Source organism: Primulina eburnea, chromosome 3 (assembly GCF_022965805.1).
Source record: "Primulina eburnea isolate SZY01 chromosome 3, ASM2296580v1, whole genome shotgun sequence".
In the NCBI taxonomy this organism is placed as follows: domain Eukaryota; kingdom Viridiplantae; phylum Streptophyta; class Magnoliopsida; order Lamiales; family Gesneriaceae; genus Primulina; species Primulina eburnea.
The window spans coordinates 6,663,732-6,727,033 of NC_133103.1; the positions used below are offsets into that span (position 1 = coordinate 6,663,732).

General features: G+C 33.9%; 6 protein-coding genes, 1 long non-coding RNA gene and 1 pseudogene across 12 annotated transcripts; 3 read left to right on the forward strand and 5 right to left on the reverse strand.

The window, feature by feature from the left end:
• Positions 1-307: 307 nt before the first annotated feature.
• Positions 308-4,775, reverse strand: LOC140825820 (uncharacterized). Of its 2 annotated transcripts, none has more exons than XM_073187802.1 (5): positions 4,603-4,775; positions 3,159-4,032; positions 1,899-2,099; positions 1,293-1,488; positions 308-724 (listed from the first exon to the last, which is right to left on the reverse strand). In XM_073187802.1, exons 2-5 carry the CDS (start codon positions 3,996-3,998, stop codon positions 540-542), a joined length of 1,422 nt encoding a protein of 473 aa, XP_073043903.1. In that variant the 5' UTR covers positions 3,999-4,032; positions 4,603-4,775; the 3' UTR covers positions 308-539. The 2 variants fall into 2 exon arrangements, with proteins under 2 accessions (XP_073043903.1, XP_073043902.1); XM_073187801.1 differs by having other exon boundaries at positions 4,447-4,775.
• A 656-nt stretch (positions 4,776-5,431) lies between these two features.
• LOC140825821 (suppressor of mec-8 and unc-52 protein homolog 2-like) lies at positions 5,432-12,315 on the reverse strand. Its single transcript, XM_073187803.1, has 11 exons — positions 12,065-12,315; positions 11,643-11,786; positions 11,499-11,548; positions 10,094-10,208; positions 9,245-9,293; positions 9,065-9,154; positions 8,883-8,951; positions 8,680-8,803; positions 6,650-7,002; positions 6,139-6,522; positions 5,432-5,872 (listed from the first exon to the last, which is right to left on the reverse strand). The coding sequence occupies exons 1-11, from the start codon at positions 12,109-12,111 to the stop codon at positions 5,594-5,596; spliced, it is 1,704 nt and encodes a 567-aa protein (XP_073043904.1). The 5' UTR covers positions 12,112-12,315; the 3' UTR covers positions 5,432-5,593.
• Positions 12,316-16,677: 4,362 nt separating this feature from the next.
• LOC140828691 (GDSL esterase/lipase 5-like) lies at positions 16,678-20,582 on the forward strand (annotated as a pseudogene).
• A 2,908-nt stretch (positions 20,583-23,490) lies between these two features.
• Positions 23,491-40,557, forward strand: LOC140825822 (phosphoinositide phosphatase SAC3-like). 4 transcript variants are annotated; one of them, XM_073187806.1, is made up of 17 exons: positions 23,491-23,605; positions 23,846-24,240; positions 24,993-25,197; positions 25,282-25,447; positions 26,309-26,531; positions 27,305-27,381; positions 27,793-27,980; positions 28,104-28,201; positions 28,380-28,513; positions 28,596-28,724; positions 29,104-29,491; positions 30,058-30,179; positions 30,452-30,565; positions 36,995-37,186; positions 39,108-39,266; positions 39,646-39,754; positions 40,010-40,557. In XM_073187806.1, the coding sequence occupies exons 2-17, from the start codon at positions 24,121-24,123 to the stop codon at positions 40,127-40,129; spliced, it is 2,544 nt and encodes an 847-aa protein (XP_073043907.1). In that variant the 5' UTR covers positions 23,491-23,605; positions 23,846-24,120; the 3' UTR covers positions 40,130-40,557. The 4 variants fall into 4 exon arrangements, with proteins under 4 accessions (XP_073043907.1, XP_073043908.1, XP_073043906.1 ...); XM_073187807.1 differs by having other exon boundaries at positions 23,529-23,546; XM_073187805.1 differs by having other exon boundaries at positions 23,553-24,240.
• Positions 40,558-41,200: 643 nt separating this feature from the next.
• On the reverse strand, positions 41,201-42,491 carry LOC140828692 (kinesin-like protein NACK2). The gene is made up of 3 exons (XM_073191615.1): positions 42,300-42,491; positions 41,796-41,885; positions 41,201-41,580 (listed from the first exon to the last, which is right to left on the reverse strand). Exons 1-3 carry the CDS (start codon positions 42,489-42,491, stop codon positions 41,374-41,376), a joined length of 489 nt encoding a protein of 162 aa, XP_073047716.1. The 3' UTR covers positions 41,201-41,373.
• Positions 42,492-42,555: 64 nt separating this feature from the next.
• On the reverse strand, positions 42,556-45,690 carry LOC140828125 (uncharacterized). Of its 2 annotated transcripts, XR_012117127.1 has the most exons (4): positions 45,533-45,690; positions 45,335-45,458; positions 43,213-43,419; positions 42,556-42,755 (listed from the first exon to the last, which is right to left on the reverse strand). It is a non-coding gene; the product is annotated as an uncharacterized lncRNA (long non-coding RNA). The 2 variants fall into 2 exon arrangements; XR_012117126.1 differs by having other exon boundaries at positions 42,556-43,419.
• Positions 45,691-48,599: 2,909 nt separating this feature from the next.
• Positions 48,600-49,348, forward strand: LOC140828126 (auxin-responsive protein SAUR76-like). Its single transcript, XM_073191107.1, has one exon. It carries the CDS (start codon positions 48,709-48,711, stop codon positions 49,081-49,083), a length of 375 nt encoding a protein of 124 aa, XP_073047208.1. The 5' UTR covers positions 48,600-48,708; the 3' UTR covers positions 49,084-49,348.
• A 6,375-nt stretch (positions 49,349-55,723) lies between these two features.
• On the reverse strand, positions 55,724-58,702 carry LOC140828128 (probable flavin-containing monooxygenase 1). Its single transcript, XM_073191108.1, has 5 exons — positions 58,253-58,702; positions 57,592-57,832; positions 56,618-56,796; positions 56,173-56,522; positions 55,724-56,077 (listed from the first exon to the last, which is right to left on the reverse strand). Exons 1-5 carry the CDS (start codon positions 58,670-58,672, stop codon positions 55,732-55,734), a joined length of 1,536 nt encoding a protein of 511 aa, XP_073047209.1. The 5' UTR covers positions 58,673-58,702; the 3' UTR covers positions 55,724-55,731.
• Positions 58,703-63,302: the final 4,600 nt, after the last annotated feature.

Genomic DNA, 63,302 nt, shown 5'->3' on the forward strand with positions numbered 1-63,302 from the left:
TTCATATACTCATTATTTTTCATTAGTTTCCACTTCTTCAAAAAAAAAACCTCATTATCATATTATATTATATTTTTGAATATAACACTATTTATCAGCCCGAAGCTCACATGATCTGTAAGTACGGTCCCCCTCAAAAAATAATTTCAAATTCACATTTTACTCTCATTAAATTATTCCACAAAATAACATTTTCATACAAATATATTAAAAGAAAACAAACGAACATTCCTCAATTTCTTATAAAAATCATCAAGTTGTAGAAAATAAATCATAGTGCACAACTTAGCAAATAGGTTCCAGCACATATAGACAGTAGAACTTACATTAATTGTTTCATGAAACACATCATTTCTTCCATGTATATACAAGTAATTTAACCTTTAGACTGTATCTAACCTTTAAGAACATTACAGGGGAATAACAATCAATATTCACAATAGTTGCAAAGAGAGTGAGAATCGACACACACATAATTTCCTGAAATTTTCACCAAGTTCTCACCTTATAAAGGCGCATATTTAAATGAGCCAATGGAACTAGCATTGCAACTTAGAGTAAAGGTTGCTAAGAGAAGCGTATAATGGTTCAGCGGCCTTCGGTCTGTCCACTGTCCCAAGTAGGATATCAGAAGTGGTGAGATACGGATCACCGTAGAAACGAAGATTTGTATCCATTTTTGTCGCAACAATGTTCCCTTCAAGTGATACACCCACAAAAGCACCTGATCCGTCCACACCAAATACACAGGTGAATTTTCTTTTACTATTTTTCTAAAAAGAAATATTTCTTCACCTAAAAGAACTTGCCAATTGAGCGTAGATTTAGGTGGAAATGAATGTTCCACAAATAACGGTTTCATTGATAATTTAGCGAAAAAGGTTTTGAACATCTAGTAATCACACAATAAATCAAATCAGCACATGAATATGCCATCGTAATTCATTATTGGAATACGCAAAAGAAAATGGAAAGGACAAGAAATCAAGAGACCGATCATTGAGTTGTGGTGTACAACCACCTGTTACCAAATTATGCTAGCAATGTCATAAAATATCATGCTTCTCATCCAAAATTCCCTCAAGACACCACTTATTCTTAGAAGTTTTGCATGCAATGGCTTCTAGTTAATAATCAACCAAAGGTAGGCCATTATTTGTTCTATCCTTCATTAGGAATCGTCGATCCGAATGAGTAGCAACCTAAATTTTCAGTTTAAGAAACAAAAACACCATAATTTTGACATTCAGCTATGTCACAAATCCACAAAAGTATAATAAAGAATACTGTACCTTTACTGCAACTGTAAGTGTAGCACATGCCAGAACCTTTGTCTCCAGCTCGCAGATCTGCTTCTATAACTCTCCCTATCGGTCCAGCTGCAGCACTACAACCAGCACCAAGAGAAAAATGCATGCGACTACAAAATGTTTTCACAGCTTCATGGTCACGTAGCACGATAATGAAATCCACGAGTTCGCCCCCAACCTGTAATCACATAAAAAGTCTGTTGTAACTAGAGGCGACACAACTTGCATATACAAAGGAACAGTCACTTCAAAAACAGAAGTCCATTGTGGCATACCAGCAACTGATAAAGTTTTAATAGAAGAGAAATACAAATTAATAGGATATCATAACAAAAGAGCTCAAATAATTCCAATCACGGAGAACGTCAGAACTCGTGCATCCAAATTCTCTCTACCCTTTTCCAATATTACTGCGGTATTTGATAAAAAGACAGAAACGAATCTTTCACATAAGATATTTCATATTTCAATAATAACCAAGATAAGACTATTCCTGACGTTTGGTCATGTTTTCTTTATTAAAAGCTGTACAAGAACCAATAAAACCAGAAGAAGCAATATAAATGTGCGAACAACTTTTGTTAATACCTGAGCACCCCATCCTAAACCAACAGAAAGTACAGCAGATGGTGCAGACCATGACCCATCTGACCTCCTAGCGACAACTAATCCTGTTCCAAATTTGTACGCAAGTAGCACTCCAGCTTTTGCAACTGTTAGGATAGCTAAACCTCTGGCTCCTCTTAAAACAGCAGCAGGAATTGACTTCTCAGGGTTCAATCTTGCAGCCTGGGCAATATACACTTTGGTTTCAATTAATAAAGATGGTCATTCATAAACAGTAAACTTTGGCCGAACTGCAGGTCCATTAGGCTTTTGATAGCCACCTAGCGGTAGGTTAGAGTTTACTTTGGATTAGAGGAAAAGCTATAACTTTTATAATATTTTCAGGACTCTCTGGTGCTAGGGGCAAGGAGGTTTCAGCAAGAGCTACTCCTGCTCTTGGGGCAAAGCCCGATCTGTTCAACCGTTCTGTCATATTAATTCTCTTTCCTTATTTATAATGTTTAATTATATTTCTTAATCTAAATCTTTTTGGTTGGTTCTTAGAGGATGTTTGGCTAACCTTATAAGCTCTACAAAATAACTTATAAGTTGTTTTGGAGCTTATAAGCTGTTCAAATCTATTTGGCCTTAATTTAGTCAAACAGCTTATGAGCTGTCAAAATAATTTGTTTCACAGCTTATAAGTTGTTTTTTAAAAAGTTGGAGTAACCTTACTTATTTAAAAAATATCTTATTTTAAAGTGTTTCTTCTACAAAATATCCTTGCATATTTTCAAAAAATCTTCACCATGTCCTCCACCCATAAAATATTATTTTTTTAAAAAAATTCCAAATAATATCATTTTTCTAGATAAGAATAAAAAATAGTTTCATTTTTTAAAATTTAGGTTTATTCTAAATCACTTTTCGTATATATATAACTATTTACATTACCTTCATAGCATTATACCTTTTTTTGGTAATTTTAAAAATAAAAAGAGCTTATAATACCGAACATATCAATATCTTTAACTTATTTAAAATAAGTTTATCCAAACACTTTAACATCTTATTTTTTAAACAAGTCCAAATAGCTTCTAAGCTCCTAAAAAAGCTTACAAACTCTAGGAGCTTGTTTATAAGTTGTTTTAAATAATTTTAGGAAAAACATCATTTAGTTTAATCCTCGTGATTTTGTATTGAAACATAATGTGTTCGCAACAATTGGTAAATTGAGGTGTGTCTGTAAACTAATACAGTCATTAACTTACGTGAAAGCATGTAAAAGCATAGGAACTGAACCTGGCAAAAGCTCCTCAATGTGTTCGCCGACTTAAATATTTCATGCTCCATGGACAAACCAAGTGGAAGGTTAATCCATCCTCTTGAACAAGTCCAATCCATTACATCATGCTTTGCAACCTGTACAGCGTTGCTAATGGTGTTGATTAAAACACCCTGCAATGGATCAAGCCTATCATAGCAGGTGTCACACACCCTCTGCGGATTCCTCTCCCTAAACTTAGCTGGTAATAAGCACCTGCCTTTTGAGCACGCTCTGCAAAAGATAGCTCCACAAAAGCGACAATGGTGTCTTCCTCTAGTCAAAGCTGTAAATGGAGAATTGCACTGCATACAAACTGTTGTGGAACTGTCTGGAAGCCATTCAGGTGGTTCAGCTTCTAAAATTTCTTTGTAAGCATTATAATCAAATGCTTTCTGTTCGAGAAGTGGGGGAGCACTTGGTATGTAAACTGAAGAGTGCAAGAATGTCTCTCCATTCTTTGAAGATCCAAGAAATGAAACATTTGAACTGCTGCTGAGATTAGAATGATCTTTATTACGCCCTGTCAGGATAGCAAACATCCCATTCAATACATTCCTCAGGTTCACCTCAGGGGGGCCACTGTGACGCACAAGGTTGTATCTATCATCTCCCGAGTCATACCCATCATCCATAAAATCTTCAGAACCAAATGGCAATGAATATGATACTTTTTTATTCAAGGCCTCCATGTGTGGCTCTTCAGGCCCAGCAGACCAGGAATCATCATCGAAGTCATCTACAAATGCGAACTTTCTATTTTCCCTTTCTACATTCGAAATAGAAGAGTACATGACTTTACCATTCGATGCTGCCATAAATACGAACCAGCCTATACTCAATAACGACGCCCTAAAGAGAAGGGAAATAGGAAATCACTATAAGAAATCACATCAAGATTTCTCGCATATCATCAAAATAGCAAAAGCAAGGAAGTCAGGTAAAACTAGCACTTCTAAGAATGTTACACGTGGAAACAAGTTGAAAGTTGTAAATGCATATCTACAGAAACAAAATTGCGACCCAGGCAAAAGTAACAATTCTAAGCAAATCTCGCATGAAACCAAGAATCCAGTATCACACATATTCAAAGCAACTGCAATCAAAGAGCTAAGTTAGTTATTTATGACAGCATAGAGTGAAATTTCATTTAAACATTTTCAAGAAAACAATTACAGCTGCATAATTGAGTCGGTAAACTAAATATAACATGAGCAGAAATAAACAAACGAGCAGCTGGGAAATAAATCAAAACAGTCGGCTCACCCTTACAACACGGCCAAAATTAAAATTTTCTTTTTGCGCGAGGAAGAAAGAGTTAGTTGCCCAGAACAATCGCCGCCAATACAGTGTTCACGCAATCGCACAATTCTATCAATTTAGGGTTACGGAGATAAAAACTGAAATTCAAAACGAAAAAACCTGAAATTTAATTCAGATGAAAACGCTCGACTGGATCAAGATTAAAGATGAATCTATAAACAATCGAAGAGTAAATCGCCTAATTGTGTAATACGATGGAAGAAAAGGGATTTTCATTGTGGCCGAAACGAGACGTTTTATCGCTTCCAAAAAAAAAAACACCTACTTCAAACTGAAATTTTTTAATATTTGATTAATATCATATGTGATGCGTACATACATATTAGAAAATTTATATTAAATAGTTTTTCGTGTGAAAAATCAAGAGATTTTATTAAAATTAAAAACTAAAAATAATTATTTAAGTTGATAATATTATCATTTAAAATTTCAAAATGAACATAAAGAAAAAATATTTTATTGATATATAGATGATATACCACAAACTTAATAAAATAGGTGTTTATAATATATTTTTTTGCCGTAATTTTATAAAAGTGGTAAGATGAATTCCAACTTGTTACGAAATAGCTGCATCCAAGTGCATATCCCTGGCGTTCATTTCACAAACAGCAACTATTATTTTATCTAGTTCTAAATGATACGTTAGTAGCTTTGATTTTCTCACGCCCACAATTATTTAATGCGAACCAAGTAACTATACGTATAATTGAGAGAGAATATTTTGTAGAAACAAAAACAAATTATACACTTGAAAACAAAAGTTTCTCATAATTAAAATAATAAGATTATATAAATATTTAAACGATAAATATAATAATGAAGAGTTAAAAATACCGTTTTCGTGGATAAAAGCTATCATTATTTATTATTTTTTTTTAAATATGGAAAACTAAATAAGATTACTTGCTTACCAAAGACTGAGAAGTAGTAAACAGAGCCCATATTTTTACCGTCGAAATCAGGCACAATACCAACAATGGATACGACACAAAATGTTTGCCCTCTTTCCACTGAACCAAAAACTAAATTACACATAAAACAATAAAAAATTCAGCAGAACTCCCAGCCTGGAAATAGTCTCGAAACTTCATATTCTAAGTTTCTTTCCAGAATGTGCGTCGTCGTCGTAAATCCCTCCATCATCATTTCTCTCTCCCTTCTCCGAGTTCTTTCTGGCAAGAATTCGGTTTATCTTGTGCAGGTCGTTGTTCAGTTTCTGATCTCTATTCTGTTTTCGGGTCTTCCGCCCATCTTGCATCTTCACACCAAACTGGAATGCAGCTTTAGGCATGGCTTCTTTCTGCTCATTATATTTAGCCCATTCTTCTTCTGTCTCAAAGTCCCACCGATGGAGTCGTCCCTTCGCCTGCAAAAAGTTAAAAGAATATTCCGAACTTGTTTCACCCTCCCAAGAAAAGCAGAACTGTTTGTTGCATAAATCAAAGCTGTAACATCGGTTTATTGTGAATCCAGGAATGTCGAGGGGGTCAAAACAAGGGGAAGGATGATTCAGTGGCATGTGGAAACTTCTAGACCATTTTTCACAAATATGCTATAACTAAAGAATCTAGAAAAGATATATGTAGTGTGTTGATTTGTATCAATATTTGGTAACAGCAGAAAAATACTTACTCGTCCTCCCATATCCATTTTGGATAAATCATCTTCATCATCACTGTCAACAACTGCCCGGTTATATTCTTGGTAACCGGGATAGCACTCGGAGTAACTCTCGGAAATAAAATTTGGATCTTTCTCTCGGGAATCTTTCTCCCTTAGTTGTTTTAGTCGCTGATCGTCCCTCTTAAACACGGATCCTAAGCCTCTATCCTTCTCTTCCTGAGTCATCAACTGTGGTTCGAGTTGAATATCTACTCCAGCCTGCATTTCATATGCCTGAATTTCTTGCTGTAGATATTGCTCAGGGTACACAAGTTGTTCAGCATATTGGTAGTCCTGCCACTCTCCTTGGTAGCCACCTGCCAATGCTTGAGCTTGCAATGCATCATATCCGTTCTAAAGAAGAAATAGAACTTTTAAAAAAAGTGGAACTTCAAAAATAAAGGGTAGAAAATTTAAAGTAGGGCAGATAAGGTATAATACTGTTTCTTTTTTATGCAAAACTAAAACCCAAGGCACTCACTGTTTGTTGCCAGCCATGAGATAGTTCAGAGGGAGGAACCGGACCATAGGCCGGTTCGGTGAAATAGGAAGTTCTCTCTTTATTTCGAGGAGATTCTTCCATGTCCTCTGAAATTGGGCTTTGGCTCATATCCTTACCGGGAATAGAGTAATCTACGCCATCCCCAACAAAAATATCCTCTTCTTCTTTCCTAACATCAGCTGGGACCTGATTATCTTTTGGATCAATATAGTTCTTTCTAGGAGGTGGGGGAGGTGGTGGTAGAATTTCCCTTCCATTTAGATTCTTCAACAAATCAGATTTTGACAATTTCTCATCTTCCTCGTATCCATTAGAAGCAGTCAATGGCTTCCCTGAATAATACAAATTCACATTACAAAAAGCAATTGTAACCATTTGGAAAAAATAAAAACATGCACAATGCATAAAACAAATAAATTGAAAAATAAAGGCCTAAAATAAGAAAATGAGATGCTGCCTCCATGTTACATATGGAATCATTATTCTCTCACTTTTATGCAAGCGTGATCTAGATCAGCACTAGCTATAGGGAGTACTTCAATAATCCATCAGTGTAGTGAACATTTCATGACTGAAATATGATTGATAATGTAATGATCCGAATTCTTATTTTGAATGAAGTATTAATTAAGAGATAATTAATGATTTGTTAATAAAGTATTATTAAGGAATTGATAATCCGGGATTAAGCTGTTGTTATCCTACCGAATTTTAAATGGATAACCCGATCTACTTCGGATTACATTATCTCGAGAAATCCAACTAGACAAATGAGATTCTGACACGTGGCAGATAAGATTGGTTCGGATTTTCTGAAATAGTCCGGATGCAGCCTATAAATGGAAGCCGATTCTTTTGTTTCTTTCACCGCATTCTTCAGAGAGAGCTCTAGTTGTACCTTAGGTTTTCTAGCTAGTTTCTAGGGCACTTGGGTGTCGGGAAGTTTCGGAGCTAGTGTCGACTCGAGGAGGGTCGGTGAACTGAGATCAAGACATCATCAGCGGGCTGACGACGGACGCAGGTATAATCCTAAATCCTTAGTTAGTGATTTAAGGATCATTAGGGAGATCTTTGTAGCATGTTTGATCTGGTTTGATAATAATTTCATTATGTTGGTATTGTCTAGGTTCAGAGCTTTCTGTCAGATTGTTTTAGTGAGGTACGTGATGTACTGACTGAGATATCCAAGCGTAGTATACACACTTATATGCTGCATATTTATCTGTTGCATGATACATGTTTTACTGCTTTGGCATATTAATGCATGACATATCATGTTGAGCCTGATATCTTTTGAGATATACCTCGTTTGTGGGGGCCGCTCAGCCCTATTCTGTATTGTGGACGATGGGGCGTCGAGAGCTACAGTGTCCGACGGGACCCGCGGGCTCTGATGACCTGGACATTGCAGGTCCACGTCTTGATGATGAGTGTGGGAGCCAAAATATGCCTAGGATAGATCAGAGACTACACACTCAGGCGCCTCTAGACTGAGCATGAGATTCTTGGCTTGATCCTTGATATCCGAGCATATTGCATTTCGCATGCATCATATCAGTTTGTATACTCGTACATTCTCGTATTGGGCGATTGTAGCTCACGTCCTTGTTTTCATCTTGGACACCCCATTCCACGGGACAGATCTTAGGTTGGACGTTTCGGACGACCAGGACAGTGGCTAGAGTAGTTGGGTTTTCGGTGGTGATCCAGTGGAGGTTTTCTGTGGTTTAACGTTTTCACGTTCAGAATCATGTATTTGTTATGGCTGTATTAATGTTTAAGACTGCTATTATTGTTTTGTTTTCATTTGGATTGTAAGATGATTAAGTATTTGGTTTCCGTTGTTTAATTGTGATGATTAAGTTTAATGTGGCATGTTTTTTAGTCTGTTTAATAGTGGTTCGGGTAAGGGCGCTACAGATAATGAACTACAAGGATTATATCCAGTAATATCATATGTATAAAAGTGTAAAAACTGGGATCATGTTCTGCAAACCTAAGGAAAGCACCTTTCGCATCTTTATCTTTCTTCTTCTTTTTGAGAACTTTTCCAGATGATCCTAGGCGAAGATATGACATAATTTTGGCAATACGATCTAAGACCGAACCATCAACACTGACAGTAACCATTTCCTGGAAATAAATAAGAAAACAATTCAAACAGAAAACATATAAAGAGGACTGACTACATAGAAAAAAACAAAAGACATACCTCGGGAACAGGACAATCAGCTTTACTGCGGTGCATAGTGGTTGGAATATCATGGGAAAACCCGTTTTCCTGACACATAAACAATTCTTTTTCAATAGATGTAGCTCACAATTTTATTCAATCAGAAAAGGAAAACTTCAGAAGCAACAAATAACCAAACGTAAAAAATTAGAAATTGTCACCATGTTAAATATGAACAACATTCGTCCAGGTAGGAACATTTCATTGGTCTTGATGGTAGTTTGTGGCTTGACTATCCACTGATAAACTGACTGTGACAAAAAGAATTGCAGTTATTTCAAAAGAACGAATTTATCCAGCAACTCAAAAATTAAGCTAATACCAGACAAAAATGTGCACACCTTTGCGGATGCAGTTCGGAAAGCTACTGGTTGATCATCTTTTGATCCTCTGTTAACATCAGATATTCTTAATCCATAAGTCAATAAAGACAAAATTTATGAATATTCTATAATTTGCACCTAGTGCATGTATACATTACATTCACTTTATCAATTATCTGATTCTGGAAAATGTGTAAAATAAAATTGTCTGTTAGGAGTGATTATAACTTGTAAGTTTTGAATCTTCTAAACAAAACCTTAACCTGTGGATGTACTGCAAAGAATCATTATCCAAATTATTATCAATAAAATGTTTATCCTTGACAGTCTTTAAGGAGATGCTATACAGTCGTCAACTCTGTTTGTTAAAAGAGATGGTTCAGCTTAAGGTTCAAGAAAGTAGAGGCGTTTGCAATTCTCGACAAAGATAGTCCTGTTCAACTACCTTCATCTAACTTGTAAAGAGATTAATGCTTGGGATCCTCCCTCGCACTTTTTAGATCCTCATATTTCTTAACTGGTAAACAAAGGTTTTGGAATAAGTGTCATCAGATGTAACACACATTTTTGGCATATCACATACAGCTAAGCACTAAGATGTAAAACAGATTTTTGGCATATCAGATACAGCTAAGCACTAAGCCGGAGCCTTACACAGGCTTCCAAAAAGAGATATTAAGTCTCTTGTTACTGTACCTAAAAAAACATCCATTGCCATGTGTTCTACGTTACCAGGATAACAAAAATAAAAAGGAAAGATCTGAAAATTAGCAGAGTATTTTCACATAAGTGGTTTCTCAAGGCCAAGAAGTGAAAACACGTTCAACAAATTTTCAATGTGCTTGGAAGCAAAACATAGAAACTTACTTGGATTGCCCATCGGCCCCTTCTCCAACATCAGGCTTCTTGTCTATTTCACTTCGCACTTTATGAAGCAAAGCATAATCCAACCCCTTCACCAAATGTGTGTGTTCAACATCACCTGATCAGCATAATCACCAACCCATTAGTGAAGTCCATTAAAACAATGAAACAGTCACATCCAGACTCATTATTCCATTAGACAATCACGAAAAACCAATTGTATGAGTTTTCATGATGATGGAGACGAGCCCAAATTATCAGAGTCAAAATATCATAAAATTGCATGTTTTGGAGATAAAAGAATTTAAAAATCCCACTCTATTCAACTGCATGATCATCATAGGAGTTACAGATTTGAACAAAAACAATTTGAATTCGAATTTCGACCCATAGTTTATAAATTCAATTGTACAAGTAACATAACGTTGGTATGGAGGGAATTTAGCAAAAGTTTAAGCAAATAAAATAATCTGTAATTACAAATTACCCGAGAGCTTTGTGATTAAAGCATACAGAAAACCCTCAAACTAGGATTTTAACAATTAATTTGAAATTTAATAACTTGGATTTCACGTACAAAAACAGTAAGAGTGTGATATGACCCAGGAATCACTGAAGGAGAATGAAAGGAAAAACAAAATCATTGAAAGTACATCCAAATTATGTTTCCGCTCATCCAACTCAGTCTCAGTGAAATTGAATAAAATAAGTTGAGTTGCTCAACTCCAAACAGCTGAAATTGAGTATCTTTATATACAAAACACTAAGCTTATAAAAGTACGTTATTAAGCATGACTTTCAAAGTGTTATTTTAAAAGAAGTAGAAATTGTTTTTGGTTTGGATACAATAGTTCAAAGATAGCTTTCTTATAAAAAAAATTCTTCAAGAGAAGGAGAAGCACTGAAAGCTAAAGCTATGTTCGGTTTCATTTTCCAAAACATATTATATCTAAAAAAGGGGGGAAACTATTACCATCTTGCTTTAACTTTCTTTACTAAAAACTCATTTCCATTTCACCTTTACCCCTACCAACATAATCATCAATTTTTCAAAACTTTTTATCATATTCCAAAAATTCTATTATCATATTCCAACACACAGCGTTATAGTTTAAATTTTAAAAAATCCATAAATTTATTTAAAAAATAAGCATAAGAAATGTTTGATTCAAAAAACAAACCATATAACATCATGTTTTTCAATACCATCTCCAAGAATACATATCCTCAGGCACTGAGAAGCCAAGCATGGGCAACAGATAAATGTCTGTTTATTCTTGCCAGAAGATGTAGCTGATTAGTTATTTATCGACCATAACGAACTACCATATAAACATAAAAATTCAAATACATAGGATTTTGTTTTAATATGTATTCAAGAACTAGCGAATTATCTAAAAATTTATACCTCCAAGATATTTGCTCTTCTCAATAGATAACTTATGGGCATCAGCAGACCTTTAATACCAGAAGCACGGTTAATTACACAAAAACAATCATAACAAAAACATACCGACAAAAGGTCTATAGACAATATTTGGCAGTAACTCACAAGAGATCAACAGTTCCTGGGGGTGCAACAGCATGAAAGGACGTCAATTCAGTTATCTCATAATCGGGATTCTGGTCCTCTCTCCGCTCCTTCGCTCTGTCCCTGTACTTTGGAAGCTCCGGTTCCTCCGGCTTCTCCTCTTTGCTGCAAAATTTTACATCCACACTCTCAAAAACCAATATAACTCAACCGAAAACTCCCTCCCTTCATCCCAACAAATGATTAACTAAAACAATGAGCCTCCGAAGCTTATTAGGACCCCAGAACAGTAATACACACAAAAGCAAAAACACAAATTCCGCGTCAGCAAACCAAACAGACCAGATGAACAAAAAATAACAAGAAACATTCGAAATTGACAAATTAGAAATTTAGAACATATGATCACACGTAAAAAAACAGAAAGAGAAGGAAACACATACGGGTGGCGGCGAACGGTCTTCTCCTTGGGATTACGCTTCGAGGACATCTCTGAGAACGTGCAAACCAGACACAATATTACCTATTTAATTTTGGATTGGGGATCCTTTCTCAATCTCACAAAATGAGGGCTTTTAAGATGAATCATGGCACCGGAGTGGGATGAGGCAGTAAATTAACGCATGAAGAGTTTGCTTCGATAGCTTCGACATTTCATGCGTGAAAGTACGCAACTACCACCCACTGTTTTTGTAAACAAAATAACTATCTAATCACGTTTTATGAGTTCGTTCATATTTAGATTCAATTGTCATTCTAAATATTTATACGATATTATAACACAGGAAGGTCAACTTTTTTGGTCAATGATTCTATAAAAATCTCTCCATTTTTCCCCTTAAAAAATTAACAATATACCAAAAGTAGAAACTAATATTTTAGTTTATTTTCTCTCTTAACCACACATCTTACGATAGTGAAATTAAATAATTTTAATCACTAAATAAATATATATATATATATATATATATATATATATATATATTATTATATTGTATCACATACACATTATGTGTGTGTGGTCGCTAATATACTCTTATCGTATGGACGTATTCAAGTTTCAAATATAACTTATATAACTTGACGTCGATTGTCAAGATGAGAAAAAATCAATTGTTCGTTTGATGTTTCAATGCTCTGTTTTATATCTTTATTTTCAGGGACGGATCCAGGAATAAGAGTTGGGGTGGACTTGAACTCAATATGATAAGTTATATATTATTAAAAAAAAAGTACATTATATCGTTCAACGAAGTTGTGCCTTACGGGATTTTAAAACATAAAATTCATCAATAATAGAATTTACATCAATATGTTTAGCTAAATCTCGTTCAATATAGAGTGTCAAACAATCGGCAAGAAAGTCATCCTCCATTTTATTGCGAAGTGCCGTCTTCACATGCTTCATTGCTGAAAAAGCCCGTTCAATAGTGGCAGTAGACACAGATAATGTCAAAACAAGATGAATCAATCTAGTCAGCATAACATAAACACTTGACCGTCCACTCTCGGTCAATTGCTGACACAACTCAACAAGTGTAGAAACCTTTAAATTCTGCATCACATCGAGTTTATAAATGTATCAATTCATACTTCAAAACAACAATTTCTTGATCTGTGAAATCTCCAGGATAAAACTTCTTCGCAAGCTTGCAAATATCATCACTGTTAAATGAGTCAAATGAATTTTTAGGATCTAAAGCTATACTAAGAGAAAGAAGTTTCACCGATGACTCATTGAACCGAGTATTTAACTACATCAAAATGAAATCTATTGCTGCATTATAAACATCAAAGTAGTAATGATGTTCTATTGAATAAACTGTCGCTAATTAAAACCGTCGATCCACCTTTTTTTATTTTTTAATAATGTAGCGACGGTTTTAGCAATAACCGTCGCTAATAATTGCGCCGGTTTTTGATAAAACTGTCGCCGATCCACATCGGCGACAGGTTTACTAAAACCGTCGCAAAAGTAGCGACGGTTATCAAAAACCGTCGCTAAAACCGTCGCTAAATAAAAAAAATGGGCTGCCATTATAGCCCTAGCGTAGATCCGTCTCTGTTTATTTTTCTCCAAAATCGTAATGGTTTACAATGATCTCAAATTGGACTAACTGTTACAGTAAAACGAAGACAAATACATGAAAATTGTCACAAAGACCCATTGTTCAGTCATCCTTGCGATTCTGAATTTGGGGTTTTTTTTAAAAATATTATAATTTTAAAACTTATTTATTAAAATATAGCAAATTTTAAAACTTTACAAAAGTATTGCAATCCGGAGGTTGAACTCCCGGATTCACTGTCGGTCAGAATCCGAGACATACTGACACGGATTCTCAGTTGGCGACGGTTTAACCAAAACCGTCGCTAGTAGCGACGGTATTACAAAAGCCGTCGCAAGTTGCGACGGTTTTCACAACAACCGTCGCTAAAGCTACACCATGTATCTCATCCTTCAGCTCAACTTTTCAATTTCGACATTCTTCTTGAGCAGTTTTTTTTTTCTTCGGTCCGTGTCTTTTTTTTTTATAAAAATTCAGTGATTCTCTTTCCCTTATAAATTGTTTCGATCGTGTGCTTAACGGAATTCTTAATTTGATTTGATAGGTTTCTGTCGCATATTAGAATTTGAGGGAATTGCGCCTACTCTCAGTAATTCAGAATTTGATTTTTGAGAATTGTGTTGAGTATCAGAATTTGGGAGAATTGCACCAAGTCTAATTCGAATTTCTGTTTTTTCTTTCTACATTGAATTGTTTTTTGTATATTATTTCTGATAATGTTTGTAATTTATTGCAGATGTTAAACTCCGGTAGCTGATATAATTACAAATTCCGTAATATCACATTTGAAAAAGTAATTTTAATAATTTGTTATATTTTAATTATATTATTTATGTTGTATTACTGGAATTATAAATTTTTCGATTGCATTATACTATTATTATAATTTTATTTTTTATATTAATATAATATTAATTTTGACAGGTTATGGTGCACTAAAGCTTGACATGAGTACGTAAGGCCTATTTATGTTGTACGGCCAATGTCTTTGTAATATATAATTATGTGAAATAAATTATAACTTTGTGATTGTGATTGTGATTGAATAAAATTCTTTGATTCATCAATTTTATTTTTATTGAATTAATGTTGTTTTATAATTTTTGTTTTTGTAATAAAGCTTAACTTTGACAGGTTATTTCATACAAGTAAATCTTAATAGATAACAAATTTTTTTTAAATTTAATATATTATTGTTATGGAATTAAATTTATATGTAAAATAACGTTATTTTATTTTTTGAGAAATTAAAATATATTTTGAGCTGAAGGATGAGATAAATTGATATGCGACAGAAAACTATCAAATCAAATTAAGAATTCCGTTAAGCACACGATCGACAACTGCTCAAGAAGAATGCAGAAAACTGAAAAGTTGAGCTGAAGGATGGGATGAATTCGCCAAATACTCGGTGCAATTTATAGGCATGAAATAGGAAGAAAATCCTTGCTTTAGCAACGGTTATTGTTAAAATCGTCGCCAATTGCGACGGTTTTTATCATACCGTCGCTAATAGCGACGGTTTTGGTTAAACCGTCGCCGACTGAGAATCCGTGTCAGTATGTCCCGGATTCTGACCGATAGTGAATCCGTGAGTTTAACCTCCGGATTGCAATACTTTTGTAAAGTTTTAAAATTTGTTATATTTTAATAAATAGGTTTTAAAAATATAATATTTTTAAAAAAGACCCCTGAATTTGAGGTGTAACATGAAACTTTCGATTGTCATATTTAACATTCTCGAATTTTGTATTATTGTCAGAAAAACTTGATGTACTTGTTTTTAACTGCAACCACACGAAACTAGTTCCTTGTGTCCTTGCATTGGTTCTATCAATTTTGACTTACAATAAATGTCTTGTACGATGTTTAGCTCTGGAATCGACTATGTTTAGAATCGCCAACTTGATTTATAATTTTTTTAACAAAAAAACATGTTTATTAAATTATGAATGAATTTGTGACATGAAAAAAATGGAAAAATATGTAAATTATGGAATGAAAAAATAACTTATCCCATTAAATCTTAATAAAATATATAATTTTAAGCGTACAAATTTTGCATGGAAAAATTATTAAAATAAAGTTCCATTCAAATATTGTTTGTTAATATTTTGTCTTTATAGGCCACAATTACTCATTTTAAACGTCTTACATTTAATTATATGGTATTGTATAAATTATATCAGTTGTTTGGTTAATTGCATCAAGGAGATCCAGAGGACAAATTGGCATAAAAGTGATTTTGGAAGAAAAAGCTTTAGTATGTTCATTAAAACTAAAATATAATAGTCTGTAGTACAGATGATTTTATTTTAATACACACATTACAGATGAATTTTTTTAACACACACATATGTGTATGTATATATAGGAAAATATCAATTTTTATCTTGTAAATTGGATTTATTCATATAGTTAGTCAAAAACACATTTATTCCAATAATTTGATTTCTTTTAAGCTTTTGTCACTTTTTTTTAATCAAATTTTAGCACTACATCAGCAATATCTGACGATAAAACAATTAAATATGTAGAAAGTTTTACTATACTAATATCTTATTTTAACTAATAAAAATATCAAAATTCAATTCAGAATAACTTACCACTCCAATTTGTTATTTAATCGATATATTTATAATGGCAGTGATTAACGTGTTAAAAGTTAAAACCCTAAATAGGCAGGGATGACGTTTGGACATTAGGGCGGAACATTTCCAAGCTTCATCCTCTTAAGTTTTAATTTTTTAACATAATTTATTCACTAAAAAATTCCTTAAGGCATTGGTATATACGCCGTTGTCACAATCTTACAGAGTTAATTCATTATTTAAGGAAGTGTCCGAATGACTCTATAAAACCTTAATTACCTAAACCATAAATCAAACTCTAAACCAAAATGAGATAACAATTTCCCAACTCTCATCCCAACGTGGCCATATTTTTCAACGTAATTGCTATCTGTCTTTCTGGTTTTCAAGTCAGATATGGTTTCAACAGAAAAACGTCACGCGACATTCTTTATATTCGGAGACTCGTCCGTTGATCCTAGAAACAACAATTACATTGATACAACCCAGAAAATCAAGCGAATTACAAGCCTTATGGTCAAAATGGCTTCTTTAAGGATTCGACGGGCCGGTTTTCGGATGGTCGGATCATCGTAGATTTCATAGGTATGATCAAATTTCATAATAGGTTACTTATAGGTACTTTTATGCTATATTCATGTATATAGTACTCAAGTCACATGATGTATTAATTTGATACTTTGTTACATAGCTGAATATGCTAATTTGCCAATAATTCCTCCATTCTTGGATCCATCTGCTGATTATAGTCATGGAGTTAACTTTGCCTCCGGCGGGGCAGGCATTCTTTCATCGACCAGCCGTGGGCAGGTAATTAATTAGTGGAAGAAATTCTCGAAATCAGAATACGATTATTGAATAAAAACATATTATGTTATAGGCTCTTTATATTTAAATTACCAGATTTATTTATCAATAATAACTCATCGATGGTTCGATATTGATCACAAAACAAAAGAAACGCTTTCACGACTCAAAATATAATTCAATAATCGTGGTATATTCTCTTTCAGATAAATAAATATAATCATTATCATTCGATTTTATATCCATAATGTATCATTTCTAGCTAGAAATTATTTGATTAAAAAAAAAAGTCCCTCCGAGAAATAAAAACATGTATTTTGAATTATTGCAGTCGGGTTAGTCCTAATGGGCGACCGTCGACCTTCATAATATTTATTGCATAAAATTCTATATTTTTTTATTATTGATTTTTGTTCCCGAATTTTTTTAAACAGGCCATTGACTTAAGACTCAACTAAAGTACTTTGAGGTTGTTCGCAAATGGCTCGAGGAAAACTCGGGAAACTCGAAAGCCGATGAAGTAATATCAAGTGCGGTTTATTTCTTTAGTATTGGAAGCAACGATTATGTAGGTGGCTATCTTGGAAATCCCAGGATGTAATAACTTCACCCCCCGAGGAATATTTGGGAATGCTCATTGGAAACCTGACACAAGCAATACAAGTAATTATATATATATATATATATATATATATATAATGACAAATAATCAATATATAAAAATAATATATATATATATATACATTTTCATCTATGTGCATACTAATAAAGTGACACACTTATTGGATGTAAATATATTCCTTTGGATGGATTGCGATATGATTTTTTCTTTTTATATGTAAGACATGTTGACTTGGAAATTTTTATATTGGTTCAAAACGTTGTTATAGATCAAATTGATTTCAGGAGCAGTTAGAGTACGAACATTAAAGGAATCAAGTTGAAGGGAAAAACTTTGATCTATATTTGAAATTATCGAATTGGAGACAATTTGGAAATTATCAAACATATTTAATTGTGTTTTATCGTCCGAGAATTTTGATTCTCCTACTCTGCATTATCAATAATATGGTCAACGTGGGTGGTTGCCCAACTACAAAACAATTTGGGCTGCAAGCAAAATATCCAATTGATTATTGATTCGTCAGTTTATTAAATTTCATGTTTTACTCTACTAGACCTTCATTCTTTGATCTACCCTTAATTTAGTCCAAACTTGACCCAAAAAACTTATGAACTGCCAATTACTCTCGAATCTCAATGGTTTTTAAATCTTTATTTCGTTTTTACTACGGCATCATAACGCAATATCTTGATTTATATTTTCTTTTTCAAGAATAATGTTATTGTGTAGCATAAATTTTCTAAATAAAACGCGAGGATTCAATTGCCAGGAATTATATGCAAAAGGTGCGAGAAAATTTGGATTTTTAAGTTTGTCGCCGCTCGGGTGCTTACCTGTGATAAGGGCTCTCTATCCGGAAGCCAATGGAGGGTGCTTGGAGCAGGCCAATTCTCTTGCATTAGCACATAATAATGCTCTCGAGAGTGTCCTCTCAACTCTTGATCGATTGTTGAAAAGTTTCAAGTATTTCAACTCCAATTTCTACGATTGGCTTCAAGATCGTATCAGCAATCCATCCAACTACGGTATGCAATTCATAAACTATAATTTGATCATGTTAAACGCTTTTTACAAGTATGTTTAGTTAATGACACGACATCAACAAAAAAAATTTAAAAAAAAAAAAAACTCGTCGTGCATGTTATGTGGAAAATTTAAAAATTATAATTATTCAGCATATTATGCTTAAAGTGATTATTAGAATTATTTGGAGAGATGATTGCCCATGTTGAAAAATTGATAAAAACACGAGCTTTGTTGTCCATAGATTTTATTTATATCATTTTGTCATTATTTTAATTTTTAGTAAAACAATGGAGGAATAATGTCTCTGTCCCACGGCTTCAAATACCCAAGTAGGCTTTTGGTTTGCCATACCCACTAGCCTAAAAGTTGTGGATCCCAATGAATCTGGCATGGACTGAAGTCGTTTTCCAATGTGAAAAACATGAATGAAGTTTCCAGATTAATCTCGTTTTCGTGATACATTTAGAAGGATGAACCGTAGACGACTAATTTTGTACTATCGTATCTTTAGATTTATGCCCAAATCAATTTCATCAAAACATAAATTATATATTTTGAATTAAAAAGAACATTTAAAATTATGAGTTTCTTCTCCTATAATCCCTATGGCCTCTAGATAATTATCGAAATGATACAATTTGACCTCCAAACTATTTTTACTCTACTAAAAAAATATAAATAATAAAATTTCTATGTTTCAAGTTTCAACCATCCCTGAATATAATTTAAGTCGTTGCCCGTCTGATTTTGTAATTGTGGTCATCCGACGTCGCATACAAGTCTGATTTCAGGTCATGGATACGATGAATATTTGTAGGTTTCAAGGAGGGTGTGAACGCTTGTTGCGGGACCGGGCCTTATGCAGGGCTCTTCACCTGTGGAGGGACAAAGAAAGTGACTAGTTATGAATTGTGTGACAATGCAGATGAACACGTGTGGTGGAAATAGGGATGTAAACAAATCAAACCGTTCGCGAGCTATTCGGAGCTCGGCTCGATAAAAATCTTGTTCGAGTTCGTTTGTTAATCATATCAAACCAAGCTCAAGCTCGATTTTCAGCTTGACAATTTAATCAAACCAAGCTCAAGCCTAAGCGTATTCGGCTCGGGAGCTCGCAAACATGTTCGTTAATAGGCTCGCGAGCTCGAACTCGGCTCGTTTAGGTGGCTCGTAAGCTCGAGCTTGACTCATTTGTTGAGTTGACAAATAAAAATATTATTACTAATAAAAGTTAAACTTTTATGTCTAATATAAAATTAGTTCATAGATATATTTAATTTTAACAAGCTCGAATCAAGCTCAAATTCGAGCTCAATTGTATGCTTTACGAGCGCGAAAACGAGCCGAGCTCAATTCAGGCTTGTTAAATATGGTAAACGAGCTATTAATAAACCAAGCTCGAGCCCGGCTAGATTAATATGATAAACGAGCTTTTAACGAGTCGAACTCGAGCTTTTCACAAGCTTAGTAATTTCAAGACAAGTTGAATTCTAGCCTGATGATAAAAGCTCGAATAAAGCTCGAGCTCTATCAATCTTAAACGAACCAAACTCAAGCCAGGATGATAAAAGCTCGAATCAAGCTCGAGCTCGAGTTTGAGCTTGAATTAATCTTAAACGAGCCAAGCTCAAGCCTGCTACTGTTCGGCTTGGTTTGGATCATTTACATCCCTAGGTGGGATTCTTTTCACCCGACTGAAAAGATCCATCAGCAATTTGCAGACTATCTTTGGGCCGGGCCCCCACTAGTTGTTGGCCCGTTTAATCTACGAGATATAATCTTCAACGAGGAGGATACCGCCGTTGCTGATTTAGTTGATGACACTCTGGAAAACAAGTTCTAATTTTTTTCATGCGAATGGTTAATTTACAAAATCATCATGCATTTCCAAATCAAATAAATATATATTTAAAAGGTACAAGTACCATTTTACTAACGGAATTTGGTATGTCTTTGTGACATTTACGTGTATTATCAACTGTATAACACTCATGGTGTATATATATATAATATATATATATATATATATATATATATATATATATATATATATAAAGAATTACCGGCTGAAACGTCTAACTTTTAGCTACACAAATTTAAAGAATATCATATAGCCGTTTTTTGAAATTTACCCATCGTACAAAATGAATAAACAATTAACTTATAAGTAATGAAAGTTACATTTCATTAATAAAATAATGGGTTCGCTATATTTTAACATTTTATGTGAATTAACAGGCCCCATGGTACTAAAGGGTTACTTAAAATTATAGAGACTCCGTCTCCTTTTGTGTCCAAAACCTGAATATTCCTAAATGCCGCAGAATCAATTCCCCCTCAAATAATTGGAAACTTAGATCGTTATTCTACTCAAGCTATGACTCAATTTGTTAAGCATGGAAAAATAGATCCCAACATATTTGTATTGTTGGGATACTATTTATAACATGTCGTTTGGACAAGCGTTGATAGCAATAATATTCCGTGATGTTTAGAATGATATGTTATTAATTAATTATATTTGAATTTGTTGGATTTGAGTGACGTATTATAAGTTGTAGCTTGGATGAAACGATGAGATCTAATTTCTAAAAAAAAAATCTAAAATTTTAATTTATTTTTCAATTTTGCAAATATCAATTGCGTTGAATAAAGTAAAGAAGTTTTTGAAAGAAAATGAAGGATAATGTCAAGCAAAAGGAAAAATACAACTGTTAGATTTATGCTTTTATTTAAATATTTAACTTCTTTGATATTCTAAAAACACTTGGAATAGATTATATTAAATGAATATTTTCAGATTATGCGGTTCTATTTCAAAATTTAAACGAACCCATAATTGAATATGGCAGATTTTAATGGCCAGACGGAGATAATTGCGTGTAAGTATTAAAATGTTTTAGAACCATTCGTATATAATTAATACAATGATTTTGGTGTCATGGTGTAACACTATGATTTTACTTTTTCTATCCCATAATGTTGCTATTATTTTTTATTTTTTAAAATGATTTTTAGTTTTTATAATTTGATTATTTTACGTATTTAAAGACCTTATTAAATATTACACGAAGATAGTTCTATCTTCATAATCAATTATTGCACAAGATAGATTTTCATAGATAAGAATATATTAAATTACATTAAAGTTTATTAAATGAATTGTTATTATAATCTCTCTCTTATCATGGCAATTGACGAGTCATCACGAAATTAGACATTATTCATTAAAGTCATTTATTTCCCACTCTACCAATAATGAACAGGTTCTCACGAATTTTATCCCACACACATATAGAAATAATAATAATAAAAACTTTAAATTTATATTTGATGAGACAATCATTAAATTAGTATTTATATTTGATGAGACAAGCATTAAATTAGTATCCACGTGATAAATTGGAAAAAAAATTATTATTATTTTTGTTTGCTAATCACTTTAATTGTCAAATATACATAATTATATAACTCGTTATTTTGTGTAGACATATAATATGTTACTGTTTCGACCGTGCTATGGAAAGCTATGGGAAAACCCCTATCAAAAGCTATGGGAAAACTGGAACAGCGAAGCTCTTGTTTTGGATGGACTTGCAACTTAGATGATTTCAAGCTCGACACAACACGAAGCCACGAGCTGCTTAGTCGTATTTAAGTACATGAATAACTAATCTTTTTGTTTTATAATAGTAAAAAAAAACTCTAATTTTTTTATATTAGCTATTAAGATCAAACACTTACTATTATGTCAAAAGATATAATTATTAACTAAGACAAATTTTTTAATTTTTTTGTATTCATCTCAGCGCAAAGTTCACCTACTTGAATGTTAGTTGGTTGGACTATTAGGCTCATGTGTCCGGATTTTTTGGTGCTGTCCATATCCCATAGAGATCAGTCTTACTGATTTCCTACGTAAGACAATTTTCTCAATAGAGATAATATTACTCATTAAGATCTAAAGTCACTCTTTTATGGTCCGCTTAGCCAGCTAGATCAAACGGAACAACGTCAACATCTAAACAAACAATAACTTCCCAAGATGTCACATATATTAATACTATCCTAACTCGTGTATGCTTAACCTAACATTCCCACAAAGTATTGAAATGTGTTTTTTGAGATACTTGAATTCGTAACCTCGCTCTGATGCCAAATATTAAGATCATTCGCTTACAAATAGGTCAAAAACTATATTTTTTTTTAGCTAAAATTCAACTTTAATTTTTATAATTGTGGCAGCACAGTGTGTCACTACTTGATGCTAATAGGTCAGGCTGCTAGACATGAGTACGGGGATGTGCATGTCTATCTATCGGTATTGTCTCATTTCCTTTAGAGACCAGTTATACTTTTTTTTCGACTTTGTACCTAACAGAGAACATATCACCCAAACACCATTCTTTTACACCCCACTTACACAATCATATCAAGCGGTGTAATTCCAGCAGTTTGACGTCCGATAACTTCTTAGAATGTCACTTATCTTAATATCATTATCAATCATGTTATCAATCATGTATGTTTAACTCAACGTTAATAAATTATAAAATAATCATATGAACATGAACACGTGTGCCAGTTAGCTTAATAAGATTAAATTAATTTTATTTACATATATATCATATTTGAGAAAAAAATATAAAAAATAATTAAATCTAACTAAATAAATTAAAAAAACTATCCACTGCAGCTCTCAAAACTAAAACCAACAAATATGAAATGCTCAACCTTAACTAATGACTAATTTACTAAGCATGTTCCTATTATCATATTACCTGTGGCTTTCAAATTGCCTTTCCAGGTCCAAGCTGTCTATCTTCCCTTCTCTCTCTTAGAATTTTATAAGATCGATCAAATTCTGTATACCACTCTCTCTCAATCTCTGTGCTCCATCATAATCAATCATTATCATAATCAATCATCGTTTCTAATTCGTAGTTTTATTTTTTCTGATTTTTTTTAATTTTCTGCGAATTTTTTCCATTTCCCCGAGTTTTGTGTGATTGAGCTGTTTTTTTTAGCCTTTTGTGATATTATGTAAAAATAATATTCAGTTTTGTTGAATAGTTTGTGAATTTTCGGTCTTTGATTGCTGATCAGGGATCAGTTGCTGTAATTTTGCGATTTGTGCTTCCATGGTTGTTGGAGCTATTAGTTTTGGCGATTGAAAAGGTCAAAGGGTTATTAGGGTTTCATTTTTTTTTTTAATTTTCTTGTGTTTGGGGAATGCTGTACCTGAAGCAACCTGAGGGTGTGGCTATTGGGTTTGGAAGTTGGTAGTGGTGGGTGCAAGTGTTGTGAGCTAATTTCGAATGGTAGAGTGAGTGATTCCCCGAGGCCAAGTCCTGGGGATTTTCAAGAAGGAGAAATAATCTATGGCGGATGTGTTACAAGAGGTGCAGCAGCAGGGGCAGGAAGTGCGACCTGATTCTCCTCGTAATCTGCCTCCTCCTGAGGCGTTTATGCAGAAATTCAGACTCTATGAAACTCGATCGGTATTAATTTCTTCCTTTGATGGATAATTCTTAGATTCAGCGAAGTTACTGATGTTTGCATAGCTTAAAGAGCCTGGGCGATATTTGATGGCGATAGTTGATGATGCTTGCGTTTGCTATTCTTGAATTCTTGTGATCGCTTTCTTTATATGCCTGGCAAGATGCAGCAAATGCTTTGTTTTTCCTTGGCTTAGCATCTCGCGTTTGTGCACTTTTCAGCTTTGAATCTAATTTATTATCATCAATCGAAAAGTTAACAAATGCTTCTTACTGCTACTTCTTGATGAATAAATATGCTTGAGGAAGTACTGACCTCTGTTTCTGTTTACCTTCATCTTTTTTATTTGTTAGCATGGCAGATGACCAAAACCAACCACATATCTACTTTATGGTCACAAATCAGTGTCTTCTATTCCGCTGGCTTGCATTTCTAACCAATGTCTTTTGCTGAGTGAAATTCATGGCATGTGCAAACACTTTTAATATATGTAACCAATATGTAGCATATTGGGTATATGGTGTCCTATTTTACGCCGCACGAATTCGAGTATGTACATAGTGTGTATATGTATTTATTTTTGACATATACTCAGTCCTCACTGAACAAGTCTTGTTAGAAAGTAGTTGGGATTGACTACATGGATTTTCGTTTTTACCTTGCTCAATCTGTAACTGAAGTTTTATGTCTGTGCACCTTATTTTTTATCCAACGACTTTACTTTTTTTTAATTATTTTATTATTTTGATTGCAGAATTTTTATATGGTAGGCAGGGACAAAAGCAGAATGTATTGGAAAGTTTTGAAAATTGGCAGGTTGGAACCCTCAGAGCTCCACATACAAGAAGATCCCACCACATACAATGAAAGGGAATGCTCTGACCTGTTGAAAAGAATACATGAGGGGAACATAGCAACAGGAGGACTTACCTTTGTCACTATTTGTTATGGCATTGTTGGTACGTGGATCTTTGCATGTAGCCCTTTCTTGTGCAACGATAGTCTGGCAGTCTTGATCAGTTTTCTTTTTATTCTTTTATCAGGATTCATTAAATTTCTGGGACCTTATTATCTATTACTCATTACAAAAAGGAGGCAGATTGGTACAATCTGTGGCCACAATGTTTATGCTATCTCCAAGAGTCAGATAATTCCCATACCAAATTCTGCAGTTCGATCCAGCACAGTTAACTATAAGAATGAAAATAGGTTAAAGCCTTTCTGCTTTTACAATGTACTTGTTAATGTCTCTTAATCAAATGATGGATGGTCCACTTTTTCTAATTTTTAATTCATTTTTTTGCAAAATTGATAAAAATGTTTAATTGTTTGTGCGGAATTATCAATTCGTAACTTGGTTTTCTTCGGCCAAAACACGAATGGACCCTTTTTCTTAGAAGAATTAAATAAACCTCTTCTTGGTGGATTCATTTCTTGCAACTTTGATAATGGCTTCCTTACTAACTCTCTCATTTCAATTTGACCACTATTTTCAGTTTGAGTTTTCTTATCAAATTTCCTAATTCTTATAAAGAAATGATGAAGGCACATTGTTCATATTTTATGATTGTACTCGATGCATATAGAGTTACAAATTTCCACATTCTTTGTGCCAAACTTGGTGTTATTGACCAAACACCTCTTTCGCTTAGTAGATTCTTTTACAGCTGCTTCATTTGATTTTACTGAAGGGCTGTGTGTTAAATGATGTTTACTGTTTCAAATCATGTAAAGAAAGCTTCATGCCTTCTTATGTTTATTCTTTGTACTAATTTCAGCTTTCTTGAACTTGAACATTGTTTGCTGACCAGAGATAATGATAAGCTTGGTTAACTTGACCTTTATGGAGAATTTCTCCTGCCAACCTCTCCTCTGGGTACCTGCTGCCGGTGCATAACCTTAATTTACCTCCCTTCACGCCGGGGCTTGGGGCGGCTCTGTGTGGGGCCCTCGGGGGTGGGGTTCACCCTTTGGTTAACTTGACCTAGTTTTATTTTTAAAAAATCCGTTCCCTGTAAAATATTGACTTGATATTGGTTACCAAGTGTTAACACTTTGTTGGTTGCATAGGTACAAGAAACTCTTGTCAATGGTGGATCTTACGAAAGATTTCTTCTTCAGTTACTCCTACCATGTGATGAGGAGCCTCCAGAAGAATGTATGTGACAATAGGACTGGGAAAGTCTTATATGAAACTATGTTTGTGTGGAATGAGTTTCTAACTCGTGGAATACGAAATTTTCTTCAAAACACTATATGGACCGTTGCACTCGTCTATGGGTTTTTTAAGCAGGTGTGCTTTTACTTGACCTTGGCCACCGGGAATTACTTTTTCAACATTCATTCTTATTTTATACATTCATGTAATGTATATATACGGTTCACCTTTACAATCAATAACTTTCGTTTCTGTAATATAGTTTTCAGACAATAATCAATTCACGGTAAAAGAAATCAACTTGAACCAGTCAATGGTTGTCTTAGGTTAAGGCTTAAAAAGATTGAGTCATTTATGAAAATAGCACTCTTAGATACAAACATGAAAATAGCACTCTTAGATACAAGCAGAAGCATCATGCTTCCTGGTCAGCTAAAAAAATCACTATGTTGACTGACAGTCAGACACTTGATTCTTGTCTCATAAGCTAAAGTATTGTAGAATTTGAAAGTGTGATGATGAATCGGGGATGTTGAGAAATGAGAGCTATTAGGTGCTAGATTCATTAGCTCACAGACTAATTGATTAGCTCTGACTTTTTTAGAGACCTCTTCTCACCTTTCAAGCCTCTGTTTCCATGTAGATAGGAAATAATTTCACATAACTGTGTACTGTTGATATATCTTGATGAAAACATTAGCCTTTGTTTAGGTTGAGTTGCTGAAGCATGTGAGGAAACAATCCAGCAAAATCTTAATATAACTGGAAGATTCTAGTTACATCTATCTGAATCAGAATAATGCATCCTCCGAAATCGAATGGTCCTCTAGTATATAAATCTGGCAGGAAATTATATCAGAGCATTAGAATTGGATGTGATATTAATTGCTTTATATTGATGATTCCAGGCTACACTTTCTATATCAGGACGGAACCTCAAGCTAACATTAATTGCCAGGCGTTCACGGCATTATGCTGGTACCCGGTAAGATTTTAGTTTTATACATTATTAAAATTTGAGTTATACGTTACTGATTCGATTCCAAGTTACTCTTTCTGAGGTGTTACATCATTATATATCCTTTATCGTATGCATGGCACATCTTTCTATGAGATTTATCAAGGATTGAACTGCAGGGCAGCCAATGGTGTTATCTGTGTTCCTTCATACATAACTTGTACCTATTTTTTACTTCTCTATACTTCGATTGAATATTTTTAGTGCTTTCTATACTCTGGCTCCTATAGAGAGAAATCGAAATTCCTCCTGCCAAAACTCTAAGCCATCTTTCATATCATCATTGTTTATTTTGTTGATTTATTTCAACTTGGGTTGATAGAGATTTTCTGGCAAGCATTTTCTGTCCTACTTCAATATCTTTCTGTTTGAATGTAGATATCTAAAACGAGGTGTAAACGAGAAGGGCAGGGTGGCAAATGATGTTGAAACCGAGCAGATGGTGCTTGAGGATGTTTCCGAAGGACTTCCAGTGCAAATTAGTTCTGTAGTCCAAAATCGTGGCTCCATCCCACTATACTGGTCACAGGAAACCTCACGTCTCAACCTTAAGCCTGATATTATATGTATGTTTGAGCAATTAATTGTTCCATGTATTCTGTATTTTTCTATCTTGAGATGGAGTACTGGTATCCTTTGTGTTTCTTTACTGTTTTTGCATCACTTTATATTATTGTTCTGTTCTCCAGTGTCAAAAAGGGACCAAGCATATGAGGCCACTAGACTTCATTTTGAAAATCTTGCCAAGAGATATGGGAATCCTATCATCATTCTGAATTTGATTAAGGTAGGAGAATGCTGTAATTTTGGTGTTTATACTCAAGAATGTTATAGGTATAATGACGTGACCCTTATTTAGTATCTGCAATGATGCGATCAAATATATAATTGCTTACAGAAATATACAAGATTACAAGTCCTGACAAAAATTCATTATGTTTTGCCTGGTCAAAATTTATTGGCAGACCATTGAAAAGAAGCCTCGAGAATCCATACTTCGCGCCGAGTTTGCGAATGCCATTGAATTCATCAACAAAGATCTGTCCGAAGAGAATCGGCTTAAATTTCTCCACTGGGATTTGAATAAACATTCTCGGAGGTACTTAATTGTGTCCTTTCGAGCATGGCTCATTTTTTTGGTACGTGGTCTGACTTATTATTTTGTCTCGATCTTTCATCAGCAAAAAAACAAATGTTTTGCTACTTCTAGGAAAGGTAGCTGTGTATGCGCTAACGTTGACAGGTTTCTTCTATTGTCAAGTAACACAAGCATTAACATCAGACGAACATCTTGCCTGGCCTTGTTTTGAGTAAGTCTAGTTGCTCAATCTTACAATCTTCTTTAAATTGCCCAAATAAAGAGTGGGAATGATGTAGGCTAGGTGGAGTTAATCGGATACTTTGGCAAATTTTTCCTGTGGTCTGTTATGGTAATTGTACTGGAATTTGAACCCGTTCAAATCTATATATTTAACTCTACCTCTTTGGATTGATTTCCTTATTTTCCTGACTGCCCACTCTGCAATTTTTTATGCTTCTAAAATTGGAGTTGTAAACATCATGGATGAATTGGTTGCAGTATTCCATTATATTTTTTGTTAATCACGGAGCAACGGGAAATTCACTTAATTGCCATGTTATGAATGAGTTCATACTGAAACTGGAGTTTTTAACACTTGTCTGGCACAGGAAAGGTGTTGCTGTTGACACGTTCGACCCTAAATACTCTAACATTGACAATGTGAAACATAATGACGATGAAAATGAGGACTCTGACGACCTAGACAGAAAAACTTGTGGAGTGAATAATATTTCTAATGGCAATCAATTTGTCGGTCCATCGATGGTGCAAAAGGGAGTGCTCCGGACTAATTGCATAGATTGTTTGGATCGCACTAATGTGGCGCAATACGCTTATGGCTTGGCTGCTTTGGGGAATCAGCTGCATGCTTTAGGAGTGACAACCTCGACAAAGATAGACCTTGATGACCCTTTGGCTGAAGAATTGATGAGTTTTTATGAGAGGATGGGAGATACTCTTGCCCATCAATATGGAGGGTCGGCTGCTCACAACAAGGTAAATTAATGCATCGTTCTCTTTGAAATTTTTAGTACTATGGAACATATATCGTTTTGCATTTGTTTGATCACGACATCTTGAATCCATTTTTCAGAAGTATTATGAAGTGCTAGGGCCTTGACTAGTTGAAACATTGTTATTTGTTCAACATAGTGATTAGGCATAATACTATTTAAAGAAGTTGTCCTTAACCTAACGGAAACTGTTTAATCTTGGTTGAGTCCGTCAAACTCAATACGAATATTATAAAAGTTTGCCATCTTCAACCTGGTTGTTCTCCGAGTGTAATTAATTCTGAAGTCCTTCAAAGGGACTGCACCAAAAAAATTCGAAAGTTGAATTATTGATGTGTTCTTGGTATACAAATGATAAATGATGCAAGTCTTTCTATACGTTGAGATAATTAAATCCGTGGAAACAAATCAAACTAATGTCTTATGTTTTAAAGTAAAATAATAAAACTCCAAGCCCGATCTATTTATTTTCTTACACATTCTTTCAGTCTATTTCATTTTTCTGCCAAAGCATTGGCTATGCATCTATGATGTAATTCTATTTCATAGATTTTCTCTGAGAGAAGAGGTCAATGGAAAGCTGCTACGGAGTCCCAGGAATTTCTTCGAACACTACAAAGATATTACAACAATGCATACATGGATGCGGAGAAACAAAACGCCATTAATGTGTGAGTTCATACTCATGACTTTTGCCACGCTTTTGGAAATATATATATTGCCTGTGAAATTAAAATAGAGAGTGAAGATTGTTGGGGATTCAGGATCATTTCGAGTGTAGTAGACTTGATAAACTGATTTTTTCTTTGGTATGTTTTCCATGAATTAAAAAGGTATCTTATCCTTTTTGGAATTGTTAACTTGATTTATATTTCTTATTGTATGTCTCAAATCTGATCAAATAAGTTTCACCGAACATTTTATATGATGGTATTTTGCGCAGATTTCTGGGACACTTTCAACCTCAACCTGGTAAACCTGATGTTTGGGAGCTTGATTCTGACCAGCATTACAACGTGAGAAGGAACGGACGATCAACTTTAGAAGAAAATGGGAGGTACAGAAAATAATCATTGCTAAATTGTTGCTGGTATACTCAATGCCTTATGGTGAGCACCACCTAAATGTTAACGGAATGTTTTTGGTTGACATTCTACTGTAACTAACTCAATTGATGAAAATATATCTTGGATCTTTAGATGCTTATTACGGGTCCTGAGTTATGAACCGGGTTATGAGGTGATTTATTGGCTAATCGTGAAGATTAATGATATTTTAAATTTTAGGCTCGTCCAAGAGAATCTCTCGGTCTGTTGGTCTTGAGGCTTATTGGGAGAGAACATCAGATCTTGTAAAAACAAGTATATGAATAGTTTTTTCTTATTATTTTATTGATTCAATCTTCTAATACACAATAGCGGTCAAATTCTAGATAACCATATATGTTCGGGGAGCTTGTTCAAGAAAGCTTATCTCCTCAAGTCGCAAGAAGAAAGGGAATTCAAGAAGTTTGAGAAGGAAGAGTTTTATTTATGAAGAAATTCAGCAGGAATTTTACAAAATGCATCAATGTCCTGTTTCTTCTTGTCTTTTCTTACTTGTAGAAATGTAACTGACTAAAATGGGTGGAAAACATGCTCTCTCGGTTACAAGATGTAGTCCTTCATCCACGTGGGTTTGTTGCGTCTTCTAGAATGAGGTATTTGAATTCCCTCTCTCTCTTCTCCCCGTGTGCTTCGATTGCTAGAAGTTCCTGGTTCTTCCTGTACTTGGGCCAGGTTCTTGACACATCCCCTGGTTGTCCTATCTTCAAGTTGCCGATCCATTAGTTTTGAGTCCATCTCGAGTGGTATGGACTTATCACTCCCCCTTTCTTAAAAAATAACCTTGTCCTCAAGGTTTAGTTTTCCGTGTGTGGCATCCTCGGGATAACTATTGGACCATTGCACTAATACTTGCTTGTAGACACATGCAGATACGTGTTTTTCTCACCTGCATGGCCTCCTGTTGGCGAACTATGAAAATCCAGTAGCATCAACTCCCTTCGCACAGAATCTTGAGCTAAATAACACCGCATTTTAAACAAAAGCATCCCATTTTTCACCGTGAAATTCTGGTCATAATCTTGTTGTTCTCAATTCGGGCTTCGTCTGATTTTCCTGATGCTAAACATCCAAGAAAACAAACTCCGGTTTAGATAAAGTAGAAAGTACGACTGTTTTGATGCCTTTACCTTCCTCCTCATGAACTCTTGACAAGGACTCAGTTGCCGAGTTCTCCCGTCCTGGCTTATATTCAATCACAAACTGTATTCAATCAATTTTCTCAAATAATGTTGCTATTCCGGTGTCTGTATGGTTTGGGTTAGCAACTCCTTTAAACTTTTATTATAGGTCCGAATAACAAGTTGTCACCCAAGCAAATATTGTCTCCATTTAGATACCGCCTCAGTGATTGCATGTAATTCTCGAACATAAGTAGAAGATGCTTGCATTGTGGGACACAATTTCTTGCTAAAATAGGCTATTGGTTATCTTGCTTGCATCAATACTCCACCAACCCCCCACCCATTCAAAGCATATGTTTCCATAATAAACATCTTAGAGAAATCGGGTTGTCCCAATACCGGAGTGTCTGTCATGGCCTTCTTAAGTTCTTCAAAGGCTGCCGTGGCTTCCAGCGACCAATGAAATGAGTCTTTTTTTAGCAACTCAGTGAGGGAAGCTGCAATGGTCGCATACTGAGAGACAAAGTGGTGGTAGTAACCCGTATTTCACATAAATCCCCGTAATTGTTTTATCGTCTTAGGTTGCGGCCACTGGATCATGGTCTACCCTTCCACCCATAACTAGATCCCCCAAATACTCAACCGTGGTTTGAAAAAACTGCTCTTGCTCAGTTTTGCAAAATACCTCCTATTTACGACACACTTCAACACCAGCTGTAAATGTTCAACATGTTCCCATTCCATTCGACCATACACCAGAATGTCGTCAAAGAAAACAATGACGAACTTCCTCAAATATGTCTTGAAAGAATGGTCATTGCAGCCTGGAAAGTGGATGGCACATTTGACAAACCAAAAGGCATCACTATAAACTAATAATGCTGCTCGTGTGTCTGAAAATCCGTTTTGTGAATGCCCTCATTCATTCTGATTTGGTGGTACCCGAGTCGCAAATCTATCTTGGAAAACTTTCGTGCAGCTTCCCGTATTATGATGGCATTAATAGTCCTGTAATCCACACAAAATCTCCTAATGCCATCTTTTTTCTTCACTGACAACACGTAGGCAAATGTGGACTGTTACTTGGTCGAATAAACCCATATTCAAGTAGCTGTTGTACGATCTTCTCCATAGCATACTTCTGAAAATAATGGTAGTGGTAGGGCCTCACATTGACGGGTGTCGTGCCGGAAAGTAATGGAACGCGGTGATTTACTATTCGGCGTGGTGGAAGAGCTTTGGGCTCTTCAAACACTTCCTGATATCTCTTCAACAAGTGCTGTCCTTGCCTAGGAATATCCTGTAAGTGTTACCTTACCCATTTTCATCAACTCGGATTGTCAATTGCTCTTGAGTGATAATATAGCAAGTTCTGATGGATGTGTTTCTCATCAACATACACATTTGGTTGTAAGAAATAGCCTCTGGTTCAGCTACATGGTTTCCTTTCAAACAGATATGGTCCCCATTGAATGAGAATTCCATGATCATATCTTTGTGATCACGAAGACAAGCCTCTGGTGCCTGCAATAATTGAATACCCAACACTACTTCCAATCCTAGACGGATAAAACATAGAGATCAATCAAAATTTATGTCCTTGAAGAAGGATAAGAGATACCTTAAGACACAACTCATCAAACCAAAAATATAGCCCGTTTCCAATGTAGGACCGAAAATGCCTGGCTAAGATGCAATTGATCTCCATTATCGTGACTAACTCTCTTGTATGAAATTGTTGTGGTTGCCAATGTCAATCAAGATTTCAATTGGCACCTGGTGGTGAGTTGCTATAATTCGAAAAATTCATGGGCTAAAAACATTTGTTAGCGTGTGCAAGTTTACTTCCATCTCTTAATCCTTGGGATTATATTTTTTCCGCATCGAACTTATTCCCCGCCTCATCATTTTCTTCCCTCAACATAACTGTAGTATGATTTTTGCAGTGATGGTTGATGTATCTTTCATCGTGAGTGAAGCACAAACCCATCTTCCTCTTTTCCTGGATTTCAATCAGGGTTAATCTTTTGAACGACCATTCGGTAGGAGGTTGCAAGCGTGCCTTCGGATTCATTGCTGGTAGTGCCATTTGTCCACGGAGTTGTGTCTCATAGCAGTAGGTCTCGACGGTACAACATCATCTGCGTTCAAGCGCGTTGTCTCCTTCTGCAAATGCCCGCAGGCCCTCGTTCCTTACCTCGAACAATTGTGCTTTTGTCATGGCTTCTGTGAGACCTTTGGGATTATTGATCAAGAGCTCCCAGCATATCTTAGGTTTGAGACCCCAAATGAAAAGATTGGGAAACATCGGATCCGTCACACCCGCGATCCGATTCATCAACCCCTCAAATTCTGCTCGGAAATGGGAAACTCGACCTGTTTGCACTAGTTGCACAATCCATTCCAATGGATCATCAGTCATCATCGAAGGCTAATGATCCAATTCATTTTTTCAATGCGTTTAAAAATGGATCCCAATCAGTCAAAACCCCATTGAGACCCACCCATTGGTACTATGCAGCTGCTTCCCCTTCATAGTGGAAGGCGGTACTGTAACCTCACTTGTTTCGGAATCGCGTGGAGATGAAAATATTTTTGCTGTGTACTTCTTCACCATTGAACTTAGGTAAATCCAATCGAAATCCGTTCGTGTATGATGCCAGATCCTTTCCTTATTCCCCCAATTGCTGACTTATCCAAATCGCAAATCCATGCTCGTTATATATTGCACCAACATCTTCGTGTAACTTACCAGTTGGGATTTAGAGTGTGTCTTGAAATGGGTTTCCATCTGTCTCGTCTTTTCCGCTACATCCTTATTCCCATCTTTTATGGGTATTTCGCGTCTGGTTCCTTCTTCAAACTCCGATTGATATTTTTCATAGAGAAATCTCTTATCGAAGATGGAACAAGATTCATTTTGCATCATATTTAAGGGATTCCTCGGTTCGGGCCGAAGAAGCAGTGTAACTCGATCATTATCAAACGAAATGCAATCTTTTTCTGTCCGTGAAGATCCCACCAGAGCGCCTTCTACTTCTAATAGGCCGTGAATTAGATCCGAATCATTCTCAACGAGTCCATAAGAAGTGATTCCACCCCCAATTATTGACTGTTTTCTCCGTCATATTTGGGAGATTCCAGAGACCCACTCGAGACTTCATGCAGCTTTGGATCGAATTGCCCAAATCGCAAATCCATGCTCGTCATATGTTGCACCAACATCTTCATGTAACTTGCCAGTTGGGATTCATAGTGTATCTTCAAATTGGTTTCCATCTATCTCGTCTCTTCTGCTACATCTTTATTCTTCATCTTTTATGGGTATTTCGCCTCTGGTTCCTCTCAACAAGAGCACAATGATAAGATTGAGGTATGCACACTTCGAGTCTACGCCAAACTCCGAAGAGCAAAACCAGATTGATAATATTTCTCAATGAATCTACAAATACTCGCTTTACACTTGTATCCCTCCGGCCCTCCCCTATTGCTGTGCGATAACAGAAAGAAAAACAATGCTAAACAGAATTTTAACTGACTAAAATGGGTGGAAAACATGCTCTCTCGGTTACATGACGTAGTACATCCATGTGGGTTTGTTGCGTTTTCTAGAATGAGGTAGCTGAATTCCCTCTCTCTCTCTTCTCCCTCGTGTGATTCGATTGCATTAGAAGTTTCTGGTTCTTCCTGTAATTGGGCCGGATTCTTGACAAACATCCCCTGGTTGGCCAAATCTTCAAGTTGCTGATCCATGAGTTGCGAGTCCATTTCAAGTGGTATGGGCTTATCAGCAGCAGTGACGACTATTGTGCCAGACCTCCTCAAAGGGACTCTGACAGTCATTAATGATGGCATTTTTATTGCATATATATCATCAGCATGATTGAGCATTAGTCATTGCATGTGAGAGATTAGGAGAGGATAAAGATTATGGGGAAATAGTGGATTATACTATTTTGACCGCATGTTGGGTAGGCTAGAGGTAATCTGAACCAGTTGGGTAGCAGTTGGTGGTATTGCACAGAGATGGGATGTTCTAGGGGCTCTGTAGTTCAACAATATGATACCACCGTTCCCTCTTTCAGCTTTTACCTGGCTGTAGAATCCGTTCTGCAGATGAATGTTTACAATGGAGATATACATATATGGCACTAGACTTCATATAGTTGGAGTTGGTCATGCTTTAATTTTGACTTCCGTACATCTTGATAATTGTTTTATCCAAGAAATATACTCACCAGAGATAATAGGATAAGTGGGTATGGATAACGAACTTCAGGGGGAATTGATTTTGTTTCGCCTTGCGAATTATTACTACATAGAAAATTTACAGTGGATAGCTTCTAAGAACTTTTATCCATTTAGTTGAGCTTGTCTTTTATTTCACTCTTGTATGTGTTCCATTTTCAAGTTGATATTATGATTTTCCTTATTATTCACCAACATAGAAATCAATGTGCCCATGGCATGATCCTTTATTTTATGCTACTGTTAATCCTTTGTTGTTGGCACAACTCAAATGGCAATTTTTTCTGTTCTACACCTTTGCTCTGCCCAATTAAAGCTCTTTTGTATGTTGGAAAAAAATGTGCTCTTTCCTAAAATGGCCATATTTTCAGCAAAAAAGTGTCTTTGATTTAAGTAATTATTTTGAGAAAGAATTAAAAGAAAATTTTACTGTCCCCACCCCCCCCCCCCCCCCCCCCCCTCTTTGGCTTACAAATTGATATGCTACTTTCGTATCTAGGTGAAGCCATGGGAGTAGTATATTGTGAACAAGTTCATTTTTCCTTTTTTTTTTAAATGACAATAAATTCAATGCTCCAGTTTCACGCAATGATTATGTTTATAGAGTATTCTATGAAATATTTGGCCAAAATCTGTCAAGACTTACGCTTAAATGCATTATATACTCGTACTTGTGATTAATTAGATTTTGTCCGGACATGATATCAATAAATGGCCATAAAAGCATTAGTTATAACATGATTAGTTCCTTGAAAGCATTTCTATTTATAGATTGCTGATATAAGGTCCGCATTGTGATTTATGATGTTGAAAGCGGCACATGATTCCTTTAGTACTCAAGGCATGGAGGTAAGAAGTAAGTGTGATCCTATATGGGAGTGGTGCACAGGTTTGAACTACATGTCAGTTGTTGATGATGTACTTAGCTTAATGCTTTTGTGAGGCTGTGGATGGATATATAATCTTGTGTACTGCATGCTGGTAACCTCATGTAATATTTTGGATGTTCAGGTCTCGTTTCAAAAGATCGTTGTCGGACGGGAATATTCTTGGGAGCCCCTCACCCTCACCCACATCTACATCAAACATCAATAAAGGTTTTTCTAATGGTCCCTTCTCCAACAAATTAAACAGAGGAAGCATAATGCTTTCTGAGTCAACACCCGAAATATCAACTTCCGAAAGTGAGCTAGCGTGTCCAAGGTGCTTCCATTTCCTATTCGTTTAGGGCAATTACGTTTCTGATGACCTGAATACTTTAGATTTTATCAACTGAATGGATGCATTAGATTGGTGTAGTTACATTTTATTTGGGGATCCTAACAAAGAGCGACAGAGCTCTCCGTGAAGGGACTCTATTTTCCCTCTAACCCTTGTTTGCAGAGAAGATGGAATTGTTGAGATACATTGACGGATGATGGTATATGAGGTTGGATTGATATTAAATAACAAATCCATCAATGTGGGTTCCCTCCTATTATCTCCTCGTTCTGGGCCATCTGTAATATGTAGTTTAAAATTCTCCCAAATGTACTCACACTGCTGAGACGCACTTAAATTTTAAATATCCAAGCACATAGCCCCACCTGTAAGATTTAAACTAGACCGATCACCGAATTCAGATGATTCATATTCTTCTTCCTTTCCTTTCAGTTTCTGTATCCCGTCCTTAATTACTCTTCAAATTCCAAACTTCATACTGTAATATTTACTCTTTTATGAGTTTGTTTGTATTTGTGCATACTGCGATCTTAGTAGGCGTACGGAAGTAAATATATACTATTAAATAATATGCAAAGAGAGCGAGGAACAGAGAGGTAAACATGGGGAAAAATCAAGTCTCCCTGGATGGTAGTGACTGGCAGTGAGAAGGAAGAAGTGAGGTAATTCACTGTAGTGATAATCTGTTGCAACGGTTTGGGCTGTTTAGAATGCATGAATTGCTGTATGTGGATCTAATATTTCTTTCAGTGTTTTAATGTGATTGGTACATTTAGGTTGGATGTAACCATCTAATCTGATCCAGACCCATCATATGAATTTGTGGGTCTGAATTGGGTTCTGGGTCTTGAACAGTTGAACTAATTCAGTGATTAAACTGGGTCAGGACTTGAATATGGATGGAAGGAAGGTCTGGATTACCTAGTCAGTCTACAGGCTTCCGACCTCCCATCTCTGATCTGAAAGTTGTAATATTTTCTTTTGTTTACCATCATTCATTTCCTTTCCATTTTTTCTTGCTCACCAAATGGAACATGCTCGGCATTGACCTTTAGAGTGAGTTTTTATTTATCAAGTGTTATCAGCCTTCTTCTATTCCAATTAACTTGTTTCTCTGAGTTCACTCTGTTTAGTTTGAAAAAATCAGATGTTAGATCAAAGCTGTGAAGTCTGATTTTTGTGATTTTTACAATGCACCACTATTCTTTGTCATATATTCTTGGTGACATGGAAAATGAGATCTGTCAGTACATGACCAAATAACTAGGTCATTAATGATTTTATGCTGTCTACATCATAGATTGAAAGCAGCCAGATTTCTTCATTTATATAATTTTTTATTTGACGTGTTGAGGCATGATAGAGCATTTTGATTTAATTGTGGATTTGATGAGGGCAGTAGGCTACAGATGCGAGAAAATGTGATTTCTGATTGGGAAGCATTTTCAATGTGACTGACTTGATTCCTGATTAGAGATGCTGGTGAGTGGTCAATGGCTTAGAGTAGGTCAACTTGCGACATTCATCCTGATCTGTATAATGGAGGATGAATGAGACCCTTGGATATTTAGTTAAGAAGCACGAGCCCCTTGATTATTTTGTGCTTTTTGGATGGACTCCCACCATCTCTGACAAGGTTATGGTTCAGCTAAATACCTTGAGAGAAAATTCATATTGCTTGCAAGTAGACACTGGTTATTCCAGTATCAAGTACTACTTTTCTATCTTTTTTAATATTCTGACTGCTTATCTGTGCTTTATGTATTAAGGTATTTATCGCTTACCTTTTAATTTGTTTGGCAATTTGTTGTATCATCTGAATGAGTCTTGTGACTTGGCTTATAAAGCGTTTATTTGGAAAGTAATTCCTTACCCTCATCATTCTCAAAATTTGTGTTTGCAGAGATACTCCTCCAATTCCTACAAGAGTGCTGTTTACTGCAATGCACAGAAGTAAATACATTGAACATGAAAATGGGGAAGCAATTGACTGGTCAAACTTTGTTGACTTGGACTGGCTCTCGTCATCTGCAAATTCATGTGAAGAGGAGTTGTTGGAAAGGTAATATTTCCAAGTTTATTATTTTTACATTATTATCTTAGAGGATGAGTTACAGAACTCAGTTACCTTTCACAAGCTGAGCACCAGGGTTTTGTTGTTCAGACAAACAATCTCCAGATTCTTTTCTTCAGATGTGCAGTGGGACTCATTGGTTACTCATGAATAAACTCTATATAGTCACTAGGGTTCTTTGTATTTAATCTTGCGTTTCTTACTTTTTTACTTCTATTCAGAGTCACAGACTGACCCTTGCACACACGCAAGGACATTGAATGAATGACAATAAAGTTGTTGATAACGGTATATTTTGGGATTCCTAGGGGAAGATTTTAATGTTTTTGTTTGCTGAGGCTAAGCTTGTTTACTTTTTGATTCGCAGGTCAATGCTATCAGCCTCTCCAACTGCTGTACTGTCGTCAGACAATGTTATCAATGAAATGGCTAGAGAAACAACTTCGTCCGCCAGTGAATGTGGATCTAGCACAATGGTTAGTAGATGTTACTATCCATCTTTTAGTCCTTGAAAGAAAGTGAGATACCAACGGTGCCATTTTCATTCCAAAAATTAAGGCATAAATTAGAATGTATGGAAATAAACTGGATGTTGTCCTTTCCTCGTGCCTTTTTATTCTCATTATAGTCCCAAGCATATTTTAGAATTTATTTTGGTGGTTCATTTCTTAGTGTGGATTCTTTGATAGCTACTCCGTGCCAATTCTTGATACCATGCTCTGTATATGCAGGGAAGAGAGCACACTGGATCTTATTTGCGCTATGGTGAAGCTCGTAAAACTGAAATTGTCGAGGGATTTTCAGACATTTTTGTGCATTGGGTAATGAATGGCGAAGCACTGTGCCATTGAGGAGTTCCGCCACCATAACACTAAAGCAATAGTCTCTAGGCCAATTTTTTGAGAGGTGATGCTAGGATTCTGGGGAAATCAACTTGACAAGGAGAAACATAATGTTTCTGCTCGGTATTCTTTGGATAAAAAATTTCCAAGTTAGAGCCACCCTCTGTTCTGCGGTATGGTTTGTAACTTAATATCTTAGATCTTTCCGGCCCTTATACCACTAACTGAGTAAATAGTCCGTTCCGGCTCGCCTTTTCTCTTTTCCATTTCTTTTTGGCTTCTCTGTTAGTCTTGTCCTTGTATTCAGCTGTCGTCTACATGATGGAGTCTCTGAGGTTCTACGATGTAAATAGATATATAGATAATGATCGGAACTCGACTCTTGTAGAGACTTCTTGTAATAGACCATTGATTTTTTACGTTTATTTTGCAGCTTTAACTTTGTGAAAATAGTTGAATAAAAAACTTTAATGACTCATGGTGTTACCATCTGGGACAATTTTATGGTTCATCATCATGAAAAACTTTGGGATCTCAATGAGCATTTGTGATCCTGGTTGCGTTATGCTCCATTTATTATCGGAAGGAAAGCACCACCTCAACGTGTCCAAATAGGACTATTAATGACGAGCCTACATGAACTACAAGCCGATAAAACTAAAATGATGGCTAAATAGTCAAACAAAATTATGCAAACTTGGTTGATCATTCATATATTCCAAAAAAAAAAAAATGAGAAAAATATACTCATACCAAATCAAATACTACCATACAAGTTGTAAATTATTTGAATTAATGAACTGAAACTAATCCTTAATAAAAAATACAATTAATTATTTTTTTTATGATATTGAAATTAAATTAGATAATATATATACTGTATATCTTGTATTACTAAGCTGTATGATACGACAATTTTATTTTAATAAAAAAAAAAGATGACAAAAAGGAACCCAAAATACCTAGAACTGAGATGATAACATATAGATAATAAAATATTTGTCAAATGATTCCTATATAAGTTAATAATTTCATATGACAAACTAACTTGATTGTTAATATTAATAAAATACACTTTAGTAAACGTAAATTGCATGGAGAAGATTGTTACAAATAACACACAAATTAGTAAATACAATTTAGTATCTTTGACAGTTAAAAATCATATTTTTTTTCTGATAGCATCTTTGCTATTGATTCAGCAGTATCCTGACTTCCAAGCTTTTGAGAAACAACCTCCTTGTGAAGTAGTTCTAGTGCACGATTGCCTCTTCACCAAGTTGTCTTCGCCGAGTCTCCAGATTTCTGATTTCATTAACCAGAACACCTGTAGAAGTCTGTAGTTTCCCCCTTTCTTCCTTATCTTGGCTTTTGGAATCACATTTGCTGGAAAGTGAGACATTCTCGTCATAAGAAAGATGTTTAACCACATGACGAGAAGGCTGGTGATCCTCTGATGCCTGAAACGAACCAAGATTACTCAAAAAATGCGTTCCACAAACAAGATAGAGATGGACATGTGGATGTCTAGCCCAATGAGAGGAAACAGCCCAGATGTCCGTTAACAAATCATATATTATATATAACATGAAATATTGAACATGATTTTGGAATAAAAAGATCTGAGGTTAGAAAGAGGGAAAGACAACATGGGAATACACATAAATAAATATACCTTCTGCTCTTTGTGTGAACTTCTTTCTAGCTCGAGCTGAGATTGAACACAGTCTCTCTGACGCTTCAGCTCATGAATCTCTCTCTCCATCTGTACATGTAAACTATCATCCGAATATGTAGGAAGATAAAAGTACCATCCATTATTTAACAACATTAACTCCCTCCACTAATGCCTTCTCAATTTGCTCTCTCTCCAAATAAAAGACCATTTGACCTTCCAAACCAGCTAATTATTTTTAGAATGCTGATGTTTATACCAAAAGCTAAAAGATTTGATGGCAGAATGCCAAGGAAATAGAGTTGATGGTTTGTGGACACAAAATTTTCCAGATTACATAGTATTTTTTTGTGACCTTGAAGCACAAAAGTTTCACGTAAAAAATATGACGCGATTCATCAAGCGAATGCCGCAAGCTATAAATATGAAAAAATGACCAGGCACATTACCAGGAAAATTGACTGCTGAAATTGTTCAGCTTATTTAAAGAAAGTTTCAAGGTACCTGCTGTATTTTCATTTCCTTTTCCCTCAACAAAGACCTCAAGGATGGAGAGTTATATGGTTCAGGGTTTTGAATCTCTGCTTCAAGTCTGGCAACTTCGTCATGAAAATGCTTTACTAGTTGCTTCTTTTCAACAACCAAGATAAATAAAATAACCCTCAGCTCCAAATATGAAAAAATGACCAGGCACATTACCAGGAAAATTGACTGCTGAAATTGTTCAGCTTATTTAAAGAAAGTTTCAAGGTACCTGCTGTATTTTCATTTCCTTTTCCCTCAACAAAGACCTCAAGGATGGAGAGTTATATGGTTCAGGGTTTTGAATCTCTGCTTCAAGTCTGGCAACTTCGTCATGAAAATGCTTTACTAGTTGCTTCTTTTCAACAACCAAGATAAATAAAATAACCCTCAGCTCCAACCCTCAATACAATTATCCAAGTGCGCTAAAGACACCATCTGATACGCTGCAATCTGTTACTTTGGTTATGACACCAATATATTTAATCGCATAGGAAATCTGCAAACCCTATTTTAGTTAAAAATAAAAAAAGAGGACACGTTATTAATTTGCACATTCAAATATGTATTTCAGTTTATGCATCCTCCAACTGGTTATTTACGATAATGGTGCTAATATATAAGTTAAAGAACACTGCTGACAATATGTACCAAGTTATCACACGACGTTCTAATGCCATGATCTAGTTCATCTTTTCACTCAAAAAAGGGTTCAAAAATCAAAGAGAGACAGCGGATAAACACTGTTCTGTTTAAATATGGTTCAAATTTTAACCTCACCAGAAACAAAAAAAATGCATGTGGAAACATAAAGACCTTTGCATGAGATTCATAGGGAAAAACCTTTTGCATTAGGAAACGAGATGGACTTCGTATGAGAGAGTATTTTTCGAACCATGTTTACTCGGGCCGTATTTGTTACTTCCATTTGCATGCACTCGTAGCAAATAAAAGTGTGTTTCTTGATATACTCTACATGGCTCAGAGTAGGTCCCATTGTGCAAATTATTGCCGTCCGTGCATTTCCACCTAGTATGTCTACAACAACATCCTCTCGAGTTTTAGAATCTCGTAAGCAATGAGGTTACTTTTCTTTCCACCACTGCAAAATAAAGCAACAAAATAGGAACATCATCAGGTTACCATCACTACAAAAAACCACTCTTCCAGAAGCGGTTTTTTTCATTTAAGATCGTTTTTACCGCTCCAGCACTGTACCACGTGCAAAGCACTCCTCTATTGATGACTTATATCTTTGAAGCGTTTTTTCAACCGGTGACAAGTTAAGACCGCTTCTATTGTTATTAGGTGCGGTTTATAATCTGTACCATAACATTTTACAACATTTCGAACCTTTTTGTAGTTGTGTATTTAGGAACGTTTCAATGTTCTAAAAGGCGTGAGTGTAAGAACGTCTTACCGCCCACATGCCATGGATATAAGAGCGATTTGCAACCGCTATTGATGTTGCCAATTAAAGAGCGGTTTGAAACCAATTGTATATATTGTGAATATTACAACGGTTTTGGACCGCTCCCGTAGCTCTTCATTTAGGAGCCCCTTCAAAGCGTTCTAAAAAGAGTGAGGTGTAAGAACGGTCATTCACCGTTCCTACACGCCATCAATATAAGAGTGCTTTGCAACCGCCATCGATGCTAAAAATATATAATATGAGCAGTTTACAAAATTCTCTTTATATCAGCCAGAGCAGTTTGCAATATATGTATATAAAACAAAAGCTAAAAAGTATTCAATAGATATATTTTAGAAACAATCCTAAAAATTAGAGCAATAAAAGCGGTCCACGACGACGTTTTTGTGAAAACCGTTGTTACATGTCTTCAATATGAGCAATTTCTGGAATGTTCCTAATAGCTATATCAATAAGAGCAATTTATAAAAGCGTTTTATACGATCAATACTAAAAGTATTTAATAGGTACAATTTCTAAAACCATCCTAAAAAATAGAGCAATAAAAGCGGGCAACGTCACCGGTTCTGTGAAACCGTGGATAGATATCTTCAATATGAGCAGTTTCTGGAATGCTCTTAATAGTTATATGAATAAGAGCAATGTATAGAAACAGTTTATACGACCAATACTAAATGTATTTAATAGGTGCAATTTTCAATTCAATTCTAAAAAACAGAGCTATAAGGGCGGTCCATGACACATGTTATGTGAAAACGGCTGTTACATGTCTTCAATATGAGCAATTTCCGGAATGCTCTTAATAGTTATATCAATAAGAGCAATGTATAGAAACGGTTTAAACGACCAATACTAAATGTATTTAATAGGTGCAATTTTCAAATCAATCCTAAAAAAACAGAGCTATAAGGGCGGTCCACAACATCGGTTTTGTGAAACCGTTGTTAAAAATATTCAATTAGAGTAGTTTTCAGAATGGTCCTAATAGCTAAACATAGGCATTTAGCACGGTTATACAAATCGTTAAACCGCGTTGAATATCATTTAGAGTAGTTTTCCAAATGGTCCTAATAGCTAAATCAAAACATTTATAGCAGCGTTGATACAAAACGGTCTAAAAATTGAGGGGTTTAATAAAAGTAAGGAAATGAACCGGTTTGTAAAACCGATTTTGTGTCGTTGCACGATCCTAAAAAACGCTTCTACCTTTTTTTGTATGCATGTCACAAAATTCCTTTTTTAAAAAAAAAAAACTTTTGCCTCAATGAGTTAATTGCCACCACCACAGAAAGTAATGAGAGTTATGAGTAGCAGCAGATTGCAAGAGCCTCCATCTCGGTCTTGAACGGATTCTCCCTGAATGAAGGGGTGGCTAGTTTCAAATCCCCACTGCAGTGTTGTGTGCATATATATCATACACCGGAATAACAAAATCATACATTGAAGATCATAAATACATGTTTACCATTATTATTTATAAGGTGCTTAGTTGAAGTTATGAAACAAAAAAAAAGTGCACGTGTTTTGCTGCACATGTTTGAACGCATCATATTTTTGCTGTTTATTGTCAATATAATATACGAACCTTAGCTTTCTAACGACAGCTGTCAATGTCAGAAGGTTTTGTTGATATGACTTCCTACTTTCAACCTTGTACCATCCGTATTTGTTTGAACAGCACGTTCACTACCATCTAGATCCACAAGATTCTATAATTGTAATACCGAAGGATCAATTAACTATGAAGCGAAGAAAGATCTCGAGTGAGATGAACAGCACTCACCAAATTGGCAGAAAAAGATTTCACACACGCTGGGTCTTCTCGGAGAATACTCTCGATGGCTTTACAGTCCTTTCTGATTCAAAAAAATCACGAGAATTAGTTGATTTTCAGGAGAAATTTTCCACGGAAAGAACTCCTGAAACGAGAGCCTTTTCTTATTTTTTAAGTTTGGGAAGACAGATTAATGTTGCGCTTCACCCGAAGAATATTTTGAAATATGGGCCTAATGGGCTTATTTAAACGTGAGCCCAAATTTTTATTTGTTGAGCCCATTTAGGTTCTTAGGAAGGCCCACTGCCTTGTAGGGTGTTTGGTTATAAACATATATATAGTTTTGATACGGTGCACACTCATCGTACACACTTATGTGAGCACCGATGAAGTTACACTCACCTATTTTGATTTACAATTTTTTTATGTTTTATCACGTTTAATAGGTGAGTGACATATAAATTTGCACGGTGTCCTGTATATCAAAAATAATATATATTTATGATGTGAATGTAAAAATATATCAGAATGTAAAATGAGGAGGCTAGTAAGTGCTAAAAATTGATTGCATACAAGAGAATATCTTCGAATCTCTATCAATTTTGTGTTATTTATTTTTTGGCATGCGTTTATTTACTCATCCGTTCGATTATATATTTTTAATTTCCCATTCAAATAATTTGATGTATGCAAACACTTTTTTTATATTTCAAAATAATGATATGCTCTGAATCTTATAATTTATACAAGTCGATGAAGAAATAAAAAAAAATTTCACTTTCAATTTAAGATGCGTTACGTGCTTATACAATCAACAATAACACGTGTATCGCAAATGCTCCGACAAATAGGTTTTTTTTTTTTTTTTACAAACTCCGGTTACTAATCTTAATAAATTATGCCGTTTTAACCAAAGATGATCTAGTGTTAACCTAATCAAACAAGCTCCACGTTTGTCTAGATAGGGGGACAAACATATCCTTAGTCTGCCGTATCTTTATTTTCACGCACATGACATCCGATTGCGACACATGAACCTAATTTCTCTATATATACATTCATGTGAAAATATATAAATAAATTAAAATTTAGTTGCACTTTTCACCACATACAGTAAATTAACATATAAAAATAATATATAAACATAAACAAACATATATGTATGTATATATATAATATATACATACAAAAATGATTTGACATATTGTCCCTTCCCTTTAAAAAAAAAAAATTTAATGCCTAAATGATTATATATTACGAGCAATTTAATCTCACACATAGATTTGATCCTAAGCACACGACACAATCCTGTGTCCTAGTAAAGATAGGATATGTCAAGGAAAGTGACTATTATTGTATTATTCTCTATTCCTGTAGTAGTGGTGTCACATGCGACCCAATTATGCCATACAAAACTCTTATTTTCATCGGTAACTTAAATACAATATTCGTCTCACAAAATTGACTCATGAAACTATAAACTTTTTTGTCCATGAAATATGTTGCCAAGCATGTAACTAGTACAGAATAACATGGAGCAATCATAATATTGCGGCACATCACTATATTTTAGTTTTAATTTGTGGCACCAGAGACACAAAATTTTAAAATATAATAATTTTGTTGATTGCTGAACTTAAAAAAAAAATGAATTTTTTATTTTTTATTTACCTTTGATTCTTTTTCGAAAAATAGTTTAAATTTATATAATGAGACTCACCAGTTTCCACTTTCCAGTGCCCATTTTATTTCTCCATCACTCGGTCTTCTCAACTCCCACACAAATCGGCAAAATTCTAACATGGAAAATTGACTTTTCGTCATTTATATTTAACTCTTTAAAATTTTGGTCATCTATATTATTAAAATTAAATCTTAGTAATGTATCTTTCAAAATTGAATTTTAGTAATAAATCTTTCTTTCTTTTTTTGGTAATTTAAAAAATACAAGGATAATAGACTTATAAGACTGAAATTTGAAATCATAAAAAATCAAAATTACAAAAAATAACAAAAGAAAGAAGTTACAATTTATCCAATTTTAATTTGTGTTGGCACATTACTCATGTCGATGTTACATCGAAAAAGATAAATTGGTGCGATAGAAAATCGTAAAATTTCAGTCTTTATGATTTTAGTATATCATATTTTTCGTTTTATCCCGAAAATTTTAGTTCTTTGCGACATGTGACCGATCATGCTGATGCGTACATTTTGACAGTTTCGATACTTTGACACACAAAAAAAATTAAAACCAACAAAAACAGAAGTTACATATTAAGACTCATTTTTGATAAATTAAAAAAATATAGAAAACATGATAACTACAAGATTAAATTCACTATTTTTGGCATTGATTCATTGGCTTTCAAAATTTTTATACATAATTAAATAACATTCATGATATATATTTGTTATGGACCACGAGTTTTAGCGTTTACATTCGTGGGTTTCATATGAGATCGTATCACGAATCATAATCTGTGAGACGAGTCGACCCTACTCATATTCACAATAAAAAGTAATATTCTTAGCATAAAAAGTAATATTTTTTCATGGGTGACCCAAATAAAAGATTCGTCTCACAAATACGACCCGTGAGACCTTCTTACACAAGTTTTTGCCTTGTTCTTTTTAACAATTTTTACTTTTAAATTTTTTTATCAGTTCGGTTTTTATCCAGTTTCACAAAATTCGGTTAGGTTTAGTTGTATAAACAAAATTCGAGAATTTGGGTTTGTTGGATGAGTGTGTCCGTCTCACGGATACTAATTTATGAGACAGCTCAACCCTACCCATATTCACAATAAAAAGTAATACTCTTAGCATAAAAAACAGTACTTTTTCATGAATGACACAAATAAAAGATCTGTCACACACTAAGTTTTTGCCTTGTTGGATAATAGGAAATAACAATGGATGTGGATCAATGCTCATGTGTGTGTATATATATATTTATTTATTTATTTTTTGTTATTTATAAACAAATTTAAAACATACATTTTATAATTACATAAACACAAAATAAAATTTAAATATAATTTCAAAGTTGTCACGCAGCTTTATTTATTTACTTTTTCACACACTTAAAAAACAGTGGAGCCCATCTGCGCCGAGGCACCAAGCTTCAATGCCCGCCCCCTTTATATACAGTCACCCCTTGCTTGTTCAACAATCCCCCAAAAATGGCCAGAGGAGGAAAGCTCAACAAGATCAAGTCCGTCCTCAAGAAGATGCAGTCCTTCAAGCTCAGCCGCTCCAACGCCAGCTCCATCGCCGCCGCCGCCATTCCATCCGACGACGACGACGACGACTCCGCCTCCAAGAACCTCCACGCGGTCTACGTCGGCAATTCTCGGCGGCGCTACCTCATAACCTCCGACGTCATGGAGAGCCCTCTCTTCCGCGAGCTCGTCGGGCGTCGGGGATCCGGCGGCGATCAGGAGTCGGTCACCGTAGCATGTGAGGTTGTGCTGTTCGAGCACCTGCTCTGGATGCTTGAGAACGCCGATCCTCGGTCGGAGTCGCTGGGCGAGCTGGTGGAGTTCTACGCATACTAACGGACGGGCGGGGGGCGGGGGCGGGGGTGGCGGTGTACATTTGTATTAATTTCCATTTTTTGTCCTCTCCGGTCAAAATGTTTCGAGTAAATTAGCGGTGTAGATTTATGATACAATGTGGAAAGAGTTATTTCACGGTGAGGATTAACGGGCTAACCCATTTTACACTGCTAATGTCGTTATTAATTGGAAATAGCCAATTAGGTCTCTCTCTCTCTCTTCTCACATGTAATTCGTGTTATTTATCTGAAAATTGTTCTCTTCATTCTTTGTTCCTCTAATTATCATTGTTTCGGTACAAACATATATTGGTTATTATATATAATTATTAATCTTTAATTTCGAACACATTGATTTAATTCAACGTGTAAATATAAATAAATCAACGAAGCAAAAATTTGGAATGTAATGTAATTATACAAGACAACACCACGAGCATTATACAAACGACAAATTTAGTAAGCTTAAACAAATTTTTTTTAAAAAAAATAACTTATAATTAATTACTTCCTGAACTTAGTTAAGTAACAGGGGAAGACATAAGATTAGATTCCTAAGTAGAAAAATACAATGTAATTTTATTCTTAATCAGTTTTTAAACTTCCCTTTAGCCAGCACCAATTTGGAGTTATCTGTTAGACTTAAATTTAAAAAAGAGCCTTTCACTTTTTATTTTATTTTATGTTATATTCGATCGGGATAGAGACAAAATTTTGCACGGTTAAGCATGTGAAGAGGAACATCAACTTAGAAACATATATTTTAAAAACAAATAAATAATAAATTTTTGAAAATTGGGTAGCATAATTTGAACATTTTTAGGAAAATATACATGTAAATTGCTATATTTCATTTTACGGGAATACAGTCTACACCTGTCCTCCAATTTATTTTCAAGAAGTTTATTACGTTTGGTTTTATACTTAGTGTTTTTGGGAAAATATTTTATTGGGGAAATTTTGTCGAGAAATGATGATTTTATATGTTTGGTAATATTTCTCGAGTGAAGATTTTTACCAACTTATAACTTCATGTAACATACGCCGCTTGATATTATTATTAGTCAGGATCTGGGAGAAATGATCCAAAGTACATATATAAAATTCACATGAATTTAATTTAATCAATGTGAGACATCTAGTATATGTAGCCGCTGTTATTCGATGTACACTGAATACACTATGGGGCTAACGCAGTAGCCTACAAACTATATTAACTAGATAAACTACATTGAACAAGTTTTGTACAATATGTTCGTATGAAAATTGTTGGTATCTAGATAATAAAACTCATGACAAATTGTCAAATATTCACCAACTCCATTAACTTATAAACCCTATTGGAGGCACCATTGCTTAATGTTATTAAACTATATTTGAGTTGACACACATTTTGCACAATGAAAATGGAATACTTGGTATTGCCTTTCAATTACACAGCAAACATTTGTTGTTTATTAAAAGCTATAATTGATATTGATACTAATGATAGTCATACAAGTGTCCAAATAAACAATTATTTTTCTACAATACAAGAAATCAAGAATAGTGTATATTTTTTTTAAAAAAAATTAAGTAATTGCAGGGATTATGTTGGGAAAAGGAGAAATCGATAAAATTAAGATATTTTTGGAAAATATAATTAAAAATCAAATGATGGTTTTGGTTTTATCATATTATGAGAAATGAGAACAAGTTTCTGAAAAGGAAACCAAACTGCATTGAGCAATATTCTAAAAAGTGTGACGAAACATCGATGTCAATTTTCAATCGTCACAAGATTAAACATATATTAGTAAAAATTAAGCATGAAAAAGTGTTTTTGGTTTTTACTATAATTTGAATTATATTAAGTCAACTATATATTAAAGAACACGTACACATACAAAGGTAAAAAATAAATGTATAAAATTTAGAAAAAAATTTAGTTTGAAGAGTAAACGATCAAGAATATTTCGGAACCTTTAGAAAAAATTTGTTTTAGAATTTTATATTATCAAATATTTAATATTTTAAAATTAAATTATATATTTATAAAATAATACAAGTTAATTTAAAATTTTATCTAAAAAGCTTATATTTAATTGCGTGTTTTTGTTCGAACTGTAAATTTAAATTGTCTTCGTGCTTCATACCCGCTTTTGATTAGAACATCCAAAAATCGATTTTTATTTGTTCTAAATTATCCTTCCATGCCATTAATAGTGGGTTATTAAATATCTAATTATAAATGCAAATTTATTCAAAAAAATTGTACTTTTGATTAATTAATTAATAGATAGAACAATAAATCTATATATTTAAAATAAATTTAGACTAGCGATCGATGAAATAAAAAATGTGGGGTTTATGACACTAATGATTGGGTAGGTAAAGATTCTTGGTGATTAACTCGATTAGTTTGTTGTCAGACAAAGCCTTTAATTACTCTTTTAAACAATTTATAATATTAATTAGTTTTGTTAAGTAGGCGCATTTTGGTAAAGATTGTCTGGAACGCGTTTGTTTCAAGATGCGATTCCCCACTGTTAACTCGTTATTTAATTAACCGATTTCTCCTTAATACATAGACAATGTATTAATTAGACCTTTCCGTACTCCCACAAAACTTATTTATTTGATCATACAAAAATAAATTAAGCATAATTTCTATTTCATTTTATATCAAAATTCACAACCAATGAAATGACAAGAGAAACCAAGGTGATGGGAATTGTTCTTGATACCAATAATGACATATTGTAACCTACATAGAAACATATCATTATAACTTTACAATCGATATAAAATAATATGAGGTCCATAAATAAATAAATAAATATATATATATATATATATATATATATATATATATATATATATATATATATAATATGCAAATTAAAATCATATAAATGAGAACATAAATGTTTTGATCAACTAATTTGGTCTATTTTAGGTTATGATCCATTAAGTTTTAAAATTTGATAGTGGTGCCTTAACTTTGTGATGTCATATTAGCAATTGCCAAAAATAGCTAAATATTAAAATTTAGTGTACAAAATTAAAATTCAAGCTTGTGTCTAACATGATATCAGATCTCAAACCTACCATTATGTGTTGGAATGTCCTTATGAGCCACATGCTAATGTCTTGTAAACTTCACGTTCATTCACGAACATGAGGGGTATACTAAGATGTCTCAGATTGGCTGCACTAAGTTTTTTGAACAATCCTCCTCGTCAAGTTAGTTTTTAGCGAAATTAGAGTTAAGTCCATATTTTTAACAGATTATACCCATACTTTGTAAAGTTGGCAAATTTTGCACAAAGTGAAGCAGAGAATTTGTTCCCTTGCTTTTGGACAATCTTGATATGATCTTGTTCACTCAAAAAATAGTCCAATATAAGTAAAAGTAAGGTAATTGCCAAACTCTTCTGTGATGAAGTTAGATAGATATCTTCCAATAACACGTTGAAATCTATACTGAAACAAAACTTGTCACACCACTGTAACCCAAAAAAAAAAAATAAGATAATGAAATTCATACGTAGAAATCCCCGAAATAAGATCCTTCCGGCCTCCTGACCCCGATGCCGAACTTACCCGCGTTGGGACATTAATAGGGCTAATAATAAAAACAATTTCAAGAAAGTGAAAGTGAAATGGGATGTATCATGCGCTAAACTCCAACAGTACATAACCAAGAAACATGACATGTGAAGAAATAATCCCACAGCACAATCTATGGGCTCTTTTATTTTATTTTTTTGCACTCTCTGAGAAAAGACTGTGAATCGAATACAAAAATGGAGTCAAAAAGTGAAGTGTTGAAATGAGATGAGTGAAGAGAAAGAGAAGACACATAACGAACATAACACGATGTGATGCCAAACAACATGTGATCTCTCCGTCTGTTCCGGGATATCCTTTTGTTTTAATTCATCTGCTTTTATTTGTTAGGGCATAACAATTCTGATCCAGAGAAATAAATCATGTGTCAGTAACGGATTTTTGTGTCGAGTTAACTGGATATGATATCATAAAAAAAATTATGTAAATATCGTACTTGGTCGTAAATATTTATGCTTCTGTGATGGGTTTTGATGACTCGAGCTGAATATACATACATATTGTTGGATCATTTTGCTTAAATGATTAAATTCACTATTGGATTAGTTTGGATTCATCCCACAATTAATACTTTCCTACATTATCCATCTACCATAGTTTTGTACTCAAACTAGCAACTCCACCACATCAGGATTCACTCTGTGTTACCCACTACGCAAGTATACATGATATGATCAGCCTTCCATTTTCATTGTTTGGCAGTAAAACTTTAAACAGTTGAAATGTTTATACAATACATATACCTGTATAGACAATTATTTCGGTAGCGAGATGAACCCATTTTCACTATCTTAGGAACATTTTGGGTTCTGGTAACTTTTGTGACGAGCTAATTCAATCTAAAATTTATCGAACTCATCCCATTAGACCGATCTTGTTCCCCAAAAATAAAGAAGTTTTTGGCTTTCCCAGTTAGTTTCATGTACTTCATATTTGCCAAGTAAAACTATCCAATATGCATGTTTGAAGTCATGGCACAAGTGAAAATGATAAAGGTGAAAAGATATTATTTATTAATGATTAATCATCTGAAAAGTTGTCGGAATAAAATCGAGACCAAATGTAGCGCATACCTATTTTTCTCGAGTCCTGGACAATTCGTTGCTAACTTTGCTATTTGCATAGATTAGCCTATATGCTTCACTTCACTAGCCATATGGCCTAGGCTATTTGCCTGAGCCCTATTTCGTGCCGTACGCTTGTTGTCTAGTGTATGAGTTGTGGCCCTTTTTATTGTTTATTATTTTCCATTTTTCTTTCTTTTGTGTATTTAAATCACTGTCAAGTACTCCATATATATATTCTCTATGCTAGCTATCAAAATTAGGGTCCAAGCCAGATATGCGAGTGACTCGAACTACTAATGAGTTATTTGTGAGTGGACTCGATCTATCAAAATTTAACTTGAGCTTAATTTGATCATGCTCGATTCAAGTTCGAGCAGATCGAGACTTTACTCGAGTCGAGTTCGGGTTTAGTTGTTTATACTCTCGAGTACATATTTTAGATGATGTAAAAATTAGGAGATATTTTTGACAATATATACGTAAAATTTAAACCATAAAAATATGAGGAAGACTTTCGAGCTTTTCGAGCACAATCTCCCGCTCAAGCAACTCAAAATGCACATGAGTTGAGATCGAGCATGAAGTGTATTAATCGATGACATGATCTGTTATGTTTTATGTGGGACAAAATATTTTCATTCATAATATTATTTAATATATAATATTGAAAAAAAAAATATATTATGATAAATTTAATAAGAAACAAATTATCTAAATTTTATCCAAATACAACCATTACTAGATGTTATAACTTTCGGTACAACAGCATCGATCCTCTCGTTCCTACAAGAAATGTCATAATTAAAACCATGAACTTAATTTTCATAAATTGGAAGTTTTTTCAATGGTTACGAGACGGATTGAGGGAAATAATTATCATATAGATGAGAAAAAATAGATATATGATATTTAATCAATTTTCTATTTTAAATAGAGGGATTTTTTGAAAATGGTCTTCTACCTGCAGTATCTATAATGAAATTTGGCTTTATTTAAATTATTTGTTTAAACTAGCTTTTAATTATGTTAAATTCCAAATATATCCTTTTATTTTACATGACACACAAATTCATTAAAATGAGCTAATATGAAGATATAATATGGAGCTACTGCATATTTTATTAGATAGTTTTTTTTTTTTCATTTCACTTATGTATATTTTAATTCTTTACATTTGTTTTTATATTAAATTATATTTTTCTTTGTTTAACGTTATACATAAATTTATTTTTATTAGTTGTATTAATATGACATTATTATTATTATGTAGATGTGAAAAATGGAAAGAAATTGTATTTTAGGATTATTGAATTACAAAGAGCTATATTGTAAAATCTTTAGTAAAGAAGACTATTTTTAAAAATAGCCTATTAACATGGCCAGAATAAATATATTCTCTTATATATAAGCAGAAATATATTATTAGCAATATCAATTATCATAATATATATAAATTTTGGTAAAGCCCCTGGCGTTCACCTACAATTACTTGGTATTGGATTTCCAATCTCGATATAAGTTTTGAGTGGTTAATATTTCTCGGATCCATCGAGTAATATGGCCCAAACCTTGCTAATGAAATCTTGTGATTTTGGTCCAATCACTACATACACTTATGGCCCAATACCCAATACACACCATCGATGTATATGAGTTTTGATATGTAACGTGCACGCTCATATGAAAACCGATGAGATGATACTTTTTTATAGGACGTGATGAAATATATAAAAATTACATATCTAATAAGTTAGTTTATCTTCATTGATTCACACTTACACGGTGAGACATGAAACATATCAAAACTATATATTATTAATTTTCATTTAAAAATTTATTTCATTTTCCATACAATTGTGTTTATTATCAACCTATTACAAGAATTGCCTGCCTACCATTTATTGTTTAATAAAAAGGAATAAATAATACAACAAATATTAATTTTGCGTGAATGATTTCCATGAGATTCTTTAGTCTTCCTTTTCTGCATAGTCTAGGCTGTTGTAAGGGCTAAAAGCCTCAGCAATCCAGTTGCTTTTCCTCCATGGTTTCCATCCCATTTCTTCACAAATCTCATCTGTATGGTTGATGCTGAAAGTAGATATGCAGCTTCTTTTGTAGAATCTTGTTGTCCTCTTCATGATATCTATCTCCTCCATCGTGTCCCCGAGCATTTTTTCGACACTCGGCAGTTTGAATTGGTCATCCACGAGCCTTGATAGCCATTTGCAGCGTATTTCGGCCGTGTGCAGATTGGAGACGCTCTCGATGTAACCGACAAAGGCCATGTTAGGGATAAGCGGATTAATCGTTCCCCTAACAACGTAACGAAGTTCGAGTTGATGAGAGTCGAATCAATGCAAAAAAGATTGCTTCATAAATACTTTAATTTAATAGAGAATGTGTAGTACTTGTATAAGGGCATCATGCCAGAAGGAAACTCAAGCAAACTTCGGAATGGATCAGGGATCATGGCGTTGAGCTTCTGCTTTCCATCGAAACCCGTTGCAAGAACCACCACGTCCGCCTCCAGTCTGCTGCCATCGTCGAGCTCGACTCCCCCTTCATAAAAACCCCACTTCGAAGCTCTTTTGAAGTCAATCTTTCCTTTTTCTGCCTCACAGAAGAAATTTTCCGGCAAGATAGGCATTTGGCACGACGCATAATCTTCCTCGAAAGGATGATCGGGTTTCAACCCATATTTCTCCAACGGAAGTGTCCATGTCAAGTATGATTCAATAATCTTTGACATCATTTTTCTCTATGAAAACCATGGAAAAATAAAAGATTAAGCTCCCCCTCCACAAGATCAACAGTTCTAAAATTTGGCAAAAACATTTACATGTAGAAGGTTACCATAGGAGAGAGTGCGGTACAAATATGGGACCTAAAGAAGCCTTGATTGGGTCTTTCGTGGAGGAATTGGGCAGCCCTTGTGGAATAGAACATGGAAAACGGTAAACCCCATACTGAATAATGTGGAACTGTCCATCGCAGAGTCCTTATAACCATGGTACAAGTTTGACCTTCTGGTCCTGTATATTAACATACCCCAAACCATATCAATATCGTTGAATCGGGAAAATAGTTGAAATCATCGACTAAGTTGTTGTGTTTTGGATTTTGATAATTTATGTAGTCAAATTTTGATCTCATCTTGTAAGTTGCAATGCTGATGTGTTCGACATCACATCAGTACTATGCCGAAATATGATTAAACAAAAAAAAAAACACATCTTAGTCGATGTTTCAATCAACTACGTTTATTTAGTTTGGTACTCCACGCCTGTCCGTTCAATTTCCATCTTAATTATAGAGGTAATGATAAATATATATTTAAGATAAGATTGATATAAATAAATAAAGTGGGTGCATCATTCTGTTCTATTCTAGTTCCATAGTAGTGACATACATATATTCTATAAAAGGTTAACATTGTTTAATTTGGTTCACATGTAATGTACTTTCTTGAATTTTATAATGAATGGACGAATTTTTATTCAAAGTTTAAACTAATTTTAATTCGACCGAGTATTTCTTGCATTACATGACTGAACAATTTATTGAATAATAATATTGCTTACAAGAAGGTTGCGAGTTTAACAACTATATTGGAAAGTTGACTTATCTGTCAACCACGCTATCAAGAAAACTAACTTTAGAAGCCGAGAAAAAATATATAATAATATTTGGATTAGATTCATTCAAGGTTAACGCAGAACCGTTCAAAATACTTTGCTTTGAAAGTTACATGATTATTTTTTTTTTTTAAAAAAAAAACTTATGCATTAGCTTTATGTGTGTGTGTGTGTATGTGTGTGAAATTTTACCTTGATTTTCTAGAGCACATTCATATGCCAAATCTATGGCAGATTTCTTGAATCCAAATATTACAACTTTCTTCCCTTTGAGCAACTTTGTTGTTTCCTCTTGGTTCATTTTGCAGTAGTCTAGCGTGTGCAGCACTTTCCCTTTGTATACCTCAGGCCCTTTGTTATTTGGAAATTTGGGTATCATTGGGACATCGCCATATTTCCCAGCGCATATCACCACACACTCGAACGTATACCACTAAAAATAGAAATAAATATATGGTTTTAGATATTATTTAATTTTGAAATGAAATAAGAAATAAATATTAAAATATGGTCGATATAAATATATATAAAATAAATGTTAATGTTGGGACGTAAGAGTTTACATGCATGCATGTTCTCTACATAAAGCTACCAATTATATAAATTAATTTCTTTCAACTTCGAAATCTTAGACGAATCCGACTTGAACTTGAAATAAATTTGTTTTAAGCATCAAATGAGACTAAATTTGTGTGAACTTACTAAAACTGGATTTCAAACTAAAAATTAAAAATCTGATTATTGTTTGACTGACGATGGGATAACTAAACATATTGTCATAATAATACTTGCTTCATTGAAAGGCAAGAAATTTCAATGAAACAAAGCAACAAAACCCAAGAAATTCTCCAACCTGAATCGTCTCCGACCCGCTTGTTTGAACTCCGACTTCCCAAACTGGCTGACCGGACAGCAAACTCCCGTATTCATCCGACTTCTGACGGTCACCGATGAAGCGAATCTCGACCACCTTCGAGTTGAATTCCACGAATTTCAGCACATCAAAATGCGTTGCATATTGATGCACATACTCCAATATCTCTATATTGGAAGGGAAACTGGAGTTATCCCTTTCAGCCCACGGAAAATCCGAGAACTCGTAGTCACACCGAGGTGTCTGCAGCTTTGTGGTACGGAAAGCGCAGTGCTTCCAAACGCCGCCGATGCAGTCGGTGGCTTCAAACACCACAGGGTTGTGTTTCCGGAGCTGCTTCGCTGCGGCGATTCCGCTGATGCCGCCTCCGATAATGGCGATCTTGGATTGATTTGCCATGAAATAGTTAACCTTGCTTGGCTTGTGAATAAGCTGGTTTTCGTTATTCGAAAAATGGTGAGTTATGAAGGAGGAGAAATGCACGTATTTATAGGGAGATTTGCATGGGAGTTCTTGTTTGGTAGCGTTAGGAAGAAGATGGTGGCATTGATAAATTTTGATGAAAATGATAAATATGGGGATTGTTTCGACCTGCTCCCAGATTACTCCACATGAGTGATCGGGGCCCACCTCCATGTAAAAAAAAAAATTGACTCGGAAAAATCTGAGCCGTTGGATCGACCCTTGCGGGCAGTGCCCGCAGGGGTAGGGTCGAGTGAACCCAGGGTTTACTTTGATATATAATTTTGGTCAAATATTTTTTATTTATGTTTTTTTTTCAAATTAATCATTCAATGTTTAATAAAAGAAAAACTAAGATAAATTACTAAAAATTAAAAAACCTATATATCGAAATTCTGGTCAAACTAAATGAGAGATTTTAAAGTTTTCCCGCATGTACCTTCGTTTGCTATCAAATTAAAAGCAAGAAATTACCAATAGGGCGATAGTTTTAATTTTGGAAAGCCATGAATTAATCTTTGCAAGAAAATTAAACCAATGTATTCTTGGAAATTTTAGTGTAATGTTGGGCTAAATTAAATATGATTATCAATTCTTTTTAAGTTCATATAACTAATACAAGATTTTTTAAACATTAAAGGCACGCATTTTTGTAATATTAATATATGCTAGTTAAGCATTAATAATTGGGACAATTTTATATATAATTAATTTATAAGGAAGTTGTTATTTTTACCTGGTCTATATCCCTCAATTTTTCGTTTATGTTGATTAAATAATTTAGTGGAACCATAATGGGAAAATTATATGGCTATTGACTCGAAGTTTCGTTTTATTTGCAGTTTGTTTGTTTGGAAGTTGCTCAACTTGTGTCAATCTCCATTTAATATCACACATGCAACTTAAAATAAATTAATGGGGTAATGTAAAAATCGGAGAAAATAGCAATCTTAGTTCTCTAACTGGAATAATTTTGCATTTTTAATCCTTTTTTTCCATCGAAATGTTAACATGATGTCACAAACATCATCAAAATCACATTGTGTTGGCGCCGTATGAGCATCCTTATAGACCAATTATGTATTTTTACTTAAGATAATAATATTAATTTTAAGGCTTTTATAAGTGATCGTTTTATTAGATTTTGCCCATTATATTATATAAACATTAGTGGAAGAACTATTAATTCTGATATTTTTTCTTAATTAAGTGACAAAACCATATCAATATTTAATCGATCGTGCTTAGTTCCACCCCTTTTTTTTTTTTTTTTTTATATCATTGCACTTAGAAAACTATATATCAACTTTATAAGTCCCTGTCAAATAAGTTTCCATTAATTATTATGTATTGAACATTAAACTATTAATATTTTTATTGGTAATTAACGATATATATATTTAATGATGATTATGTAATTATTAATTAAATAACCAAACTTTATGTATCGTGCCTCCCCCTTTTTCAAAATTATGCTTAAAAAACATTGCCACATAGTAAACTATCGAACTGATGTGTCAAATCCACATCTAGCTTGTGGGTATTAGTTGTGTAGTTGGCAATGAATGTCCCAAAAATAAATATCATGACCGCATTAAATATGGAAAATAAATTATATTTTAAAATCAAATTTAGGATATTATAATCAAAATTATGTTGGTGAGGTGTAATAATTATCATATTATAAGAGTAACTGAAACGTGATGATCGTCTTGCTATATTGTTTAAAATATTTGAATCGCTAAAGTTACTAATAAGTTATAGTTTCTAGTAAAACGTCATGTGTTTGGTCCTACACTTATCTAGGCTATATCGATGCGATAGTTTTTGAAAATTTTCCATATTTTGTTGTTGAACGAAGTAATATTAATATAGTTTAATTAAAATTTAAATATTTTTTATTCAAGAAAAGACTATGCCACCCAAGCAAAAGAGACACACGAAATCTTCGAGAATTAATGTGGATGAATCTGTCGTCCTCGTGTTAATTTAACTTTAAGTTAATGCACGCAGCATATTTCAGATTACATTGAATAGGAAGCATCCAAGAAAATATTATGAATTTTAAAGGAAATGAAATGCTTTGACAATAATTACAATGTATTAATTTACTATAATTTTCTCACAAACTAAAAATATGGAAAGAATTCAAGGTAATTCCAAGAAATTTATGAAGGTTGAACATTAGAAGCTGATGTTCATAGTTTCCATTAATATAAAACAACTCTTGCAATGATTAATTTACCAACTAGTGAATGAATTATGATAATTAACTAGTTTATATCATTAATGATTTTCTCACCATAAGCCATATATCAAGCAAGGGGATTTTGGAGTAATGTTTATAGGAAGTAGAACGAAATTCATCATATCGATTGGTATCAGAGAAGATTAACTAATCAAAATTTGGTCATACGACGATAATTTAGTTTCATATATAGGTTTTAATTTAATTTTTAATACGAGTGTGCTTATAAAAATATATGATGATGGACGACACTGAATACTATATAAACATGATATTAGATATCACCGACATGTTCAATGTCATGTTAGTATTATAATAAAGAATAAAGAAAGCATGAAAATTATAAATGAAGCATATCTGTAGTACCGAGTGTTTGCCGCTTTACTAAAAGTTATAGCTAGTGGTAATGGTGCAACTCAAATCTTTTAAACCATACAGCAGCTCAAGCACTACGGTTCGATTGATCTACCAAGCATATACAATTATTGCACCCAATACTATTTAATTGCATCAATACCAAAATTTGACCAAAAGTTTATATATCGACTAGCTTATTAAACCAACTTTATTTTACCTCTTTCATCTCAATTAAAAAATATGCTATCGTTACTTATGATAGAAAATATAATTAAATTTACTAGTCTTAAGTAATCATATCATAATATTTAATTACTTAGTATTTGAGATGCTAAACATATATAATTTAATTTAGTTTACTTGTGATTCTAATAAAGCACGATAATTTTCCAGGGGTTCACATGAAGTTGCTAATAAAAGACAAATAAATACCAACATATTTAATTTTACTAAATATTATTTGAACTTGACTTCGTAATATAAACACTTTGACTTGTGGTTTGAAGTCAAACGATTCTTTAAAATTTTAAAATGTGTTGATTGTCAATTAATAAAGTATTAGGTAGAATCAACAGGAGTGTATATTGGGTAACACTTTCGATCGAGAAATTGTGACCATTATTTACAAATATTATTTAAATTAAAACTACCTTAGCCAATATTTTTAAAATTAAACGAATATTATATTATTAAAATAATAATAATAATAATAATAATAAAATGCATTTTTTGACCATCAATATATAGAAATTATTTACAATTTAATTAATTACCTCTAGGACAACATTAATTCTTAATTAACGTGCGGGGATTGTCACAATTGACCTTTCGATCAATTATAAGATATTACCACTATAATACTTTGGAGTATATTAAAAAAATATAAGCAAGTGTGTTGCTTCACTTTTAATATATATAATTAGCAATAATTATTTTATAAACCTACGGGTTTAGTATACTTTAGTTTGCTATAAGGATGTCTTTGTTATTCTGGAGCCCAGGTCAACGAGAACATAAATGTAGATTAATTGATACATCTAGCAACTACTTTTTTTAATCATCGCTCTACGAAAATTAATGATTAATTCAAGTTACTATATGTATATACAGATACATTAACCCCTAATTATAAATATTTGAGCGATCATTCTGGTATTATATTTGTTGGGGTGCAATAATTGTCCATACCAATAGAACGATCAAATTTTAACGTTTGAGCTGATGTAAATTTAAATGATTTGAGTTACACTATTATCACCAAATATAAATTTTGGTAAAAGTAGCAAACGTTCGCCCTAAAACATTATTTTCAATAGTGTAAATTATGAATTAGAATATGAATGCAAGAAAATATTTATTTACATCAATCGAGAATAAAGTTAATTAATAATTACAGTATTTGTTTCTAAATGATATAAAAATATTCATATATACAAGGGTCGCTTATATTAACTCTGAAAAAAATATAACATAATTTAAAATTCAATAAAGTAACCCTATATCTAGAATATTTTATAGTTCACACCATGTGAACGCTAGAATTATCAAAATAACTTATCATATCATACTCAAATATCATATTAAATATATATATATATATATGATTTTTTGACTATGATGTTAATTCTAATATACTTTTGTTGAATGCTATTAGTTGGATGAAATGATGAAAATTATTAACATAAAGTTAATGCTATTTTTGTGACAATGGTGTTAGAATAAACTGTTTATAATATTTTGTTATTTTTTATATAATGTTTAATTTGCTACTTTTTATTTTTTTCTTAATTATTCTCAACAATTAATAAATATCCAAAACTTACTCGAAATAATTAAAATTTGAGAAAATACAATTACAAGTGATAATGAGATATTTGAGTGTGATTTGTATATCCAATCTTCTGAGGAATATGAAGATAAGATGAAATTAAATACCCGATGAGGACGATGATTAAATAAATG

Excerpts from the sequence above, each read along its gene's own strand:
- LOC140825820 (XM_073187802.1), bottom strand. The coding sequence starts at position 3,998 with ATGGCAGCATCGAATGGTAAAGTCATGTACTCTTCTATTTCGAATGTA. Across the intron at positions 2,100-3,158 it reads CATTGAGGAGCTTTTGCCAG|GCTGCAAGATTGAACCCTGA; the intron begins GTTCAGTTCCTA and ends TATATTGCCCAG. Across the intron at positions 725-1,292 it reads CACTTACAGTTGCAGTAAAG|GTGCTTTTGTGGGTGTATCA; the intron begins GTACAGTATTCT and ends TGGACGGATCAG.
- LOC140825821 (XM_073187803.1), bottom strand. The coding sequence starts at position 12,111 with ATGTCCTCGAAGCGTAATCCCAAGGAGAAGACCGTTCGCCGCCACCC. Across the intron at positions 7,003-8,679 it reads GAAAGATAAAGATGCGAAAG|GGAAGCCATTGACTGCTTCT; the intron begins GTGCTTTCCTTA and ends TGTATTATTCAG. Across the intron at positions 5,873-6,138 it reads AAATGGATATGGGAGGACGA|GCGAAGGGACGACTCCATCG; the intron begins GTAAGTATTTTT and ends AACTTTTTGCAG.
- LOC140825822 (XM_073187806.1), top strand. The coding sequence starts at position 24,121 with ATGGCGGATGTGTTACAAGAGGTGCAGCAGCAGGGGCAGGAAGTGCGA. Across the intron at positions 24,241-24,992 it reads GACTCTATGAAACTCGATCG|AATTTTTATATGGTAGGCAG; the intron begins GTATTAATTTCT and ends TTTTGATTGCAG. Across the intron at positions 37,187-39,107 it reads AGTGAGCTAGCGTGTCCAAG|AGATACTCCTCCAATTCCTA; the intron begins GTGCTTCCATTT and ends TTGTGTTTGCAG.
- LOC140828692 (XM_073191615.1), bottom strand. The coding sequence starts at position 42,491 with ATGTGCCTGGTCATTTTTTCATATTTGGAGCTGAGGGTTATTTTATTT. Across the intron at positions 41,886-42,299 it reads AGGAAATGAAAATACAGCAG|ATGGAGAGAGAGATTCATGA; the intron begins GTACCTTGAAAC and ends TTACATGTACAG. Across the intron at positions 41,581-41,795 it reads GTTCACACAAAGAGCAGAAG|GCATCAGAGGATCACCAGCC; the intron begins GTATATTTATTT and ends GGTTCGTTTCAG.
- LOC140828126 (XM_073191107.1), top strand. The coding sequence starts at position 48,709 with ATGGCCAGAGGAGGAAAGCTCAACAAGATCAAGTCCGTCCTCAAGAAG.
- LOC140828128 (XM_073191108.1), bottom strand. The coding sequence starts at position 58,672 with ATGGCAAATCAATCCAAGATCGCCATTATCGGAGGCGGCATCAGCGGA. Across the intron at positions 56,523-56,617 it reads GTACCGCACTCTCTCCTATG|AGAAAAATGATGTCAAAGAT; the intron begins GTAACCTTCTAC and ends TGGTTTTCATAG. Across the intron at positions 56,078-56,172 it reads GGCATGATGCCCTTATACAA|GGGAACGATTAATCCGCTTA; the intron begins GTACTACACATT and ends TTACGTTGTTAG.